The following is a 72,089-nucleotide window of genomic DNA, read 5'->3' on the forward strand; positions in this document are numbered from 1 at the left end:
AATTTTTCAAAGTCAGGAAATTCAGAAATGCAAACGACTTAGAATATATCAGAAGGATACAAGGAGAGAAAAGATGCTTAAACAGGCTGCTGCATTTAGACGTGAAATTTGGATCACCTGACCATTTCTTTTGGCTAATAAACATTCCAAAACAATTAGATACACTGACCATTGAGCAGGGAGTGGTCTCTTTTGCGGAAGTCAAATCAGATGGCCATACAGCCCCTGGAATCTATCTCGTGAGCTATTTTAACTAGACTTTGTCAAACAGAAAGAAAAAAGAATCTTAAGAACTCAGGATAATGGTACACTTTAGAAAATGGGAAGCATGAATGTGAACTAAACTGCTTTATTCATAGGATCCCTTATTTGAATCTCAAAAAGAGCTTGGCTCCTCTAGCTCAATCCCTTTCTTTTACAGATTAGGAAAATAAAGCCCAGAGAATCGAAATGACTTTCTCTAGTACACTAAGTAGTGACAGAACCAGAATTAATACACAAATTCTACTCCAAAAATGCCAGGCTCTTAGGAATGCCTTGCTTAAGGCTTATTGGATGTATGTTACATTCTATGACACCTTTCTCCAAATGTGCCCTAGAATCAAAACGATTGAAAACTACTTGAATTTTCTTTTTTTTGTCAGATAACTTGACATCCCGTTTCTATAGTCTTATTTGTATAACGGTACCCCTCGAGCTTTGTAATCACCATTTTTCTTCATAAACTCTTCACCCTAGCCAAATGGGACTGTTAGGTTTTCCCCAAACTCCAAGCAGTCTCCCACTTCCAGGCGTTGATACAGAGCATCTCATGTGCCCAGATTGAATGCCTTTCTTAGAACGCATCTCTTCAAAAATGCACTCACAGCCAGCCTTTGAAAAGCCTTTACTGAACCCCAACCCTATTAATTGATATAGGTCTCTTCCTTCTCAATTTTCCACTTATTTCCTTATTGTGTTATGTTGTATCCTGCTAATATAATGAAAATTCCTTGAGGGTAGGAATGGTTTGGTTTGATTTGGTTAGGTTTGCTTTTGTACCCCCAGTGTCTTCATAAATATTTGTTGAATATTTATGAATATTTGACTTGTTGATGGCTCTAGTGACTTATCCAGCCCCCAGAATTGGTCAATTGATCATCTTAATGACTGTAAGCCACCTCAATAAATGAAACACTGGCCATTAGCCTTAAGTAGAATATTAGCTTGTTTGTGACACATACATACATAATGTGCTAAGGTGGTATAGTAAGAACAATTGGTACAAAATATTTTCTCCCAAAGTCTAGGACACACAAGTAGAATTTAGTATTAAAGATAAAGTGGACTCTAGCTTAGTGAGCACATGTAGCAAAGGGGCATCTAACAGTTTCTGATTGGATGGAAGTCCTTTTCTTCCTTTGTGAAACTCTCTGGAAGTTCTCCTTATGTGTACAGCCCTCTGCTTGGCTCCCAAGATCCAGGGTCCTCTTGGAGTCTTGAAACTGCTTTTCCTCAGGCTAATTTACCCTAGGGCCACTACTAACATGGCCAACTGAAAGTTTCTATCTTTTGACCTTTCAAAGGACATAAGACTTTCCCTCTGGTCAGGGGGGAAGGGAATAAGGCCATGATCTGACCACCCACCTCCCTACCCCCAACCTCCCAAGTGATTCTGTCTCAAAGACTTAGCTGGGATTAATTCCACCATTAGACTAACCTGTTATTAGAATATTGTATCCTAAACTAGCTTGTTGTTTTATCCAAGCTCCATAAGATCTGACTGATTTTCTACAACCAATTTTAATACATTTCCTGCATTGCATTTTCTTAGTGACTAGGAAAGCATTTCACTATTTCCAAATTAAGGGTTTTTATATACCTAGTTTATACCTTTGATTGTTTGAGGGGAGGGAACAAGCATTTTTTAAGCATCTCCTAAGTGCCAGGGATGGTGCTAAGTGCTTTACAAATAATAGCTCATTCAGTTCTCCCAACAACCCTTTGAGGTAGGTGCTATTATTATCCCCATTTTATAGAGGAGGAAACTGAGGCAGGTAGAGGTAAGTGACTTGACCAGGGTCACACAGCTATTACACATTTAAGGCTTTGAACTCAGATCTTCCCAACTCCAGTTGCAGGGCTCTATCCCTTGGGCCACCTAGCTGCCTTTAATTCAACAAGTGTCCAGGAATTGTTCAGACTCAGTTTACCCATTTGACTCATTGATTCTGAAACCCGAAGAGGCACTCTTACCTGATAATTGTATCAGAGTATGTAGCATCTTGTTAGTTGTATTATTAAGGGTTGGGAGCATAAAACAGGTACACTTACATTGGCATTCTCTGAAGCATAAGGCTTTTTACCCTAATCCATAATAGCTATAGCTTTACAGTTAACGAGCATCAATGTGAGGGAGTGAAATCCTGGATTCCTGGATTCTGGAAAAACAATAAACCCCATCCAAGGCTATAAGAGCAAGCCCCTATTTTTTATGCAGTGAACAATAAATTTTTATGTCACCCATGGAGTAAATTAGATTCTTTCCCTCCTTTTCCCCCCTCCTTTGTCCCTTCAAAAACAACAACAATAATAATATAATGCTCAGAGATCCCAAAGCATAAATTGGTGAACAGAAGTTTCTCCCATGTCTCTCCATTAATCACTACCCTAGAACCCCTGATAAGCAAGGAAAACTGGCAAAGCATCATTGACACACATCAGAGATAGAACTTTTCCTATAAACTGTATAGAATGAAAAGCAAGTAGCCTTTTTTTATGTGACTACTTCCCATGAAGTGACCCAATCTACAGACCTGAAACAAGATGCAGATGTCCTGCCACACCTTATATCTCAGGCCCTAGGGCCTTATTGGGATGAAATTTAAACAAACAGACAACTTTCAATAACTCACTAACATATGTAAGTTTGGGGCATAAGCTGTCTTTCATTTTTCTGGTATGGCTGCTGGGTTACCACAAAGTCACCTATTTAAAGAGCATTTGCTACTAAATTGTGGGGAAAGTGGATCATTGGGCTTAATCATTCTTCCTGTGCCTTCCCTTCACAAAGCCTCTCATGATCCTCCAAATTTATTCACTGAGTGACTCCAAAGAGCTCAAAGCATTTTAAATAGTTCATTTTGACCCTGGGAAAGAAGGGGTTCATGTTTAGGAGGTTCACTGATGGTTCTAGGAATTTTTTTTTCAAAATTAAAACTTCATTTTGCATGACTACACATGTATAATCTACCCATGTATAATAATGCAAGTTGCTTACCTTCTCAAGGAGGCAGAGAGAAAAGGGAATAGAGGATAAAAGAGAATTTGGAAAAAATTTTTAATGTTAATTTTTGTTACATGTAACTGAAAAAAAGTATAAAATAAAATAGCTGAAAAAAAACCTTAAGAATGTTATAGGTGCACAATAGGTACAAAGAAAGAAAAATCTTTTCTTCCTATAGAAAGTCACTCTGCTCTCTCAAGTCCAACAGCAGGTTCAATATCTGAAATTCACCTTTTCTTTATCCTATAAAGACAATTAGAATAAAGGGGAAGGTAGGTATTTTTACTTGACAAACTTCCTGAGAAAGGAAGAAGCATAGTGTATTGAAAAGGACAGTTGGACTTGAGGAATGAAGAATTATGAGTTCTGTTTCTTCCTTAGTCAAGTGACCTGATCTAGTTACAGTCTCTTGGTTTTAGCTTCCTCCTCTAGGAAACGAAGTATTTGGATTAGATCACAGAATGTCAGAATTTAGAGGCACCTCAGAGTCCTCCCAACTGAGAATCTCCTCTCCAACATAACTGAAACCTGGTCATTCTAGCCTTCACTAGTCTACTTGAAGACCTGCAGTTATAGAGGCAGCCTGCTATCTTCTGGGCCAGTCCATTTCTTATTAGAACATTCTTGTTAGGGAGTTTTTCCTTAAACCACGATGAAAACTTCCTCCCTGCAACCCATTACTCCTAGTTCTATCCTCTACAGACAAGTGACCACACGACATCTTCAGATACTTGAATCTTCTCCAGCTTAAACCTCTTTGGTTCCTTAATTAGTCCTTAGAATCCATAGGAATGCAGCCAAGATGTGGTAAATGGCTTCAAGTACATACCATCACTCTACAAATCTTCCAAAAATGTAATGCTCAGATCTGAACAGTGTTCCAGGTGTGGCTGGAGTACAGTATTATCTCTTTCCTGACCCTGAGCTCTATACTTTTCAAGGCAGACTAAATTCCTACCAGTTTTTTGGCTGCTATATCATACTGGTGACTGAAATGAGCTTGCAGGCTCCTAAAACCTCAGGATCTGTTTGCAGACACACTACTATTCCTCCATCCCTACTTTGTCTTCTACTTGGATGTTGATTTCTAAAATTCAGGTGGAAGACTTTTCTTTTCTACTAATTTAAACTTCATCTTCTTAGATCAAGTTCAACATTTTGGATTGCAATTCTTTCCAGGACAATGTAACCCAGATTTTTAATGACATTTTCTGATTTTGTTTCATCTGTGAATATTAGGATATCCTCTATCATGTAACTCGTGTTATTGATAAAATTGTTAAGTAGTATAAGACATTCAAACACTATTCTTTGAGGTTCAACCATTCAACCAGTTCCAAATATACCTAATAGTACTATCTTTGTTAGCCAAAACTATCTCACCCACAAGAACATGTTGTTGAGTCTTTTCAATTCTGTCCAGCTCTTTGTGACTCCATTTGGCATTTTCTTGGCAAAGATACTGAAGTGGTTTGCCACTTCCTTCTTCTGCTCATTTTACAGGTGAGAAAACTGAAGAGAAATCAGGGTTAAGTGACTTGCCCAGGGTCACAGAGCTGGTAAGTATCTGAGGCTGGATTTCAACTCATGAAGGTGAGTCTTCCTAGTAGTCCATCCGCTGCATCACCTAGTTGCCCAACAGCATGACTAGCTGTCAAGTGCTTTGATGGCATTGAAGAAAACAATAATCTACTGAATTCCTCAATATACTAGTCCTAACAAATTTGTCCAGAAAGGATCTGGATTCAGTCTGATAGGCTGGTTTTGGTGAAGCCATGATTTACTGCTGTTTTTGGTAAATATTCACTAGCCATCTATTTAATAATTGATCGATCTCTAAAGGGCTTTTTCGGCTTTTAGATACTCCACGATTCTTCCTCATAAGAAGGATGGGAATTTGGTTTAGAACCCTGTGCTCTTTATACTAATCTCATTTATGAAATATTTTCTCCACTAGTCTATATCTTTCCCATTAGGGTCTCATACAAGCACATTGAAACATATGTGCTGGCAGTACTCTTACATTGCTTAGTGACAGGATTTAGACCAGGAAGGGACCATAGAGAGCCTCTGGTTTAACCTTCTCACTTTGCAAATGGATAAATGGAATGGTTACATGGCTTACCAGAGGTCACAGGGAGTGAATGACAGATCTGGGACTCAAATCCAGGCTCTCTGATGCCACATCTAAAGCACCATGCTCAGCAATCTCTAAACTCAAAAGACAACCACAAACACCCAGCCCCTTTGTAACCAACGCTTTTTCTCCCTGTGAACTTTCACGTTCTCAGGACCAAGGAAACTGGAATGGGCTGCTCTTCATTGCCTTTATCCTGACTATTTCAAACCAACCCTGAGCTTGGAATTCATGCCTCCCAAACTTGAAAATGACAAACTCTGCCAATCTTTCAGATGGGTCACCCTAATGCAGTTTAGATGACCTGTGTTTTGTTTTTTTTTTTTTAGTATAGTGCTTTGAATTTTAAAGAATTTTTGCCACCTATTCTAATCCTATAAATGCCTGGCTTTCATGTAACCTATGGCTGAAAGTTCTTAAACACAACAGATAGCAATCTGTCCCCAACCCCACCCTCCCCCACATAAATATGTACAAATGTATGTATTTGAGTCTGCTTACTGCTTAAAATTAACTTTTCACATAGTCTCTCCTGAAATCCCATTATCTTCCAATATTATAGAGTTATCAAACCTATCTAAATCAGGAGTTCTTAACTGTTTTGTGGCATTGATCCCTTTATCAGTGTGGTGAAGCCCATGGATCCCTTCTCAGAACAAGACTTTTAAGTGCATAAAATACACAGAATTACCAAGGAAGCCAATTATATTAAGAGTGATCAGAATGTGTATATTTTTAAAAACAAGTTCATAAACCTCAGAAAACTCTTTCTGCTGGGGCACTCCCATGTAATGAAGATGTATTCAGGTTTTTTTAATGGGGAACAAAAAAGGTACCACATTGTTTCTTAACCACTCTCTATTCCGATGCTAGAACAGCCAGGGGCGTATTTCCTAATCCCTTTTCTGTGAACTTCTCAGGAGAAAAGATGGGGGAAGATTGAAATCAGGGTAGTGTATACGACCTTAGAAATTTGCCCGATTTACTCCTTAGAGAAATCCCCAAAGAAATTCAGAAAAGATAATTCTTTTAACAGTACCTGGTAAGTCAAACTATGTAAATTTCAGAAAGCCATTTCCTTCAAGGAACAATTTCGCTTTTTAGAATGTGGCAATAAGGAATCATTGTGGCTCATTAAGCAAAATAGATTTTTTTTTAAGCTCTGGCAACTGCCCAAGAAACATTTGTCACTGCACAACCAGACTTTCTCCCTCATTAGGTGTGCTTTGACAGTGGGAAAACAAGCTCCCTTCTACCAGACCCCACCTTCCAGAAACCCAGCTGTCTGAATGGAAAGTAAAATGACAAATCTATATTGCTTCATTAAGACAGAGAGATCACATATGAATGTCTAGTCCTTGCTTCTCATGTTTTCCTTCCTTACAAGCTGAAACACATCTTGTCATTTTTGACACCATCCTTCTAACTTTTAAGCTCCACACTGATTCCAAGGAAAGCTAGGTATGACTCTGGGCAAGCCTAGAACGTTTACCTAGCTACTTTGCTCTTTTCACATCAAATGCAATCATTTTGCTTAAAGAGGAAGAAAGATCTTCCCAGAAAGGTGGAACTTGTTCCATTCTTTGTATTTATGTCTCCATTGCCTGGCATATAGTAGGCACTAAATAAATGCCTGTTTGATGCCGAGGATTTGTTCCCATGTGCAAAGTATTGATCTAAATGAAGGAAGGTAGTATAAAAATTCAAAAGACATGCTAATTTGCCTCAAGTAAGAGTCCTAAAAAAATTAGCTCAACACAAGCAACAGGCCAACAGCAAAGAGGGAGGCAGAGAAATTAATTCACTTCAGGCTTTCAGATCTCCATAGCCAATGAGAACCTCTGGACACAAGAGTAAAGTGACTTACCTTTGTTGAGGACTGCTGTTGGCAGGGTGTTCAGAAACCATCTACACGCCTGTATCCTGACATCTCAGTTCATCTCCTTTTGCTCCTGTCTCTGACCACAGACTGGGGGACGATGCCAACAAATCTCCCCTCATTCTGTGGATAGCAGGGGCAGTTTCCTCCTAGCATGTCTTTTGGCTTCTGGCCCAGGGAAGGAGCAGCTTAATCCATTCCGGGCAGCTTTCTCCTAGCAAGTGGAAACCACTGTGACCTCTGGGCCACATCATGGGCCAGAAGCCAAATTACCACAACTCCAAGCCTGATGAATTCTAGAGGCTTTGCAAAGATGCCACAAGTGCCTATTCTCTTCTTGGGACAAGGCAAGTAGATTGGCTGGGTATTACAGAAGCTTGGAACAACCATTTCCTCTGTGGTGAGGAAATATCCCTAGAGGCTTTAGCCCCATCAAGTTGGAAACATTTACTAAGGTGTGGTCTATAATAAAATAGTATTAATATTAATCCAAGTAACTAGAAATGAATTAAAATTTCCCCCTACCCCACCCCACCAACTTTACCAATGCAGCTTGCTTCGAAACTTTTTTTTTGCTGGAGCGAACATGTCTCACAAAGCCAAACAAGTAACTCATTAGGATAGTCTAGGCAAATAACCCAGTAGAAATTACTCTGGAATTGTTCACACTTGTTACCAAATTAGTCCAGTTTGGTTTTATAGGGGCATCAACAGAAAGAGTGTTAATATTTGGGGATAAAGGACCTGGGGTTGATTCCCGCCCGGCTCAGCCACTCAAACTTTAAACTTCTGTACCAAGTCTCCTCATTTGTATAAAAAGAAAAAAAAATGAAGAGGTTGAACTCAGTGACCTCAAAGGTCCTTCTCAACTCTAAATCTATGGTCTTAAGAGGGAAGATAGGAGACAAGATCAGAAATGGGTCTCTTTGAAGTCCAACCTAAAATGTAGTCAAGTTCTATGCTTCCAAAACAAATGAGCTTAAATATGTAGTTGAGAGTCTTTTCAAAATATCAGGGAAAGAAAGAATTTACTTGCAATGGAGCACTTACTTCCTTTCTGCCAAGGGTTCCAGGCTACTTCAAGCAAGTGACCAGAAGAGATGCTACAGGGGATGGCCAAGGCCCACAGAAGATTGGGTATTGAGCATCAGGAAGTTCAAACTCCACACCGTTCCATGTTTTCATACAAAAAATTTAATAAATATTACTTTTTCAAAATTTATTGCCAGGAACAACACATCAAAGATGCATTTTCATGTTCATATAACACTCATAGCACAATACAAGGTATCTTCATGATCTCAATGGTTAACCAATGAGATTACTCTGTTTATAAGCCTTTTCGATCTTACATGTTGTAATAGCACTTTGATCTCCTCACTTGTTAAGGCGGGCAGTGTAATAATCTATGGCAAATCTAAACAGTGATCTTACTGGACATTCTACTGTTCAAGTATTCAACTAGCTTATTCGAATACTCCCTAAATGCAGTAGATTACAAAAAAAAAATCAAATCTACAGGTGGTTCAGTATTACATATTCATGGTGAAAAAAAATCAGAATTTACAAAATAAGATTGCTGTGCTTCCAACTTCATGCTAAATTTGATTTTTTTTGTTATATGCAACCACTCACATTTTAGCTATGGGACATCATAGCTCTCTGTTTGTTCCCTTGAACTGCTTTGGAGCAGATTATCTGCCTCTTTTCTTTTCAAGTCTAAAGCAGCAAACAAAACACAATGAAACACAAACCTGTTCTAGTCTAATTCTCTAAACTGCCTCAGTCAGTACTTACAAGAGTCTTAAAGTGATACTATAGGTGTTTCAAACATTTGACATTGTACAAAAAAAAAAAAAAAAACAAAAAACAAAAAATAAAAACCAAACCCAGCATCAGGGCATGAGAGCCCATCCTATTGTTTAAAATAAACTATTTTTAAAACACCTTAAATTTTGGCTTATAGGCAACATGTAACAAGTAAATAAGCTCAAAAAATAATAAAGCAATTATACTTACAAAGCTATCAAAAACCTTCAAACTCTAAACACATACATATAAATAAAAAGGAATGATATTAAGGCTCTTGATTATTAAGTTAATAAATCAAATATACACAGTGATTAATAAAAAAGAATTATTTACATAACTATACAAACTTCTACTTTTGACACATTTTCCTCTTTAAATTCTTCATTTTACCAGCAACTGCTGACATCGATTTTCCCCCCTCCCCCAACAAAAATACAATAAAAAAAATAAATAATAAACATTTGTGATAGTTGCTGTGGTTCTGAGCTGCAAAGGCACTTTCAAATACAGAACTAGTTGTACGTCACCATAAAACCAATATACAAAAAAACTCAAAAAAGATTCAATAAATATAAATAAAATGTATTCGTCTAAGACCGCAAATAAAGTTGGGACACCTGGCAAAAATGGAAGTTAAAGGACAGCTAACAAGGCTACGCAATATCTGAGGAAACCTTTCTGTGATGGACCAGCTGCAGTGGAATTTACATTCGGGCATTTTTTGACTAGTTTTGCATAGATGTGAAATGCAGCCACATTTGGTATTCCAGCCAACCACAGCAACTATCATTGCCAGTGTAAGCCAGCTTGTCAAAACTTAAATTAACACAGGGATTCTAAGTAAATAACAGCCTTAGACTCAAATATTACACAACAGTTTAAAGACCTACAAACTCAAGAGTGCCCTTAATGGTACTTAAAGGCAGCCCCCTGCGCAGCAGCTGCCACTGTCTGCTATACGATGTACTCCATCCGACTGAGGCTCTGGGCGCTTTCTAAGTCTCTGTTGTCTTGTTTGTTTGACCAGTTTGGGTGTTTTGTCGGTGTGCTGTTGGGTGGTTTTTCATCTCTGTCTACTAGCGTGTAAGCTGGCTGCTTGGCAAACCGGGCCTTCTGCTGATGCTTGTCCATATCGTCTTCTTCCACTTCTGAGTTGTGTGTCCTTATTTTGGCAATTTTGGAGTTTTTGTTTTCATAATCTTTGATGGGGACTGTGTTGGCTCCGTGCTTCTCGATGGGATTTTTGATTTGGTTCAGCTGCTCCCGGACGTTATTGGTGGTGTTGTCATCTGAGGCTGTGTGTGTGTGGCTGCTTGGCTTTCGGCGTTTCCGGAAGCACCAGTAAAAGGCTGTTACCAAGCAACAGATCCAAGCCACGGTTAAGACAGAGCTCAGTAATGGAACCAGGAAATCTGCAAGACAGGCACAAAACCAATTAGCCTCCAAATAATAACAGTTAAAAAGTGCTTCTTTAGTTTTCCCATACACACAGTACCTAAAATGAAAGCCATAGGGATGGGTTCCTTTTCTTTTTCACAATTGCAAATTAAGCCAATTCACTGCTTGTTAAACAGGTGCTGGATTGAGAGCCTTGGAGACTGTAGGGCTTCTGTTCCCAGGAGAGGGCCAAGATGGGCAGCAGCCATATAGGCTTCCTCATGCTGCTCTCTCAATAAGTCCTATTAGGAGTCAGAAGATCTGTCTGGCAGGGACAAACTGTAGTTTGAATCCCTCAATCCCAAGCCTTTTTAAGCATGGTTACTTTGGTAGTTAGTAGTCTGACACCGAGGAGATCCTAAAACCAGACCAATAGAACAAAAGAATTCCTTCTACCCTCAACAAAAAGAGCCTCCTCTAACAGAAGTGTGTGGTCTACAGCAGGTGTAAGATACATGGCCCACAACACTCCAGAGTACAGCCTAAACCAGATTAAAATGTAGTTCCTATTTGATTCTATGTTGAAGTATAATAATAATAAAAAAGAAATATACATACAGGTTGCCAGTTTTGTAACTCAATATGCAGTCTAAAAGGGATGTACATATTCGTCTAGTGACTCCCCCATTTCTATTTTAATTTGATACCAATGGCCTACAGAAATTCAATCTAAGACTTTAGCACTAAGTACATAGAGTGTGGCTTCTCCAAAGAAGTGTGTCCCAACATGTGTCTAGCAAAGACAAGCAAATTCCTGGAGGTCAGCAAAGTTTTTGTTTTGTCTTTGCAGCCATAATTTCTTATGCATGGAGGGTATTTAATACATTCTGGTTTGATCAGATTCAAAAGAAAACAATCTTAAGAGAATGGCAAGGATACCTCCAAACAGCAATGCAAAATTGCCTCACTCTGATAAGAAGTGCCAGGGGACCAACCATTATAAAAATGCTTACTGTCATTCTCCATCTATAACATAAAATTTCTGTCTCAGTCCTCTGAGGCCCATCTAAAGAAGAATGATGATTTACAACAGTAAAGTGGAAGTATATTTATTAATGAGCCCATAGCAATACAGTGAAGAAACAATGAAGTCAGGAGACGTGGGTTCTAGACTTGGTTTGGCCAAGGTAGCTGGGCAATTGTGGACTAAACATTTAATATCTTTGAGCCCTTGTGTCCTCAAAAGCAACAATAGAAAAGTCAATATAGGCTATCTGGTGTCTGAGGACCCATACAGTTCTACTGCTCTGTGACTCCAGGACCCTCATTATGACAAAACCCATCATTTTATCATCTTACTCACACCCACCTGTTTTACTTTTCATGGGTCGTCTCTGAACTCTGACTTCGGCAACTGCAGCAATGAGAGTACTGTTTCCATCACGCTTACTAACAAGATCTATGATTTTGTCTGTTATTTCTTTGATAGGATTCCCATCCTCCCGGATATCCTCAGCAGACTAGAAAAAAAAAAAAACATATGGTCAGATACAGGTGTTACGGGGATACTGAAATCATCATAGCCACCATAATTTTGCAGAAGCATTAAAAAAAAAAAAGCACAGAAGCCTATATAATAATTTGGAATTAGTTTTCAGATTAGATCATGGAGTTCCAAATAATTAAATCAAATGATTTAGGGATAATCAATCCCACCTAGTACTTACAATGGCAACATGGATTTCATTGTTTGCAGACGGTGATGGCTCACAGGCTATGTAGATAGAATATTCAGCTGAAACATTTTTCAAAATATTCAAATTTCTCAGTTCACTGCAAATATGTTCAGTGGTAAGACCCTAAAATAATTCAAAACAAAAAGAAAAAGTCTTATGACTCATGGACCAGAAAGATGACTAAATTATCTTTAAACCAAGTTTGCATTCTCCAGTCTTACTTTGCCACAAGAATGGAAGTTACATGTCAGACCACTACTTAAACTTGTGTAAGTTTAATAACAAATGCATGCCTGTAATCTCTGCCATGAGCTCAAGGGCTCTGAGCTACAGTAGGGCTTAAGCTGATCAGATATCAGCACTAAATCTGATGCCAGGATGAAGAGTCCCTGAGAGCTGGGGGTGGGGGGAACACACCATCAGCCTGCCTAAAGGGGAGCAGTTAGGAAACAGAGCAGGCCAAAGTTTCTGGGCCAACTGGCAGCGGTCATTACACTTCCACCCTGAGAGCAAGATATGGAGCCCAGTCTGAAAAAACAAATGAACAACTTTCATGGACTTAAAAAAAAACCCTAAGTACTTACTGGTGACATCATCTCTTTGTTAAAGGTGAATGTGATGTTAGCACAGTTGTCCTGGTAATAGGAGTCAGAGGTACATTTCGTTTTCACTGGCTGAGGATTTGAAGACCGGCATTCACCCACTCCAGTACAGGGTCGTACAAAGCACTGGTCATCCTGGATGGGGACACAGCTTTGCCCGGCAGGACACTCATTGTGACCTTTGCCATGTATTAAACAAGGTCTAGGACCACACCAGACCTAGCGAAACAGAACAAAAGATTGCTTTACAAAACCACTCCAACCCACCAGCGACACAGAAAATGCAAATCACGGCTCTTCCTCATACCTTCGAGCAGGCAACCTTTCCATTTAAACACTGACAGGCATTACAATCATCATCCCACTTTGCACCATCTGGCACTACTCTCCCAGTGGTAATACAAGGTCTTCCTGTAACTAAAAAGGTGGAAAAAAGTGTTAGAGTAAATTACAGTTCTGTAATTGTATGCAGTCAGAGCCACAGTGCATTTTTAGCAACCCAATTGTCCTCCTTCAGTCTCCCTACATAGCCCTCTCACTCACAGCTGAATGCAAACTAATTGGTAAATGGTTGCAATCGTATTCCAGTGGCTCCCTATTAGTCCAGGATCAAATATAAATCTCCTCTATTTGGTATTTGAAGAGTCCAACCAACCTTTCCAGTCATAGTATATACTATGCTTCCTCACATGCTCTGCTGATCTTTTAAACTATTCCTCACACTCAACATTTATTCTCCCACCTCTGTGACTTTGCACTGTACAGTAAAAGGCACCCTCTTGGGCAGCCAGGTGGTGTAGTGAATAGAGCACCAGCCCTGGAGTCAGGAGGACCTGAGTTCAAATCTGACCTCAGACACTTGACACACTTACTTTGGGCAAGTCAATTTTCTATTTACTTATAAGTGGACATGATGTCACACCCTAAAGGATTCATGTGCTTCAGGAAAGGTACTATTTTTATTTTTGTCTCTGTATCTGTAATGCTTAGTACATAATAGGTGCTTAATAAATGTTTAGTGATTGGTGGTACCCTCCTTTCTACGTGCAAACTTCATGCTCTCTCCATCGAGGTAAACTGGAAGATGATGAACAAACGTACCTTCTTGGCATTTGGGGCCACTGTGACCAGGTGGGCAGATGCACCGATAGCCATTGATTTCATCTACACACGTAGCTCCAAAAGCACAAGGTGAAGACTGGCATTCATTGATATCTATGAGAATTTGGGGTGGGGGTTATATATTTAGTTTCATATATTACAACACCACCTTGGTTTATATTTTTTAAAAAAAGATTCCTAATGTTCTCTAGGTATACATCTCATCTAAGTTAAAACAAATACAATTCATCTTTAATGCCGTTCCAAAGTTCTTAATGCTAGGAATCAAAATTCCATTTTCACAGTCATTATTAAAGCCAGTGTCCTTTTAGCTCTAAGTTAATATTAATTAGAGGGGAGTATACACACCACCTCAGGGTCTCCATGTGGATTAATTGACCAAAATAGTTTAGCTGGCATTCTTTCCTCTTGAATACCAAGCAGCACATGAAACTAATGCTAACTGGGAAGACGATCAGGTTGAAGGGCATGTTAATCCCAGCTGGAGGCTGGAGGTCATTATATACATGATTATATATGTCAATGTTAATTTGAAGGGAACCTTGGCCTTGAGTTTTCTTGAAGTATGGAGAGGAAAATTCTCACTGAGAGAGGAGAGGGGGAGAAAGAAGGAAGGAGAAGCACGTACTCGTGCACACAGACACAGACACACACAGAGCAAAAATCACCAGGAATGGATACTTACTTATTCTACAGTCTGGGCCAGCGAACCCTGGAGCACATTCACATCGGTACCAGTTATCTCCGTCCACACAAGTTCCACTGTTATAACTAAGAAGAAAGCAAAGATGGTTCTCAATTTCAAATCACACAAACCAATCACTGCATCTGGTCATGGCAAGATTATCTGCCCATACACAGTATACAATGCCATGTAATAGATGCATACAATAGTTTTTTTGGGGAGGAGGGGGAATAAAAGTATATTATTTTGCATGCTTACCAAGGATGAGGACTGCAGTCATTAGTGTCTGGAAAAAAAAAGTCACTCTTTAACACAGAAGTCAATGATAAGAACACTCATCTATCACTGGGAAAGAAGATTTATCTCTGTAATGCCCAAGTGACACGCTATACTTAGTTAACATTAACAAAATATGCTTCAGTCTTCTACTAAATTAAATCCAGGTCTCCACTCAAACACTTTGTTGAATTTACCGTGGGACACTTGGACACAGGAAGAGAATCTTGTAAAGAAAGGACTGGGAAGAAGTGAATGGAAGCAGACAGCCGCTGGCATACAAAGAATGCCGGAAAAGAAGGACTACATCTGTCTCCACTTATCTCATTTGTAACTTTCTCATGCCCAGGTCAAGACTATATCATAGAAAGTCATTAAAACAAAGAGATTCAGGTGATACTAAAGCAGACTTCAAATAGTTCTCCTTTCTGGTTTCAATTTAGACTCTCAGGGGGCGACAGGATGAGCCGATGTTCTCATCAGGCAACACTTAGAAGAGTTCAAGGGAAAAGACTCACTTTGAGTACAAATGGGTCCTTCCCAGCCTTCTTTACAAACACAAGTAAAGGAGTCTCCATTGACCACACAGGTACCACCGTTGTGACAAGGGTTGGGCAAACAGCTACTGTTTCTAGCTGTAAGAAAAAAAAGGAAAAATACCACTGTGCTTGAAAAGTGGGTCCAAACAAGGGGAGAAAACAGGGACACAGACACACACACACACAGACACCCACACACACAGACACCCACACACACCCCTCCTTGCAAGACCACTTGCCCAATGGTAGAAAAGTTACCTATGTTACACGTGGCCCCTTCCCAGCCTGCAGGACACATGCACTTGAAAGAATCCACTTCATCATAGCATGTCCCACCATTATTACAGGTTGCTTCATCACACTGGCTGTCACCTAGAAAGAAGCAGTTCAGAATGAGACTGACCCTACGGCCTTCTTCATAGATTTAGCAAGCTTAAATAATTCACTACAGGAGGTTCAACTTCTTTGGGGGTAAGCTTCAACTTACGGGAGTGGCAGGTCTTTCCTTTCCACCCATTTTTGCATTCACAGTAAAAGTCATTGACCAAGTCTCGGCATGTACCTCCATTGTGGCAAGGATTTTTACTGCAGTCATTAATATCTACAATTAAAGGGGAGAAATCAAAGATGAAAGATGTTTGCCCCCAATAGTAAGATTTAAAGGCCATTATGGTCTTATCTGTATCTATATTAGTACTCAACAGATTGACCCCAAGTCTGCAAAGTGGACTAACTTCCCCAAGACTTGAATGCTAGCTAGCCCAGACTATATACTCCTCTGTACAACATTCCCCTATCATATTTACCTCTAATTCAACAAGTCAGTTAGCAAACATTTCTCTGTAGTGTCAACGGAAATAAAATTTAAGGAAAAAAAAAACCTGACGGAAAAATGCTTGCTTCTTTGGAAGCAAGTGGGGCTATTTATTATCCTAATTACATGGTCTGCAATCCCACAACATGCAGCTGAGAGTCTCTCCTCCTGCTGTTGTCAGCATAAATGAATGTAAACAGACCAGAGATGCTGTTTCAGTACAGAAACAACAACTCTAATAGTTTTAGAGTTCTCCATGAACACAGTGGAAGCTGCCTTCCCTTTCCCTCGTGTCCCCTCCCCAGAGCGGCAGCACAACGAGGGCAGTTTACTTACTGGTTTCACAGTATGTCCCCTCCCAGCCATCACCACAGATACATTTGTAGGAGTTTACACCATCGATACAAGTCCCACCATTTTTACAGGGGTTGCTTTCACAATCATTAATGTCTGAACAAGGGGCAAAGAAAGCAAGATTTCAGAGAAGCACACATAAGTATACTGGGCCACGTTCATTGTACAACTCCACCCCTTACTACAGCAGAAGCCTGGGGCCGCATCCCTCAGAAACTATCCCAACACACCAACCTTTGGGATTCTTACCCAATTGGCTCAAAATAAAAAAATACCTGCCAAGACCAACTCTTTATAAAAAGAGAAGGAAACTGGCTTTTTAAAAAGGAATTAGTTACATTATATTGCCTTTTAAGAAAAAAGTGTAAAGGATTTTTTTTTTAATGCTATAGAGGGATTAAACCAATTTAAAGACAAGCTAAGCTACATAAAATAAAAATCAAGGTTTTCTCATCCAAAAGGGACAGACGACCCAGTAAACAAGTAGGATTCAAAAACATTTTAAAATATGTTTATGGACACTGAGAAGTCAATGCAATAATACATGAAACCCCCAAGAGCAGACTGCCCATGTCCCGGTGACTGAGCACCTACTACTTATTATCCTCCCTAGAGTTAAGAAGCTGGTCTAGCTCCCTAAGAAAAATCAAAATCAAATTTCTATGGAACCCAGCAGTTCTGAACACAGGCCCACATATACAGCTCATAATTCTTTGGGGTCTTACTTTCATGGCAGTATGTCCCAGTGAAGCCTTTGTTGCATTCGCAGGTGAATTTGCCTCCCGATTGGCTCCTGCACTTTCCATGGGGCCCACAAACATTAGAAGAAATGTATCGCACCCCTTCTGGTGTGTCATTGGAAGCCATTGCAACAGTACAGCTGTCAATCACTAAAGAAGAGACACAGACTAAGCATCAGGGCATTCTCACTAACAAAACACAGACCAACTAAGAACACAAGCCAAAACTGTTCTTCCTAACAGACTTTGTACCTTTTGGCTAATCAGATAACTATGTTAACAAGTCCAGACATAGTATGTGTCTGAATTAGGATTCGAACTCTGGTCTTCTTTACTCTAAGCCTAAATGCTCTGTCCAACATGCCACCTAATTATAAAACTCTTGTGCCTGTGGGATCTGACCTCACTGAATACTCACTTTGTGCCTCTACCAAATGTGGGTGGAATTGGCTAAAGACATCCAAAGTTAGTTATCATATACTTCTTCCTGGCAACTTTACCTCCAAGTATGATGAGGCACGTAGGTGCTGTGGTGGAGAGATTGCTGGACTGGGGAATCAGGAAGACTAGAGTTCAAATCCTGCCTCAGATATGACTAAGCTATGTGGCCCTGAGCAAGTCACAACTCCCCTCTGCCTCAGTTTTCTCATCTGTAAAAGGAGGATAATACTTGATGGGGGGGTTGTGAGGATCAAAGAAGATAACATATATAAGGCACTTTGCAAACCAGGAAGTGCCACATAAACACTAGCTCTTATTGTAATTAGCATTAAAAAGTATTAAAAGAGAGCTTAACTAAAACATCTAGTACTCTTATGCGGCGCTTCCCTCTCTAGAAAGACAAGCTTTACTCTCTGTAATAAAAGAACGATTATCGCTTTTTCTCTTCTAAATTAATATAATTCTCAAGAATCTATTAAGACTACCTCACTTGTTGCAGGAGAGGGAGGGAAAAACATCTGTGTCTGACAAAAATATTAGGGTTTCTTTTGGCTTTTAAGGCTTAATTTAAGGACTTGGAGTCTTCTAATCCTGCCTTCTGTGTCCCCGGGCAAGTCAATTACTTTAGATGAGGAGGTTGAACTAGAAGATGCCTATGGATCTATCAATGAACAAAAGATGTTTTGTAGATAACTATGAGAGGGAGGGGAGACATAGATATATGTTCTATATGCACACATAGGCATATGTATAAATCTCATCTTATCTTCACAACAACCCTATCTGGGGTGGGTTCTACAAACATTATTATCATTTCATAGGTACGGAAACAGGCTTCAAGATGTTAAACAACATTCCCATGGTTATACAGCAAGGGTCAGAGACAGGATTCAAACCCAGATCTCTCCTGCCTCCCAGCCCTTCCAGCATTTTTTACAACATGGCACATTGCTTCTACTATACGGTAATTAGATATGCAAGCAGTTCAGGTACCACAATGCATTGCACATTCCTTCTGCTGAGAAGGGTAGCTATAGTGTAAGGAATAAAAGGACCAGACTTGGAGACACAAAGTCCTGGCTCTGACCCATTCTAGTGGGGTGCCCAGGGGGCAAGTCACCTAAATCTCTCAGTGTCCCAATACAACTTTAAGACAAGAAGTTACAGCTTCCTATCATGGAATGTGTCCTCTACAAATGCAATTATAAGTCTTGTCCAAAAAATAGACAAAGGGCCAAGGAAAGGAAAAGCCAAGCTTTAGGGTGGGTACCTTCACATGGTGTTGTACGACAGTGATCTTTCAGGTGTGAGCAGTTCTTTCCCTCATAATCCTCAGGGCACTTGCAAAAATAGTCACTGGCACGATTATAACACTGTGCTCCATTCTGGCATGGGTTGGGCTCACAATAATCGATGTCCAACTGGGTGGTGGAGGAAGAGAAGAGAAGAGAAGAAGGGCATTTTTTTTTAAGCTTGAATAAAATAAAGGATTTCATTATTACTCCTTGCTCTGTTCTGGACAGCTGACACGGTGCAATCTGACCTTTTTATTTATTAATTGCACATGGTGTATAATATGTTCAATTATATATGCAGTGGTTTTTTTTTTGTAGGCAAGTAAAGGCTATGAAACAGGCCCCAGAGGGCCACAGTGAATATTCAGCTGCCTCAATACACAGACACTATCAGTCTTTAAATTAAAACACTCTTCCAATAGCCATTGAGTTTTCCTACGGGCACTTCTAGGACAGATAGCCTGAAGCAGGGCTTTATATGGTTCAGTGAGACTGAGGTATTTGGTGTAAAAAGTCCCAAGAGTGAAAAGAGGGAAGAAAAGCCTTTGCTGGTAGGAACCCAAGTTATCTGGGTTTGCATTTCACCAATGCTCACCTGACAGAGGTTTCCCGAGAAACCAGTGGGACACAGACATTGGAATCTATTGATTTCATTCTGACAGTGACCCCCATTCAAACAAGGGTTGCTTGCACATTCATTGATGTCTTTCTCACAGTGATCTCCTGCATAGCCAGGTGGACAGATACAGCGATAACCATTAACCAAATCCTGGGAAAGATAGAAAGAATAAAACAAATCAAACCTGACACATTTTCATTATGCCAGGCCATTGCATAGATTCACTATTGCTCTAACTCAGCAAAGTCCCTGAAATTTTTCATTAAATACCAAGCTTATCAACATTTGCAGAAGGAGGAGTTTATATTTGCATTCTTTCAAAATGACTGCCAATAGGCCAGGGTAACACAAGCCCGGTTCATTTATAAAGATTTACTTTTCTTATGAACTTTAGAATTTTATACAGACCAAACATTCCCAGGTTTTGGTCTTTGCAGTTTAAGAACAAATGCTTTAACCACAGATACTCAGAATAGGGATAGTTATTAATTACCAGAGATATTAAGAGATGAAATTTACATACCCTACAGGAAGCATCATTTTGACATTGGCCAAGGCAGTCATTAATATCTAAAAAACAAAAAATAAATCAGCAGATCATTCAGAGGACATTTTACATTTAAATTAGGTGCAGTTTAAAAGGTTTCTACAGCTAAGGACAGATAAAGTTGTCAGATTTCCTGTATGCTTTCCTTTAGAAAAGGCTATTATAATGGGTGGAAACCCTTAACCAAATCCTCCAGCAGAGTTAATGAAACTTCACATAATTGTTTTAAGCCATCTTATCAGAATATGACCCTGTTACCAACTAATGAGCTTGATAAAATTGTGTATTTTCATTCCAGAATGACTACTCCCTTTCTGAAAACATCTTGCTTGGGCTTTCCCATTACCAAGCCAGGCTTATACTGATAGTTCAGCTCCTTTTAGCAATCCCATCCTTAAAACCAAATAACAAAGATCAAGAAAGTGGAAGTCTCTTACTCAGATCACAGTTCTGACCCGTCCAACCAGGAATGCAATCACAATAGTAGCTTCCAATCAGGTTCCTACAGGAATTGGCATTTACACAAGGTTTTGCCTCACATTCATTCGCATCTAAAAGGGAATGGAAACAATCTGTATGAGAAACTGGATCATCTTGCATCCCTCCCCTCTTAAAACAAAATCTCAAAGTGCAAAATAGCAAAAACAGGCTTTCAAGTTTCACCTAAAATATGATAATTCCTTTAACACATCCAAATTCTGACCAATTAAACCTATTGCTTTATTCCATGTTGAACTTTAGTCTCCAAAGTGCCTCCATTTTAGAGTCTACCACCACCCTCACTTTTTTAATTACAAGGTGCTAGATAAAATAATTGATAACCATCCAGTCACTAATTAATAACTCCCCCAAGGAACTAAATAGTAAAAGAGGCCATCAGCCATTTGGAAAGCACTATAGTGTAATTGTTGGGATTTAAATAGGCAAGAAGAATGCAGACAAGCTCATTCTTCATGAGATCATCCACTTTTGGGAGCCCAGCTGTAAACTCCTTGGTCTGAGGGAGCTAACTCTATTCAAGAGACTCTCATCATTTTCCCACAGAGCACAAGAAAGCTAGCTGGTCCATTTTCAATTTCCATAGCCACACAAGATGTCCTATGGAATTGATAACAAATTATATCATTTTGCAAGTTGGATATTTTTGTTTTCCACTCTTTTTATTAGAACCCTCTTATACTTGACATCCCTGGCACCACTAAACAAGCATTTTTAAAGTATTAAAATGACAAACTTTCCTTTTTCTTACCTATTTGACATGTTTTGCCAGTCCACTGTGGAGGACAAATACACTTAAATCCATTCACTAGATCCTGGCATGTTCCCCCATGACCACAGTGATTTGGAGAACAGTCATCAATATCTGTCCCCCAAAAAGTGAGGGGTGGGAAAGAGCAAAAACAAAGGAACTTAGTGTACTTCTATAGCTAAAAAGAAGCAACATAAATAACCACTGCTCATATACTTAGCAGGCATGATACAGTGGCAAAGTCAGCAGATAGGTTCAAATCCCAGCTTCGCTCTTATTAACTGTAAATAAATTCACTTTTCTTTTTTTTTTTGTTTATTTGGGGGTTTTTTTGGAGGGGGGGAAGGCAGGCAATTGGGATTAAGTGACTTGCCCAAGGTCACACAGCTAGTACGTGTTAAGTATCTGAGGTCAGATTTGAATTCAGGTCCTCCTGACTCCAGGGCTGGTGTTCCATTCACTGTGTCACCTAGCTGCCCCTAAATTTACTTTCCTAGGCTTCAAGTTTCCTCAGGTATAAAATGATATCACACTACCTGATCTCGAAGGTCCTGGACAATTATAATATAATCCTACTAGTGATCATTTGGTAAAAATAAATATGTCAAGGGTATAAAGGGATTGACTGCTCTGCACTTAGTTTTCATTTTAGTTTTCATTTTGGTCTAAGTAACCTACCACTGCAAATCATTTGAACCCAAATAAAGTAGGAGACCCCAGAAACACAATTATAGTAGCAGTTTTAGGTTAATTTTTAAAAATTACTTCTAAAAATTCATTTTATATTCCTTTAAAATTAAAAAAAATCCAATTCCTTGGAGATAGCTGAAAAGAATTATGACTATTTTACAGATGAGAAAACCAAGGCAGAGGAAGAATGAATGGCCTTTCCAACATTACAATTATTCTGCCAATTAGCCCAAATTCTAAATCCTACCTTTTTGTCACTTAGGTAACCCTTACACCTGAATGGGCTGCACAGACTGCAAATAACAGTTTGTCAATGCCCCTACCCCCAATTAAATGGAATACCACTAATTAATCTGCACTGACTACCATTTCAGTCACCTCACTGCAACACTCCAAGGCTAGAATGAAAAATGAGCAGGATTCTGTGTGGACAGAGCTCCCTCACAGGGGTTCAGATGAAAAACAAGAAGATGTTAGTAAGACATGGTATCCTTGGATAAAGGGTTTCACCAAGAAAGAATCATAATGAGGTAAATGATCAATGTTAACACTTCTAGGTAAAGTCAAAGGACTTACCAGACATATTAATAGGAATTATTAGCTTAAATGCCACCATAAACACAAATGAGGATAATAGACACGATTGCCATTAGTCAAAGACAGCCTTGTGAATAAGGCAGTAACCAACCCCTAATGTTCTGCCTTGTTTCCTCCCCTATTTCAAGGAATGCTAATCATTCTGTAAAGATGGGAACCCAAACATATACTTACTTGTGGTACATGTTGGCCCAGTCCAGCCTGGAAGACATCCACATTCAAATCCCATAGATGTTTCCAGACAGCTTCCTCCATTGTGACAGGGGTCAGACAGACAAGCATGCTCCGCTACAGAGAATTAAAGAGAACAGGTCCGTACAGTGGCGCCTAGTGATGGCCTCAAGAAATACCTCAAAAAAACCAACCCAAAACCAAAAAAGAAAGTGCCCTTTCTGCTTTCCAGTCCACTACAACACACTTAGCTTCCTTCTGCCTCCTCCCCTCCCTTCCAAACATACATACACACACACACACACACACACACACCACCATCATCATCATCATCATCCACCTCCTGGCTACCAGCCTAAATATTTCCTTGTCGTCTTTCTTTTAGCATCTTCTGATACATTCATACTGTTGTAGCAAGGGGTTAGGAAGTCATCTTTCATATTACACTGACACAATCGACATTCCAAGACCTCTCTGAGTTAGGATCTCATAAAACCTAGACAACCTCTCACACTTATCAGCAACAAGGAAACAACCCTGCAGATTCTAGAAAGATTTCAATTTGTTCTAGTTTTTAGATTTTGTAGAGAACTTAAGATTTTTGGCAGATGTCTCTGGTGCTTAATTATAAATTTTTACATTAAGAAAATATATATATGTATATGTATATATATATATGTTTTTTTTAAACCCTGTCTTAAGGGTTAAAGTTAATGATGATTAAAAAAAAAAAAGGATGTTTAGAGCACTTACCGATTTCACAGTTTGCTCCAGAATACCCCTCTGGGCAGGAACACTGATATTTGTCAGGACCTGTGTTACTACAAGTACCACCATTCAGACAAGGCTGATGAGTCCCACAATAATTAAGATCTAAAAAAAAAAAAAGGGGGGGGGGGGGGGGGGAAAGCTTTAGGAAACTGTATGGAGCTTATCATTTTTGTTTCTACCTTCATTTACCTTTGGAAAAAAAAGTCCCTCAAGGCATGGCTTAGTTAAAACACAAGTTAACACAAATTCAATGCATTTATAACCCATGCCTAACTACCTCCAATAAATGCCTCCTGCCACAATACCTGGGACTCCCTCTGCAATCAGCCCCACACACATACCATGCATTAAAATTCAAAATTTACACTTGGCTATCTAGAAGATTAGCATACCTTTGTCACAGAGCTGACCACCCCAGTTGGTTTCACAGAGGCATTGCCACGGTTCAATGCAAGTGCCATGGACACATCCTGGGTGCGGAATGCACTTATCACAGTACTGGCCTTGCCATCCATACTGACACCTTAAGACAAAACAAAGTATAATTTTTTTTCTTAAATCCTAGAATTAAAGCAAAGAAGACTGAAGAAGGCCCAAGGCTTTAAATATCAAACAAAGCAGAGAGGGAAAGAGACATAAGGGGAGTAGGGAAAGGTAATATTCAAGGTTTGATTGGTGGTTCCTTATAAACAAACATTTTTAACAGTTTGGCCAAGGTCTCCTAAAAGACAGACTACTTACAAAAGGATAACTGTTCTGGGAGAGCCCAGTGTGGTGCCATGGAACACAATACAACTCTATTCTCAGGCACACACAAACGAGACAGAGAGGGTGGGTGTACAGGATAAATCAATCTCTGAACTGTGTCAGAATGGACTATAAAGGGGGGGGGGCAGTTACCAAAAACAATGGTCATGTGAAAAATTTTCATGAATGCAAGATTTGCAGCATTTTGTCTCCACGCTTTGTGTGTCAATAGTAAGCCATGACCCGACACACACAAATGCAAGAAAGGACAGAGCTACTGCAGCCAGTAAGGGAAACCTTAATCACTCTACTTGGTTATCCTAATTCTGTCTATGTTTCTCTTACCCCCATCTCTCCTTCTGTAAAGAGTGTGGTAGTTCCTTTTGGGGAAGGGGGCAAGAAAGGAGAAAAAAAAAATCAAGAACGAGTTCTTGGTGGAATCAATTCAAGGGATGGTATCTGACCCATGACAGTTAATGTTTATGTTAATTGCTGGTACCTAGGAATACTTACTTCTCCCTTTGCCAAAAGAGGTCAGCTGAGTTTATCTAATGTTGAGCAATGGAGTTCAGTTTCCTATAAGTGCATTGTTAATTTAAATCTATCTAGGCCAAATGGTTTCTTTGATCCCCAAACAAAAACACAAACCTACACTTGGGATAGGAGGGGAGGGGAAGGGTCTTAAACTCTTCTCCCCATCAAGTTTCAGGGCATTTGAAACCTTAACCAGTCTTCTCAAAAATCAAGGAAACTAAGGATCTTTGGAGTGAAAGGAAAAAAAAGTTATAACAGTAAGATGGGAAGGCGGTCTTGCCCCCATGTCAAAGGAGAAACAGGCTCTACTAAAGTATTTTGTTCATGAGACATGGGAATAAGTGATCAGCAGCAATTACCCTTTAAGCTGTCACTAAGTTATGAAAATAAACCCTTGTATAGAAGTCATTTAGACTTGCAGTTTTCAGAAGGCTGTGCTCAGACCAGTAAATCCTTGTCATGGGAAAACTATAGGGATCTAGCTAATAGCTAATCACCCACAGCTAGCAATAAATTTAACCCTCTGAAAATCTTGATTGACTAACCACTTCCTACTGATTAAATCCAAAACAAAAAACCCAACCTATACCATGCTCTCCCTTCAAAAAATCACCACCATTAACATCAATAATTCAAAATGAATGGAAATCAAAGTATTTTGCCAGTCTCAACAACAAATGAAAATACAAAGTTAAAAAGTCAGGAAAATAAAAATTAAGTCAAAGACCACTTGGGGATCAAACTAGGGACTAAAGCTGATGGGAGAAAGATGATTCCCTCAATGACCAATCAGAGCAGCAAGCTGATTGTGAAACATCAGCATTTTGTAGTCCTCACTTTCTTATAAATTAAAGAACTAAAATCCCTATACACCCTCACTTTGGCTAATAAATACAATAAAAAGGGCAGCTGAGGACCTGACTTCATTTTTTAATTAATGAGGGCTCTACCCTTAAGTACAACAAAGGTGGCCAGGAGAGGTTATGGATGACTTCAAAAGAAAACAAATAAAAATACTGAACCTAAAAGAGGAATCTACAAAGTTAGGCCAGTTTAATAATACATATGATTAAGTTTCTCATGAGAAAATGAAGTTCCTTTGCTTATGATGATGATTCATAATTAAGTTTGATATTATTGGCAGACTCGCAATAAAGAAAGTAATCACTTGCACCAAGGAAAAGAAGTTATTTTAAGTCTGTTTGGGAGCAACTGTAAACATATAACCAATAAATCCTCACATGTGAAAGAGAAGTTCAAGATATAGAACCTGGAAGAAACTTAAGGAAGGTGGACATTAAAAAATATTTCCGAAGTAGACACAGAAGAAAGATTTTGGAAGAAATTTTCCCTTCCTTCTTTCAAAGTCAGGAAAATAGAATTTTTTTAAACTATGCAAATGAAGTGTGGGAAAGTTGCACCTTAAGTAAATAAGGGCACCAGTGCATGTCTGGGCAGTGAGTGGGAGGTGAGCCTTAGAAAGAGAAAGGCCTAAAACCTGGAAACAAAGCCTGTTGTTCTGGCTGGGAGACAGCACCCCCTATAAGGCATGTTTATTCTGATGACAGTAGCACAAATCTTTGTTAGACTCAGCTGATAGACATCTAAGCAGCTGGCCCAGTTCAGATGTGCTAATGATACTTCAAGTCTGATTTACTCTAGAAGGCTATTAATTAGAAAAAGTTTATGTAGGTGTAGTTCAGCCAAACAGTTGACAGCAATGAGGTTAAACATTAGAATCATCCAACACCAGTACAGTTAAATATTAGAATGACTAGGGCAATTACTCCTTCAGTCTTCCAGAAAAACAAAATCTTACTCAAGTATAGGTTAAGGGGCTGTTACCAAATAAAAATTTCTCTAATTAAAAAAAAGGGGAGGGGGGACAAAATATTTCCCTCTACTGACTCTCAACCACTTTAAATGCCATTAATACTGACACACCACTGTCACTTCCCAATTTTCCACTTGTAAATAGAAGCCTTGTAAAAATACAAATGTGGGACTACAAAGAATAGAATGAATGAAACTAAGGGAGAGATGTACCATAGCTCTGGAAACTGGATGCTTCCAGTCTGGTCCCAAGTCATGACTACTCCCTACAATAGACCAGATTTCTACACCTGTTCTAAAATAGAAAAGAATCCTCAGGTCAGTCTGGTTTCCTCAGAGTCCTTTGGAGGATGGTAACAAATGTCCCTTGATTAAAACCAGAGTGGCTTCCAGGGGGAAGAGGTCCACTAGACCTGGTACTCTATCAGATTACTGGACTATAAATAAAGCCTAGAACTCAAATAAACCAGCTGTGCAAAACTTCCTTTGTTTGGTCAAATACAATTTGGTTAATTATTGTTTCTGTTGGGATTGGCTCCCCTCTTTAAAAAAAATAGCAAAACAAAATAAAAAACTGAAAACCAACCCCAAAACATTAATGATAAAAAAAAAATTCTCAGTTATTATAGATTTTTGTTTTTGTCTAAATTTTTACAAAGAACACCAGTCAGAAAGGTTTTTTTTAAAGTGCCTTCTGAAATGTCAAGTAACAATATAGAGTATAATTCAAAGAGCTCCAAAATTTAATTGTTAAATTGTTTGGGTATGTCCCAGCTTTTTGGTTGTATTGTTACTCGGCCAGAATGGAGCAAACTTCAAAGCAGAGAAACAAAATTCTGCATTCATCAGTCTCTCCTGACAAGATTCCATCCCTGTTATTAGCCTCTCAGCACTTGGAGCCTAGCTCTCCACTGCAAAGGAACCAAGAGATTTGACTAATCCCATTCTAAAGAATGCTTGACTTTTGCCTATTGATGGGAAAAGTGGGGGAAGGGAAGGGCAATCTAAGAGAAAAAGGAGAAGAGACTAAGGAGGGTGAGGAAGAAAATAAACACTCCCGTGGAAGACAAGCTAAAGAAAGAGGCAGAATGGCAGTGCAGCCTTAAAAGATTACAAAAATCTGCTCCCAATTTAGAGGTGGAATTGGTCAACAGTCAAAGCATGAAGTGACTGAATTTGCCCTCTCATACAGTTTTTCCAGTTTTGCAAGAAAGCAAAGGAGTGTTTGTGTTTCATCACACAGCTGGTATGATTTAATAAGCACTTAAGATACACATTTTTGAATAAGTTTTCCCAGTCTTCCACAGAACAATGGGGAGAGATATTATGCTAAATGAAGCTTAAAACAAAATTGCTTGATACATAGTTATAAGATATAAATATTACCTGCACTCTCCTGGGATCTTGCAGGAACCATGTTTAGGGCTACAGCCCTGACGACAAATGGCTGTGGAAATAGTTAAGAATTTTTTTTAAAGTATACACTCATATATGTCAGCATGCTGCCAGTTTCTAGCATCCACACAATCGTGGGAATGTTTTTAAATCTCTGACTAGCACTGTAATCCTACAAAATCCACGATTTAAAAGGTCTCTAATATCAAGTCTACTGGAAAGAGAATAAGGTAGGAGGTGCCCCACAACAGCAAATCCAGCAATTCAGCTAATATCTTTAGCTTTAAAACTGCAAACACATGTTACCGTCTATCCCCAAACATATAAGCATGCTTTTTGATAATTTGCAGGCAAAGAAGATAGGAATATTGATGAGGCTTTTACATATTTTCTAATATAAACAATATATGGCATGGGAAGAGAAAAGGGCAAAGGTCAGATCATCCCTTTAACACTCTCCCCTTCCCTAAAATAAAGCCCTCAGCACTACAAAGTTATCATCTAACTGCCCATGCCTGGCTCCAAATCTTCCTCTTTCATTCTGCTACCCCTTTAAAAAAAAAAGTCACCATGGAATGCTTAGTTTCAAGGGTGAAACCTATTGAGTTCTAATAGCAAAGATCCTTGGTCCAAATAAAGCCTAGCTTCAAAGTTTGTAACGTGTTACAATGTAATAAAACAACATTACATCCCATTTTCTGAAAGAGGTACATAAATGGACCCTTATAAGATCTCATAAAATCCAGATTTTATGAGTAAAAAGTAGATCTCAGAAACAATTCACATATCAGAACTTCCTTTCTATTTACATTACAAGTTTACTTGAGTGGGTCATCTTCTCCAATGATGTTTCTACTACATGTAATGTAGCATCATCCCTTAAAACATTAGTATCATCTTTAGTACAGCCAGAAAACTGTCATATTTCAGGGTGTTTGAGGTCAGATGAGTTTGTTTTTGAAGAGATCTAGTCCTATTCCTTTATTTACAAGTGAAAAAACAATGAAGCAACCTGCTCAAGGTCACAAAGCTGATTAAGTATGAACAGTCTAGAAACAAGGTCCACCATCTTCCAGGCTAGTGATCTTTTTACTCTAACCAGAGGTACTAAACTTCTCCTCTCTCCTGACCTGCTCCTGTCAAACCATCCAGCCACACAAAGCAGCTGTGTCTTCTACCCAGAGTCTTTGAAAAGGACCAATTCCACTATTATTCAAAAAGCCTAGATCTTTTTACTGTGGCTGGATCAAAGCATAGACTATTTCTTTCCTGAGCACCTCTTGAAACATATAAATTCTTCTTGAAACACAATTTCACCTAATTAATGTTTAGATTTCCACTAAAGCTGACCCAATGCTTCCTCATGATGCTCACATAACCCTGGGTTTCTTAGGCCTTGCTAGCAGGTCCTACTAAATGGGAAACAAAGGTGGCTCAGTGGATAGAGGGCTGGATTTGTCAGGAAGATCTGAGTTCAAATCTTGCCTCACACTTACTAGAAAGGTGACTCTGAACAAATCACTCATTTTCAGTTGCTTCATCTGTGAAATGGAGATAAGAACAACTACCTTACAATGTGGAGAGTATCAAGTGAGATAACACGTCTAAAGTGCTTTGCAAAATACTAGCAAGTATAGATCCAATGGAGGACCACATCCATCTTCCAAGACTCAGCTCAATGTTAGAAGGCTGGATAAAAACCAAGTCCTAAAATTATCTACTAAAGTCCCATTTGTTTCAGTGAAAGGAGTAATCCAAATCCTCCATATATGGCAGTATTATGCTTTAAGAGCCAGGCTCTATTAAGGTTTATGTGGGAGCATTTATATGGATGAGTAAATCAGTTACCCACTCAAACCTGCTATGAATTAGGGAACATATCCATAAAGTTGTAATACTGTTAATCATTTCAGGATCAAGCAAATATTGATGTGAAGGCTAATACGCCATGCCCTCACCTCCACAAACTTAGCATTCTCAAAAAAAAAAAAACATACGGAACTGAAAGCAACAAAGAGTGACATCTTTTTGGTCTACTGTGGTTAGTGGACTGAAAAAAAAAATTTAATTAAAAAAAAATCTACCTGGCTTGAAATCATGGTATAGAGGGGGAAAAAAGAAACAAAACAAACCACTGGACAGAGTCAGGAAACCGGTGTTCTAGTCCTAGGTCTAATGAAAGAAACTAGCTGCATGATTCTGCCCAAGTGATTTTCTCCAAGTCTTACCTCATCTATAACATTAGGAAGGTAGACTAGATGATGTCTTAGGTCCCTTTCTAGTACTCTGTGATGGAGAAAACCAGGCTGATTCTCAGATAAGAGGCTTAGATTCAAAATCCAACTTTGACACATACTACTTGTTAAGTCATTTAAAATCCCTGGCCCTCAGTTTCCTCATCTGTGAAATTACAAGGTGGACATTGTTTCTAAAGTGACTTCCCGGTTCTCAACCTAAGACTATTCAATAATTATCTCTGACTGCCTTAAAAGCTATCTAGAAACCAAGGGAGGGCTATTCCTGGATGGACTGTTTGATCCATTCAAGGATGTGCCATGACAGTTTGACCAACATGGCCACAAAGATGCCAAATGGACATAAGGAAGCCTTGAAACAGAGCCCCAAAGTCATATCATGTGGAAGTCTTCATACTAGTGACTTAAGGGCTGAAGGACTCTGTGGGAAAAGAAGCCAAGCCACAATCATTCTAAATTGGACAACCCACCAAAACTACATACCTTTATTACATTCGGGTCCCATCCAGCCTTCCATGCAGGTCTTGTTGCCATTCTGGTCACAAGCATAGTGTCCAAAGAAGTCATCCCGGGGACGACAAAACTTATTGCAGCCAAAACCATAGTAATGTTCATCACAAGTGACTCGAATCTGATACTCAAAATGGGCGATGCCAGTGTTCTGCTTGAGGGTCTGCCACTGTCGGCTGGGATTAATCATACCTGAATGGGAGGCTTTTTCAATAATGCTGTCAGGATCTAGGAGAAAAATTAGAGGGCAGCATTAGGAGATGTGAATGCTAGTCACTAGCAAATAGAGTCTTCTTTCTATCTGGGGCTAGAGAGCCCCAAGGAAGCAAATGATGGGGGGGGGGAGGGTTACTGCATCCCTTGTGGCTTTCTATATTAAAAATTAAAAGTAATTATAAAATGAAAAAACTAGTATTTGTAGCATACTCATCTTTAACATATTTTCCTTTTCAGTCCTAACCAGTAAAAATATTTGAAGTCAAATTTTAAATAAGTTTTAAAAAATATTTACCTCAATTTAGAGATAGGCAAATAGAAATTCAGATGAATCAGGGCCTATCAAAATTCATTCAAATATTTACTGAATATTTGTTATATGCCTAGTGCTGTGCTAAGTTCCTTCCAACATAGGGAGTTACACAAGTTCCCTACCCTCAGAGGGCTTACAATCAATGAAGAGAGGAAGTCACAGACACAGAGATCTAGGATATAAGGCAGTAAGCTGCTAAATGAAATAAGGACAAAGCAAACACAGAATTATAATAGGTCAGAGGAGGGACATGTCAAAACCAACAATTTACTAGGTCATTTTCCTAGATTAGGGCTGTTTGCTTTTTTTTTTTTTTAACCTCCCAGCTTTTCACAGGCTTGTCAGTTTCCAAGTCATCACACTTCAAACACAGTCTTTTGAAGTCTACTTTCCATTTCCTTAATATGATTCTTACCCACCTACACGACTGCTATTTTCAGGCCTAGGGTTTGTGCTCATTTGCACACCTGAGTAGGCAGTGGGCCAGGTGACCATGATTAGACAGCAGCTTACAGCATCAGAGGCTTCCCACTTCTAGCTAGTCTCTATCTACTACCCCACCTGGCCCTACCTTGCCTTCTGGGTTTTCATTAGCTGGAGCACATACACAGGATACTGCTCTCCAATGAGGCCTTTGGATAGACTCACACCCTCATTAAAGTGCCCATAAACAGAACAGCTTGCAGATAAATTTTTACTAGCTTAACTCAAATTTTGCAAATAAACACAGCTGAAAGAATGGCAAAAATGTCGGGTTTATTAAGCTGTTTTTACTCTGCAGGTTCAATTAGTGAGTGCAGTGGGCCTCAGGCCCTTCAATATCCTAATAAGGGAACACATATAATCTCCGGAGACATGGCCAAAAAAGTCTTACAATGTTTTGTTTATACCTGCCTATCAGGAGCTGTAACAGTCTGGGAGAGTGAATTTAGTGACATTTAGTTTTCAGTTGACAATACTCCATTCTGGCCAAGACATATTGTGCGAGGTATCACTTTAGAATCCTTAATGGATCTTTAGTAAGCGAGAACGTCTATAAAAATAACTTTATACCTGCATGATTAATGTTTTCTTTGTGATATAGAACATGCAAGAAGTTCTCATTGCAAGGGACATGCCCTCTAGTAGCTGAGCTATTAGATGCAGAAATTGTCTGCAGGCTTGAAACTTACCTAAACATTTCTAAGTGATGGCCTGAAATAATATTTTGTGTCAGTTCATAACATTGTATATATCTGGATTATTTCACTTTGCAGTACAAGTCTTGTGACTGAAAAGGATCTGACACTGTTGTCTATGACCTGCTGGTAGTCCTTGACTGTAAAGGGAAGATTTACCATAAAACATCCAAAATATATCCTTGCAGACCAAGGAGGAGGAAATAGTCACAGAAGTAAAAATCTGTTCAGTTTTACTAAGCATAACACTGGGAACAATGAAAAGGGGGCTGGGGTGGGCCAGTGGAAGGGAGTATTGGCATACTCTAAGTGTCTTTGCCAAAAAGGGTAAGCTTTAAAGAAAAAACAGTCTTGGGTTCTACATTTACATATTTATTAAGAATTACAATGGAATTGAAACCATGTACTCTCCCTGAAATAAAAACGTGGAACCTTAAACAAAGCAGTGTTGTAATCTAATAAAAACACTGTAATGGTATTGATGACAAGAAATCAGCCTCAGAACCTTCTCTCTAAATAGAGTTCATGTAAACACTTTATTTCCCTTGGACATGACTCTTATAGTGACACGTTCATTCCAGAACCAGGGGCTGGAGGAATGCTGATGCTCCAGAATAATTATTTTAATATTGCAGCCCTTCTTAATTTAGATCCATAGATACATAGTTGGGCTGCTATGAAGGTGGCTGATTCAATCAAGACAGACTATTAAATTGACAGTAATTTTTTTTAAAAGTTGAACAGGACAAAAGGAAAAAAAAAACCTAACTTAGAGCTGAATTTAAATTACTAACACTCAAGAGGTGGAAAGTAATAGCAACTTATCTTTCATAACTACTAGTCTTAAAGCTGTAGATTTCAGGACCAAGCCTACAGAAGCAATAGTGGTTAAGTTAAACTTCTGTCAGAATTTGAGGCATCCAGAATTATATACTTCTGACTTCTGTGGAGACCAGTGAGGCAGGTAGATAGTGCAATGGGGCCTGCATCCAGGAAGATCCAAGTTCAAAACCAGTCTCATGCTTATTAGCTACGTGGACCAGAGTAAATCATTTAAGCTTCTGTCTGCCTCACTTTCCTCAGCTGTAAAATAGGTCCAATAACCGTATCTCTTTAGAATTCTTGTAAAGATCCGATGACATAATGTTTCTAAAGTGCTCAGCTCAGTGCCAGGCACAAAGCAGATGCTTTTTTTTTCAGTAACTAGTTTACTAAATGCCATATTTACATATGTACCACCTATCTGACCAGTTTGGTAGATGGATTCCCCAGTTGCTGGTCTGCTACCATACTACAAAGCAAACAATAAATGGCCTTTTTTGTCATTAATGCCAAAGGTCAACTTTCAGATGCCTAGTACTACAATATACTATGAGGCAATAGTGTGCTATTATGGAGACAAGTACTGTTCTAGGAGCCAGGAGTCCTCAAGCCTCAAACCTTAAGTCCAAGGATTCCTTCTGACACGGTGTAATGAGTAAGACACAGTCTGAGCCTCACTGTCTTCCTCTGGAAAATGGGAATAATCATGCCTGTGAAGTAACTACTAAAAGATGATTATGAAGATTTTAAAAAACTTTTAAGTTGCAACATAAATGTCTCCTCTTATGCTTAACATGTTAATGGTTTCAAAAATTTGGGAGGGTGAAAGGTAGGCATGAATGTAGAGATTTAATTAGAATTTTTTTAAAAACTCATAATGGTTAAATGATCAAGAAAGAGTGAAATAGTGGATAAAGAGATGGCCTAAAAATCAGAAGCCCCAAGTTGAAATCCTGCCTTTGAACCCTGGGATAAGTCAATGACTTTCTCAGTGCCTCAGGATCTCTTTAAGACTAAATTGAAGAACAGGTACCAATCCATATTGGTAAAGAAGTTTACTTGTGAAGAGTTTCCTATATCAATGAAATAACGATCAATTAAAAAAAAGCAGTAGTGGGAGAAGAAATGGCATGGGGGTAGAGAAGGGAAACTTTTATCAAATAGGTCAATGTAACATTGTTAAACCTGGTTCTAATGGTAGAGAGGAGAAAGTGAGCTGAACTGAGAGATAGACTTAAAGTCATAGTAGTACTGGCTATTTATTAGCAACTATGGTAAAAAATTTTAAATGCCATAACTACATAAGCCATTTTCTCTCTTGTCTCCTTCAATCTTTGCCTAGTCCCACCTGTCAGCATAACATCTGACAAGGTGGGTGGGAGGGAGAGGGAGGGAGAGAAGGAGAGAGATGGGGGAGGGAGAGAGAAGGAGAGGGAGGGAAGGAGAGAGGGAGAGAGGATATCCTCTAATATTATACTTTCATCGTTTGACAAAAGTAAAAGCTTGCCACCCTGTATAAATGATTGACTCTGAAGTTATCCAGGAAAGATGAACAATAACTATACTGTGAGAACTTTAGCCAGTTACATGTGATTATTCCATCAGTAGTTAACATAGAGTTCTCCAAAACAAGGTCCCAGAATCTAGGCAGACTGAGCAAAGCAGAAGTTCCTGATTACTTTCGTAGTTTACTCAGAAGAGAAGGGAACAAAGCAAGGGAAAAGACTAAAGGTAGAGCTAGTGATAACACAGAGGACTGGAAAGTTTTCAAACAAAGAACTAGATATTTGAAGATTCACAGGAATAAAAAAACATGACCAATTACCAATAGGTTTTCAAGGCTATTAGGATATGGTGTCTTATTTGAGAGACAGGGTCTGCAAACATTATTAACCCCATTTTGTAGATAAAGAAAGTAAAGCTCAGAGATATTAAAGGACTTGCCAAGAAATACACTAATTCACCAAGAGACTTATTCTGACTACATAAGACATACCTTTTTCTTAAAGTTCTACCTAGCTTGGAGATTTTTACTAGCAAAATAGAGCTCATTTCACACTGTGTAAGAAGCAGTCCAAGAGAGCAAATAATATTTAATTACAGTTAGAAAGGGGATGCTGTAATTGAAAAGTCCTACCACTTTTGGCCCAAAATAGAAAAACTCACCCCACCTTGACAAGCACTCTTATATTGATCAAGGATTCATGGAGAGATAATTAGGAACTTTCAAAAAAAAATAAAGGAATGGAGAGACTGTAGAAATTCAGTTCAAAGAGATGTTTTTGCCATGTGCATGTCACTTTAATAAGATATATTGCTGCACAAAGATAACTCTGGAAACACTTGTTTCCCAAATATACATTATTTGGTGCTTTACAAACTAGTTCTTCTTCTGAAGACTATCCTCCTGAGAATTGATGAGAAGTCATTCAAGGCCATGTTGATAAAAGACAGTGTAACATCCTTTAGATAGTACAGGGCAGGACAAGTAGGTGTATCATAATTCTTTAAAGGTCCAAGTAAAAATCCCCATGAAAAGTGATATTTGACCCATTCTTCACTAATTTGATCATAAAAAAAAAAAAGACAAGAATTTCAACGTCTAAAACTACTTAAGATTCTTTCCACAAAGATAGGCTAATTAAAATACTGACTTAGAAGTTACAGGAATCTTTTGACCTAGAAGGACCACCCTTGCTACAATGTCATCCAAGCTCAGGACAGGAGAAACAGTGGTAGAGGGAGTGACCAGATCAGCCAGAATCAGCCCACCCAAGGGTGAGGGAAGATTGTGAATGGCAAATATGGCCTTAAATGACGGATTCAGTAAAACGAGCAGGCTTTTGTAGGTAATCTTTTCAGAACTGACGTCTGGTCAGGTAATACTTACTATTAGTGTCATTGCTGTAATTCCAAGCCTCAACAAGCAAAGTGTAGGATCTCTGTAAAACAGACAAAAAAATTAATGTAGGGACCCCAATGGTTGAGAATGTTTTACTGAGTTTCATAATATTCCTAATTGCCTCTTTCCCACAAATGACAATTATAAGCAGAAAGCTCATCTGAAAATGGCATTTATAATCAGTTTAGATTATGCCTGTTTTAAATTTAAACTGAGCAAAAGATTTTTCCCAAAGACAAACTTTCCTAACCCCTTAAGCTACCTTATCCAGAATGATAAACAGGACCTTTCACCTTCCTGAGTTCATTATTGTCATCACTAATGCATCTCATGGGCTTAATCAGGAAATGCCACCTTGCTATAGACTGACACTTGGTATATAGTTTTCCCAAATGTGCTGGGCTCTAACCATAGCACATAAGAAAAGGAGACAATGAATTTATTCTAAGCTAACCAGGTATTTGCCCAGAGAGAAAAAAAAATCCCCACACAGTGAAAAGTAAGGGGCATTGCTAAGATTACACACTGAACCCTGGCTGGGCAATCTCTAGAGACCTTTTTTCCTTTTCAGCACCCCTTTGAAAGCTGTGTCTGTGCTAGACCATCACTGCTCCCACAAGTATCAGGTAACTAAAGGAAAGGACTGATGAATCTTGGAACTAAGAGGGGAGGGGTTGGTGGAAAAGAGAGACTTTGTGAAACAAAGCCTGCAATGGGGGTGGGGGGGAAGGGGAGAAGTGAATATGGGGGGGGGGGAGAAAACTGTAAACCTATGGGTCACATTAATAGATGAAACTATCTGTCAATGGAATCTAACATTCTAATAATAATCATAAGCATCCACCAACTAGACAGACTCCTTGGAAACTGGAAATGTGCCAACTATTATATGGAAGGCACCTTTTATCTCTAGCTCTAAAATTGAAGAAAAGAAAGGAGGAAAGAAAGGGAAGAAAAGAAAGAAAGAAGCAGCGAGAGGGAGAGGTCCCTAAACCCCAATCCATTAGCAAATTCCCACCTTTATTTCAATCTGGTTAAATCTTTACTTGTGACTCCACTATAAGGTCAGAGTCACAAAACTCCAGGCTTAAATAAACTTTCTTCTATTTTGGTACTAGGGAAGTGTGTGTATTTGGAGGGATGGAGGAGAGAATTTTAAATTCTCTGAATCAAAGGTACTAGTTTATTTATGTAACACATACTTGCTCTGCCCCAGTTAGGTATCAACCATTTGTGATGGTGGAATACATCAATGAAATATTATTTTACTAGAAACAAACAATGATTTAAGTAGGAAAAGTAAACACCTGGAAGGTGTAGGCAGAAAGCTAACTTTAAGATTTAAAGCAAGCCTGATTTCTCACGACATGACACAGCATGTAGTCTTTAGAATGGAAATCTATTTAGTGATAGGCATTGCCTTGGAATATGGCCTAAATATGTTTCATATTCAAAGATGACTGGGATTCCATTTCCTTCACTGATAACTGTGGGAAAATGCTTAGAAAAGTAAGCAAAACTAGGCATGCTGAGGCATGGCCTCACCTCTTATGTAGTGGCTATCAGTCAAGACTATTTGTTGTTGTTGTTAATATTTTATTAGTGAAAGTTACACCTTATTTAAAGCCTCTTAAAATTTCTCAGGATTTCCTACAAGATCACAGGACTCTTTTCTCAGAGCAGTAGCAATTTGCAATTTCAATAGTCAACTGAGGAAAAGGTCAAGTCTGAAAAATAAAATTAAGGCACTAAACTATATCTTCTAGTGCTATAATTAAGGCCTCCATTAGCTAGCAGTGTGGCTTGCTACCTGTGCCCTTCACCTTCCCCTAAACACTGTGGATGTAATTAATCTTTTGATTAAAGACATTGATACTCAAAGTTTTGACAGACTTGCACAAACCTTAAAAGCAATATCTTTACCATATTTTTTAAGCCAAAAAGACAAGAATTGGTTGATGTAGTAAGCTCACTTTGCAGATATTAATATTCAAAGTTGTTTTCCTTTAGGTCTTGCAAAATAAGCACTAGGAAGATCAAGTTTGTAGTCTACCAAAGCTTTCCCGAGTTACAGGACTTAGTTCTTAAAAGAGCTGTTTACTAACACCTCCCCACCCAAAGGGAAAGAGATAGCAAAAACCAGGGGCAATAACATCCTCATATACAAGACATAAGAATTTTTCAAACAAGTGGTTAAGTTTTGCTTTTGTGTGTGAAAAATTTTTTTCTTCTTTTTCACTATGAAAATAAATTTCTCTTACTCTCATATCACTGCCCTGTAATGGTTTCAGTTAAATTTGGGATTCAAGGAACCCCAGAATTTGAAAGGGGTGCTGGGGTTTTTGTTTCTCCATCCCTTCCCTATAAGGTTCTCTATAAGACCTCCCTTACCTCAGTTCAGTTCAGACCCTCAGAGTCTGTCACCTAGACTATAGCAACAGCCTTCTCAGTGGCCTCCCGACCTTCAATCTCTACCCCTTCTATCTTTGACATTACTACCAAATTGCTATTCCAAAAATATAGGGCTAATCATATCACTCTTCTACTCAAGAAGCTTTTGTTCGGTATTTAAAGTCCTTCACAATCTATCTCCAGCTTCTCTTTTTCTAGACTGATTTCATATCACACACTTCTCTAACTAATGCTAAATATTGGTCCATTTCTTGCTTCTCATACACAATATTTCATTGCCCATCTCTATGCTTTTGCACGGGTTGCACCCCACCCCCACTCCCATCTCCCCAAGCTGGGAAGGTGCCAAGAATCCCTAGTTCCTTTAAGGCTCAGCTCATGTGTCACCTCTTATCCTAGGATTTTCCTGATCTGCCCTTCCCCCTCCCTCACCAGTTGTCAGTGCTCTCCCCTCTCCAAATCACTTGAATATGTTTTATCTTTTCTTATAGGTGAAACTGCTTCCCCGGCCCCACCCCAATCAAGGAAAACCAAGGGTTTTCATTTTTTGTACCCCCACCTTCTAGCACAGTACCTGGAATACAGTAGGCATTAAATACTTGTTGAACTGATCACACATACATAAAGACAAAACAAAATTATTATTATTATTATTACCCATTACCATAGAATTATTAATTATCATATTATTATCTATTACCATAGGATGTGCCTGTTGGAAAGGTATGTTTCTCTCCCAAAGTTCATAAGCTTTGATTAATCTATGTACTTCATGGGGTATAGGAAGAGCTTCTCACCCTCCCTCTTCATCTGCAAGAATCCCCCCCCCCCACACACACACACACTCTATAGATCAACAACTAAAACATCTTAGGAATGACTACTAAGGCTAAGGAAGTTTGATTTTTCCCATGCCCACCCCTGACCTCTGCCCATCTCCAAATATACATTCGGACACAAAAATTCCAGATCAACTACCTTATTCCATCAAAGCAAGGTCCTGGGCCACAAATCTGCAGTGAACTATGATAAAGTCACACCCAATTAGCCACTGTAAATCTGATCTTGACCAGAAAGCAGATTCTAGGTGACCAAAGCAGATTTTAAAAGAAACATCCAACAAGTAGTATGTAAATGTTCAAACCTTAGTGGTTTAATGAATACCCCAGAGGGAGGGGAACCCACCCTCTTAAATAACTCACATTAAAGCTATGAAAATAAAGGAGCATTACTTTCAGTAGAATGTGAAGTCTAATTATTTGAGGGGACATTCATAATACTTGAGGAATTTTAGAACCCCTCCACCTCCTAAAACACAATAATTATTTGACATTCATCAGAGAGAGAGTTCTTCTAAGTAGCAACTTAAATCTTCACCTCTTGGAAGTCCCTATTCCCCCAATCAGACTTGGCTGGGGCTCAAACGTTCTGTCTTAAACAAAGATTTCCTCTACCCTACCTCCAAATCAACCCAAGGGCTCTAGAGTTGGGTCCTCCCCATTATCTAGAAACAATAGCCTAGAGGCAAAGCTAGGGTAGTTTACAATTTCTCAATAGGTTTGCAAAGTGAATAGTTATCACCTGCAGTATAAGTGCAGTTAGTTTTTGTCCAGATCCCTAGCATAACACTAATACAGCAGAAATATTTGTGAAGTACCTAGGAAGTACAAAATCAAGTTGCTGGAGGGCAGATAAAGTTTCCTTAGAGGGAATTCTCCTTTCTCCTCCAAATCCACAAGAAACTGAAAAGACAAATTAGCATAAAGGTCCAGAGGACTAAATGAAGTCTTAGAGAAAAGAGCAAAGGCCAGCTTTTCCAGACCTCTAAAACAGAGATTGAGAAGTTATCAAGGCAAAGCCTGCCTAGTTACTAACTACAATCCTTGGACCAACGAAGTCATTCCTCTGTCGTGCAACCCAGGCATGTATATGTCTTTGCTCCCTGGGGGTGGACATGGGACTGTGGACCGGGCACATTTAGATGTCACAAGAGTTACAGTTTCTTGGCAATGGTAGGGGTAAGCACTTCATTGACACTTTGGGGGAGGGGGGCATTTAAAAAAAAAAAAGTAATTGTATTAAGTCCTGCTAGGATTCGTTTCCTCTAGCCAGCCTCAAACAAAACAAAGCTATAGTAGAGAACTTTAACACTGCTTTCCCCCTCCCAACCCCATCCCCCACCCCTTGCCAAAATGATGGACATGAAACTACTGATATCCAAACCGTGGGCTTGCTGTAGCCAATAAAACCAGGTCCAGCTCTGATCTGGCAAGCCTGTTAGAATAATGAGCATCCTGTGAATACCTAATGGGTTGAAGCTGGCATTGTGTGAAGTCAGTCCATGGTTTGTCTGGGAGCTGGGCTCTGCTGAGTCTACTGCTGCTTCCTGTTGCTTGTCCTGTATTAGCATTATTTTTGGATGGGCCCCATTATGTTCTGTAATCCTCCCTGCAGTCAATACGACCATGCTATTGTTCTTGGTTAATATTAGCCAGCACTGCTTCTGTCTGGGTGGCCTAGCATGCATTAACCCAACAATGCCTCAAAGATTTCAAATCCATTTTTTTTTCTTATTTTAACCTATAGCATGCATCTCAAATTTTAAATAGACTTTTGTGGTTAAAAAGTGATTTCAGCTGTGGTGTGCTGGACATCTCAATAGAACTTTATCTGGATACAAAGTTATTTTCTCATGAAATCCCACCACAGCAGACCCCCCAAACCATCCAATCCTATAGGCTCTAAAAAATTAAAAAAAATTGCTGTTCTTGTTTCTATCATTACCCCTACCTGTTTAAAAAGCATCCCACTGATAATTAAATGCACCAGTTACAAAAGGGTGGCAAGGTTAATAGATAGAATACCTAGAAGCCAGCCAAGCACAACACTCAGGTTCACATAGAGCAAGCCTGGACAAGAAGCCCTTCTACTTATTTACCAAAAGTGCATAAAAACTGGGTAGAGCTGGTAGAGGACTCGGAATGTTTGACTAGTTACAAACCACTTTAACCACTTCTAGCCACATTTTTTAATTTCTTCTATATACACCACACCAGTAATGAATGTAATTTACATTGTAAAAACAAGGACCACAGGGCTTCTAATTGGAAACCAACAGCAAGGTTTTTCTGGCCCTAACTAAAGGCCAAGGTAGGTTATTTCTGAATCCTAACTTTCCTATAATTGTCTCCTACCTCCAGAGAAGAATGTGTAAGGGCAACAATTAAATAACTGCTCTTTCATACGCATTCTATTGGTATTCTGTGCAATGCCAGAGAACTGATATTAGTCCTATATATGGGCCATATTTAAGTTTGACCCATATTTCCAAGTAATGGCATTTCAAAGATTTTGAAGCAGATATAACCTGGTAAAGTTAAAAAAGGTTGTAGGAGGTCTTAAGGCAATTCACAAAACTAAGTCTTCCCAAATTGATTTTATGCACATCCAGGGGATTAAGTGGATCATTAGATCAGTTATACTTTCTCCTAAATTGAGACTAATCTTTAAAGCTTAGACATAATCAAATTCTGAACATACCACAATTGTCCAATAAATGTCCAGCACTATCATTGCACATGCATTCTCAGGCCTCTGTTTGCATTCCTGCTTTAGAATCCGAAAAGGGGGAGGCTGAGAGAGACAGGCTCTTGTTGCCTTGGCTACTTTCTTGATAACTTTTTTTTTCCCATGCTAAACTCTTTCCCTTTGCCCTTCTGTTGGGGAAGGTCTTGAAGACATTACCATGGGGCATAAGGCTTTCAAGCACTAGATACATTTAAATGCTTTTAGCTAATCTGATCTTCAGTAGTTTGTGCATTTAAGTAGCAATCACTGGTTGGTCCTTTATATAGATATTTTTTGCACACTTCATTTTGTAGATTAAAAAAAAAAATTCCCTGGCGAATAATGGGTGTGTGGTGGTGGGTCGTAAATTCATTTAATTGATTAGAGGTTTGAATAAGTTGCTAGGAGACAGGGCAACAGACCAACAAGAAGGAAAAGTGAACAGGGAAACCAGCACCTGAGCTAGCAAGAAAAGAAACATAGTAAACTTAATTGCCTTAAAAATGAATGGTTTGACAAGTCGTTCTCCAGACACCTTAGCTCAGTCATCTCTGGACAAGGACAATCAATAACTTTCTTCTGCATTATTTTCCCTTATGCCTATGGCTGTTTCCAATGCAAAAACAAAACAAACAAAAAAAACCACCTACTTGTTCACACTTGTGTTTTTAAAGGTAGCTTGTTTGGGCAATGTTTAACATCTCTATGCATGTAAAGCACCTTGCCTGGAGCATGCACATGCCCCATGTTTGTATGCATTGTATTTGTTTGAATACATCCCCATGAAACACTTGACCTGTTTCTGGGAGATGCTAGTTGAAATAAAAAAGGGTTGGTTCAGAAACATCAAGTTTATGTGCAGAAAAGTTACAGAAAGAACATCTGGGGAATAGATCAAGGTGTGGAAAGAGGGTAAAATTACTTAAAGATAAAAATTTTGGCAGTCTGTGTTTCTACATAAAGGTCTCCAGAGTATAGTAGTTGGGTCATCCATTCCTGAAATTAGCATAGAGCAGGTCAAAGTTGACAGCCTCATTGATACAGAGAGCTCATATTTCAAATGATTTATCCTTAACAATTTAGTTGATCTTTGCAATTGTTTTAAATACTGAGTCAATGTTATCAGTATCTCATAGGGTGGTCGGTCAGGCAAAAACACTAAACTGCATCTATGTAAAATAAAAAAAAAAATTCTACATTTCTTGTGTGTATCTCTTCCTAGAGCCAAGCCAAGTCCAACCCTAATTAGCAGGATATCTTCATCAATACAATTTAATGTGTTGATTTTCTGGAGATACAGAAGAAGTTTTTAGGAATGGTAGAAGCAATTATAAGATCACAAGTTTAGCACTGAAATGGACCTGAAAAACCATCCAATCCAACCTGCCCCCTAGTTTTACAGTTAGGAAGGTTGTAAATGGCGCTGCTAGGATTTGAAATTGAATCAGTCTTCTAATTCCAAATTTAGCCATCCGTTCCAATGCACCATACTGCTTTCCCAACAGATTTTAATAAGTGACCACTAACTGGGGATCAACATCACTTTGGTGGCAGTGTTTAATAAGATTTATTGCTTACAAAATAATTCCCCATCTTCTTAATTGAATAAAGGACATTATTGTGAGATGTGATCTCCCTTTTCCAAAATCACAAACTTGGCTATTTCTAAAAAAAAAAAAATGAATCTCAGAGCATAAAGCTTATAATAACTTAAAAAATAGATAAAACTATGAAAATAGGGTCAAAGTAATCTAAGCCAAATAAAAGTAAGAACACACTTAGAGCAGTCAGTCCAAACTTTTAGTGAGTGGGCTTAATATATTAACACTGGAATGTGTTTTGTAGTTCATATCTTGCTAAATCACTTCCACTTCTTCCTCTCCAGCACTGGAAAACCCTTGTTTGATCAAGGTCATTATCAAAATGAAATTCTCTTACTTACAGAACTTATTCTACTGTGATAGCAATTAAGTCAAATTTCTCACAAGAATTTCAAAGTTTCTATTTCATACCCTAAGCAGGTCAGCTTAGTAATCTCACTTTCAAGAAATGAAGGCCATCCTTCAAATCTAAAGCCTATTTTATGATTATTGAATCACCAGGTTGTTAAGAGAATGATTAAGCACCTTTTGTTTCAATACTAGTATAAATATGTTGCTAACCACACTTGGAGATTTAAGGGAAACTACCAAACTTTACACTTTCAAATTATGCTTCAAGAAAAATAAACCTCAAGTTTCCCATTTCAAACATCAATCAAGGGAATAAGCATGGAACTTACCTACACTTCCTGAATAATTTTAGGAATGTGTTAGAGAACAACTGTGGGGGGATGAGGTAGAGGGGAAGGGCAAGTGAGAAACAGGAAGGCACAGGTTAAGTGTTGGAGCTCCTGGAATAAAAATTAATCATTTTCCTAATCCTAGCATGCTTCATTTCTAATCTTCCCATTTCTATCAAGAACTAGAGCTATCTCCAGCTTACTATTCCCAAACTTTGATAGATAGGCTCTCCACACCAACCATTACCACCTTTTCAAACAAACCTCATAGCTATACTTTTGTCTTATAACTAACAAATAGAAATGTCCTTTTGCCAAATTCCCTGTATTAGTCCCCAAAGCCCATCTCTGTTCCATCCCCTACCTCCATGTAACTCTACTCAAAGTCACAGGATCAGGAAGGGGAAGAGATCTCAGAGGCCATCTAATCCAACCCAAATAAGGTTCAAAGACTGTAAGTGACTTGTTCAAGGTTACACACCCTGCTATATATGTCAGAGGTAGGCTTTGAACACAGTCCATTTGACTCTTTAAAGGAGGTCCTCTTAGCAGGCAATACAGTTCTGCTCAAGCCACTCTGAACTCCTAAGCAGTTAGAAAATCAGTTTTCAGTTGAAGTACTACTCAGAGATTTTTTCTTTTCAAAAGGAGGAAAAAGGGACATCTAGACGAACCTGCCCTTCAGAAATGTCAAATCCCACAGTAGTAGCAGCACTGAAGACTTTGGCAGAACTTCAAATACCACAGATTTTTTATAAAACCCCTTATCCTTTTGATGGTATATTTGATAACAGTTTTATCTTATTTCAAGCACACACACAAATGAGAAGCTGAGGGAGCCTGATTATAGTCCCAACAGAGAACACTTTTGTTAGTTACACTTTGTAATGCTATCTCCTGAAAATGTGGACTTTGTCTATCCAACCACTTTCCAGAGGCGGAAGTACACCACCCTCTCCAGTGCTCTGGACAGCTGGAGAAATCACAACTTGAGACTCTCCAGGACCACAGGTAGGCGGCAGCAGAGGGCACAATTCTAGAGCACATGGTTGAATGCATTCTTCCCAGTAACTGAATCCACCCACCATCCAGTGGGGCCGACCCAAACCTTTGCAGTCCTCCCATTGGTACCTGGTCTGTCCCAACCCCTGAACCCCCCCACGTCCCCCCTCCCCCCACATACACACACTCCTACCCCACTTCCAGCTTTAAAATCCAAAGTTCCCCACTTCACTGCAGTTTCTGGAGATTTCGGTATGTACCTGATATAAGATGTATCACAGTAATTTTGTTCAAATCTTTCTCTTGTAGGAGAGACCATTTCAGTTACATCCTTTTAGGAGAAGGGAGGTAGTTGGAAAGGATTGTCATTTTACTGTGTACATTTCCACGGGGGGGGGCAGGAAAAATAAGGGGGCCCCCCGCCCGAGGACCACCAGCAAGTCACTCGGGGAGGGGAGAGAGACAGAGACAGACAGAAAAAGACAGAGATACAGAGAAAGAAAGAAAATGCAAGCTCCTCCCTGCCCACCATAAAAAAATAAAATTGGTTAGGCGGCAGACCCTTCCTAGGCCAGGTCACTACCCTGGGAGCCGGGTCTCCAGAGGATGGAAGAAGGTGGAGGCTCTCTTGGCGGTTCCTCACAGCGCCTCCCAGAGCACATGCTTCGAGGCTCCACCTCCTCCTCTCTGCGGTCTGCACTTAGCAGAGAAGTTTGCAAAACACAGCTGTTCCAAGGAGCCAAAGAACCGCTGAAAACGAAGCCACACCGCCGAGAGAGGGGAGAAGGGAGCACGGGATGAGGGTGGGAAAAATGGCACATCCTCCTGCCCTGTTCCCAAAGCAAACAAAAAGCCCAGGGGTCTCCCCCAGCCCTGGCTGTGGTAAAAGCAGGACCAAGCAGCTGCAAAGTAGCTTGGAAATGCGTGACGACGATCCTCGAGCCCCAAACCGAGAGTTGACAACCTAGTCCTTGCAGGGAAGTCTCCCTCTTAAGAAGCGGGAAACGGGCTACCTCTCTACTCCCTCTCCTCCTACCCGCTTCTTCTCCAGTAAGGACACACCCCACCCGCTCAAGGAAAAGGGGAGGGTGCCAATTTGGATCGCGTTCACATGCGATAACTACATTTTCCCTTCCCTGATACACTAGATTTAAATGGTTAAACACACACACACATTTATAATGAACTCCTGACCTCATATTTCCTCTGGGGCGGGGGTGAGGGAGGGGAGAGAGAAAGGAGCAATAGTGCGGGACCAAGACTCTCCAGCAGGCTCTTAAGTGCATAACATTTTAAAATGATTCCTTCTGCACAACTGATGCAGATTTTTCTTCTAGCTCAAAGATCACAGTGCAAACCAGCTAAGTTTTTCCAACTTTGCACGCTCAGGAAGCAGGCAAGACAGTTGCACGGTTATAAATCTCCATTCCAAACCCTAGCCAGCAGCCCCCTCAGCTCGCCGCCTTGTTCTGCAGGGATTTGAAGCTTTCAATAACTCCCGTGGGGATTTCCGCGAGTCGTTCAGCAAAGATTTCACCACCCCCACTTCCCCACGGGGAGTTTAAAGAGAACACACGCTCAGGGACAGAGACCTTTAAATGCCGCTCGCTAGGGAAACGCAAACAGCAAGAAAGAACTTGGGACTCACCGGCCAGGCGAAACTGAAAGGGAGAACAATCCGGTATCTTTCGCTATTCCGATTCGATTTCAAATTAAAAGTATTCCCTCCGATGACAGGAGTAGATCCCGATCCGAAGCTGCAAGGCCCCCCAGCAGTGACCCGGGACTGATACTCCTTCAGGCAAACTTTAAAGTAAGTAGCACACTCGTCTCTGGTGCATTTTCTATCCTCTGGATTTCGGGAGCCATGGCAGCAATTCCCATTCTGCAATTCCCCATTCAGGTTTTGCATAGATAAGATCTCCAATTCGAACTGTCCGGATGCTGAGGACACCTGTTAAGTCCCCCCCCCAGAGAAAGAGTTCCGAAAAAGTTATCTTGAGCTTTTTTTTTAATGGGGGGGAGAAGAGAGGAGGAGATAGAAAACCCATCCCACTGACAAGACAAGCAACAGTGAAATTCATAGTGACAACTGTAAAAATACGTTTCCACTTTTTTTAAAAAAGGATTAAGGAATTGAATACTCTGTGGAAAAGAAAAAACAACACACAACTAAGAAATTAAATTTAAAGTGACTGTTTTCCCCAGCCTGGAGACGAGGGGAAAAATCAGAAGGGCAGGGATTTGTTAGCACTAGATAAACGTCAAACCAAGAAGGCATTAACAGAACACAGACAGAGAAACAAAATCTGCAGTGAGAGGGAGGGGAGAGCTGAGGTGCCGCCGGACTCGACAGAGATAAAACCAAGTTAAGCCCCCAGTGCACGGGAACCACGTCTTCAGTAAAAGAAACCACCCAAAGGTTAAGATAGCTTAACTATCTAGATACAGCATTTGTATATACACATTAAAAAAACAACAACAATAAAATGTGTGAATATTCCTGAAAGAGGAGAAGCAGGAGAGGCGAAAACGAAGGCAGCAATCACAGAAGTCCAAGGTGCAAACACTTTTATTACCCACTCTTGAGAAAGTGACTAACGGGGGGGGGGGGGGGGGGGGGAGGGAAGGGAAGAAGGCAAGGAAGAAAAGAACGCCGGTTCACCAAGGAAAAAGGAGGCCATCACACACACACACACACACACACACACACACAAACTCCTAACATCTACTGTAGGACAGCGGGAGCGCAACGTACCTTTACTCGCAAACATAGCAGAGCGATGATCAGACTTAAAGAGTACTCGGTGCGGACGGGTGCCCGTGGTAAAAGCATCGCCTTTTCCTGTAACCTCTTCGGCCGGTCGCGGAGACACTGAACGCTGCTGCTGGAGCCGCCGCGTCCCGGCTAATATACTCCACCGATTGGAGCATGCACGGCTGGAAAACAACACCACTTTTCAAAAGCCTTTTCAATAGCGTCCAGGTCCTGAATGCAAAAGAGCCCAGCCTCCTTTTATTATTCTGATTTCTTCTTTTTTTTTTCTTGCTCTCTCCCCCCCCCCTCCTCCTCCTCCTCCTCTTCCTCCTCTCTGGCTGCTCTCTTTTATTATTATGATTATTCGCAGCCTTTTATTCCCTTTCAGATCAGCTGCAGGGAAAAGGGGGAGGGAGGGAGGGAAGGAAGGGAAAAAAAAAAGCCACTGCTTCCTCACAGGTAACACAATAACACGCGCCCGCACCACGCTCGCCCTCCAGCCTGGCTCACACAGAGAAGAACCCTGAGAGCCCGTCTGGGAGACCGCTTCTAACTCTATCCGACCGCAGGAGGAAGGCGCATGCGCCCCTTATTAATATTCATGAGGGGGCGGTTCTCTCCGGAGACCTCCCGGGCACGCCCACTCCCCCTCCTCCCTTTCTCCCAGGCTGGGAAGGAAGGAGGGGCTATAGCCACCCCAGCAGCCTTAGTAGGGGCCAGAGAAGAGGGAAAAGAGTCTGAAGAGGTGCGGGTGGGTCGAGACACACCTAAATGGGGCGAGAATAAGCAAACAAGAGAGACTTGGTGGAAAGGATGGGGAGGGGTTACTGCTGGAATTGGGGCTGGGGGAGGGAGAGAGTAGACTAATTAGGAATGTGTGTAGATTCGCGTATATGTGGATTCCTTCGAGTTCGTTCCTCCCCTTAGCCTTGGCAAGCGTTTCCCTTAGGATCCGCGTGGTGGAGGAGGCGTGACATGTGATCCCACGCGTGGGCTACAGCTTGGAACGCGCTTATAGGGACGGGTAAATTGAGCGGGGGGGGGGGGAACGTAGCGCCTCAGGTGTGTAAAGAAGAAGGGAGGAGACCGAAGCGTGTGTGTCTAGAGCCCCAGCGCTGGCTGGGCTTGCATTTCGGTTTTTCCCCAGTGGTGACGCGGGCTGGTGGGAAGAACCCTATCGGGCCGGGCTTCACACGGCCGGAGCTGGAAAGCTTCCTCCTTCTCTTCCCCTCCCTCCCCCTTCATGCGTCAATTGCGGCTTCTCTCCGGGAAGAGGAGAAGGAGGGACCTCCAATTAGCCCCGCGCGCTCCCTCGGAGCGAGCCTCGGAGCCTGCGCTTGGTGCAACCGCGCGGGCTTCCCGCGATCCTCCGAGGGGCTGGGGCGGCCGGCAGAGACCACCTGGGCAGCCCCTTCGCCTGAAATTTTGAAAAAAAGTTACCCGACTGTCTGCGACTTCGGGGTTGGAGTCCTGATCCTACTGTCTGCCTCTCCTCCTCCGCCCCGTCTTCCCCAGCAATGGGATCAGAGTTTGCAAAGCCTCTCCAGCTCGCTAGCTCCCTCCCTCCCAAACAGCCCAGCTGAATTCAGCGCGAGGGGGTGTGGCGCGGAGGTGGAGACCTAATCGAAGGGAGACCCAGTGCCTCCCTTCCTCCTCTGCGGCGATCGTGGGGGCGACAAGAGAAGGGCGAGTGGGTTAGACTATTCTTAGACGTCGCTTCCTGGGCTTTCCCTTCCAGTTCTTCCCCTCCCGGAGACAGTCTCCGCTGCCCAGGAAGGCGGGCAGCTTTATTTCAGCAATGTGGGTATTGCACCTGTAGGCGGCCTCCAAACTATTCAGGAGGTGGCAGATCCTACAGATGGCCAGTCACTAGAAGTCCTAAGGGAAGGGTCTGACCCACCCACCCAGAACTAGCGGTCGTGCTGGCCACCAGGGCTTTGCTGTGATGCGTGATTGAATGGAAGGATTTTTATTTTTTACGTATTTCTACACAATATGGTCAATTATAGCCATTCTAAGTCTCATCCAGCATTTAAGGGAAGGTGGTGTGACTGGTTTTCATTTCTCTGCGAAAGAAAGGAGATAGGTCTGAAAGGGGGAAATCCTTTCCTTCCCTCAGGAGTTAGAGGGTTTTTACAAAATTATTCTTTTCTTTTTAAATTTTCGAGGAGTTCTGCTGGCGGGAGCAAGTCATGGCTTATTTCCTGCAAAGGGAGAAAGTTTAGGGTTTGGGCCACTTTCGGGGAATGGGGGGGCTGTTCAAAAGTTACATCTTAAGATTAATTATGCTTTGCCTTCTCAATGTAGCTTCAGTGTTGCTTTTGGTGGGACAAGAGGAAATAACCTCCAACCCCTAGACGGGCAAAAATGATAGTCTGTTGTATGATAGTGAGGTCAATGTAGTTAATTTTTGTGTAAAGCTTAAAACATTCAAAAAGAAAATTCAGTTCCACATCTCATCACACCAATAGCTACCTGTGGGCCATCTCCTTCCAGGATCCCAGGAGACTGAAAGGCAGGTTAAGTTCTAGCAACTTGTAACTTAAAAATAACCTGGGGTCAATCAATATGAAAGCCACTGTGAGAATAATTAGTAACTAGCATTTCTTGGCACTTGTAAGTTTTTTGGAGTGCTTTATACAGTCATCCCAAAGTATATCCATTCTCTCTCCCTCCCTCTCCCTACCCCCATGCACACATAATCCTATCCTATTATTATGTTGGGTGTATATACGTATGTGTGTATGCACATATGTATATTTAGAGAGGACAACTAAATATGGATCAATTTGAAATCAATTAATAATCCCTCCTAATTGGCTTTGAGAGTTATATTGAGAAACTTGGACAGTTCTCCTGGGAGAGGGAGAGGACTTCCAGACCTGACTCCACTTCCAGGCATGAGCATTTAGAAACTGCTTTTATCCTCAGTTGCAGTGTATCCATTTGTATTCCATAATCTCATTTATGGTTTTCTTACTAATATTAACATAAACCATGCTCCCCTTCTCTCTCCCTAACCTTCCAATGTCGGGGTAAATACACTGTGAATTTTTTCATTCCTACATTTTTGTTTGTATATAATAGATATTTCCTAATGAACAACAGAACACCCATTCCCCTGTGTGTGTATGTATGTGTATACATATACATATATGTATATATGTATGTGTTTGCCACCTTTGGGAAAAGAGCAAGACTTCTTTTCCCATCATGACTGAGTTTCAGCTAGGGTTAAAGTGATCTCTTTGTGTCGCTATTAAGACACATGTTCAGTTGAGATTCCACACACACCCCAGCTTCAAATTTCATGCCCTCTAGCATGTCAGAATGCCCTGCCTGGGCCTGTCACCTTACACACCTCAGGGTGGTACCCACAGAGTTGGCCTTTCAGCCGAATACCCAACATCTCACTGGCTGGAAGAGAGTTGCCCATGCATGGCTGGCAGGGGCTCCCTCTGGCAGGTTTTGCTACAAGCCCAAACTGGTTTCTAGTCATTGAGTTTAGTTCTTCTGACCAGTACTATAACAGAACATTGACTTCAGGAAGGGTTGAAACTATTTGACAGAAGCAAACCAAGCGGGGTGCTTGGGTGTCAAAGGTAAAATTCAAAATCCTTAAAAGGCCCTCAGATTTCCAAAGGATACTATATTCCTTCCAGTCAGTGTTCCCAGAACCCAAGAAGGAAAGGGATCCCTGGAATGTATAGAAAGGGCAGTCATAGTAGTGGGTTGGAGGAAATTTTGCTTTCTGTCCCACCCTCCCTTTAAATGAAATTTAAATTAGTACTCTCAGAAGAAACCTCATTTTTTTTTTTTACCATGACATGTCATGAAAGGAAAAATATTTACAGTTGCTCAAGAACTTTATTCCCTCCTTCCTACCTTGAACAGTGACGTAAGTTCTGTTTCTCTAGTGCTGAAGAATGAGGAGCCACACTGCCTTGTAGGAACTTACTCCTTAGAGGCCCCCTTTGATTCTCTATTACTCTGTCCTGAGAGCACTATGGTTGGGGTGTAGGGGGTAGGATCTATTGGGGTGGGGAAGCTTCAGCCTCAAGGCCACATGTGACCTTCTAGGTCCTTGGGTGCAGCCTTTTGACTAAGTCCAAGTTTTACAGAACAAATCCTTTCATTAAGGGGATTTGTTCTGTGAAGTTTGGATTCAGTCAAAGGGCCACACTTGAGGACCTAGAGGGCCACATGTGGCCTTGAAGCACAGGTTCCCTACCCTTGGTCTGTATCTTCTATCACCTATTTCAACTAGTTCAGGTGTTAGTTCAGGTTAAGACATTTTGTGTGTCCTGACCCATTGGTGGTCCAGTAAAGCCTGTGGATTCCCTTCTCTGAATAAAGTTTTTAAATGCACAAAATACAAATAATCATAAATCAATTATAATGAAACAAAGTTGTACATATTTATATATATGTGTGTGTGTGTCTGTATTATATACTATGTGCACTATATGCAGTATATATATATTATTTATAAGTTCACAAACCTCAGGAACCTTTTCATATCTAGTTCCTTTATTTTGATAATAATAGTTCATATATATTTTTAAAGATCTACAAAGAATTTTCCTGAGAACTGCCTTGAAGTTGAGAAGTAATACACATAACTATTTTGCAGATGGGGAAACAGGCAAAGGTTAAGTGATTTTTTTTCCCCAGGGTCACATGGATAGTAATTGATTAAGGAAGATGGGGTCAGAAAAACCAAGGAAATATCCTCATTTTGTTTCAGATATCACTGAAGCTTGAAGAAAATGCAGATCATGGATCAGCTCTGCCTGTGCAGAACACTCAAACAGAAGCAATGATGGAACCAGAGAAGGAAGCCGTCACCTTCTGACAAACCTTCAGTTCTCCAGTTCTTCCCACGTTTGCCCAAGGAGACATCTTTGGGGGGGCAGTGCCAGGTGCTATAACAGGGCATAGCTCAGCATGGGAAAGGTAGGATTTTTGTGTGCAGTTCTACCAACCCCTTGTTTCCTTTTATTTTTTTCTTCTCATCTCAAGAAATTCAGCAGGAAAAATCTATGGCCAAGAAATTAAACATAAAAAATCAAAGTAATAGCTCCCACGGCAACCATAAGTAGGCCACAAATTTATACATTTATACATTAAAGCACAAGTTTAGTAGATTCGGTACTAAAAAAATTTTTTTTTCATGCACACAAGAGGACTGAATTAATTTTCATTGGAAACCAGAACTCTGAATTTCCTGAATTTTCAATGATAATTTGGCATTAACCTATTTAAAACAAATTATTTGGGTTTTGCATTGAGTTCAGTTATTTTTGATTGAGTCTCTGTTTCAGTGTAGTTATGTATAGTTTAGGGCAGCTTCCAGGGGTTTTTTTTTTGGGGGGGGGGTGAGAGGGATAATAGATTAATATTTTAATCCTATCAGGCAAAACTTTCACAGAAAATGTCTCAAAAGAAATAGGCTCCATCCAGTGAACAATGATCAGGAACCTCTGGGATAAAATGATCATTCCTTGATTGAAACCAAAACTGTCTCAATTTCTCAAGTTCATCAGGCTAAAATGAGATCTTTTTGTCTTATGGAAAAATAGTCTTGGTGGGGAAAAAAATGCATATCTTTTAGCCTTGGGCTTGCAATGATAATTCTTGCTTACATAGTAGTTTAAGGCTTACAGTGTCTTTTCTTTACTACGACCCTGCCAATTTTGTCATGGAGTCATAAATTGAGAGTTGTAAAGAACCTTAGAAATCAGCTATTTCCCTTATTTTACAGATGAAGAAACTGAGAATCTAAATGACTAATTGAAGGTCACATAAGTAGTAAGTTATAGATCCTCCAATTCCAGTCCCAGCATCCTTTCCACAGAACAATTATTATGCATTATTATTATCCTTATTCGGGTAAATTACTTTCTCAGAGTCTCATAGCTAGTGTCAAAACATGGAACCCAAATATCCAGGAGTCTATTGCTCTCTCCATCATCAACATTTCTCAAAATTGCTATATACTCCCCAAATCCCTTCCAAATTTGTTTTGTTTCAGTTTTATGCTGCTGACTGACCCTCATCCCTTCGACAACAGTTGGGACAAGTCACAGAGAGTCCAATGACAATTTGGAGATTTTAAAAGTACTTATGTGATTCAGGGATTCCTTGATGGTTATACTTGAGCTGCATGCATCTTCTACCAAAGGAGTCCTTTGACACAGCTGACTGATCTAAACATAGCCAGTGATTTTCTATAATTACTAAGTGTGACTGAATTCTTGCAAGACTTTTCATCACCTAAAAGACTTTGGAAATTACACTTTTAGAGCTAGTTAGAATTTAGAAACCAATACACAATTACTGTGTCATGATATCTCATCTCCCTTGCACAGAGACTAATAAAAGTTAAAGATTCATTTTGGATAGTAAATTGGCACTTTAGGAAAGAAGAAGCAGATAAGTCAAACTTTGGGGGTGGAGAGTGGGAAACATTGCAATGCACACAAAAGCAACACCAGAGAAACAAAACTGAAGGTGACAGTATTTGTGTTTTGGAGTTAAGAGTCAACAATAATCAGCCAATTATCAGATTGTGCCTCTGTTGACATATCTGTTCTCAATCTGATGATTTATTTACTTTTAACTGACAGTTTCCATTCATCATTAAGGGCTGTTGGCACATCAAAGTAGGTTAAACCTAGTAATGTGATAACTTGTGCTAATGTTTACTTTTTTAGTTAGAAAGTTAATTATTAGGGATTTGCGTTTTTGTTGTTGTTTTAATGCACTGACAAGAAAGAGAGAGATGGGATTTCTAACTGGGAAGGACCTTAAAGTGCATCTAGTCTAACCCTCCTTATTTTACAGATAAGGGAATGGCACTAGCCAGGTTAGGGACTTGCACAAGATCTAACCCAATTTGTGTAAAGTACTTTTCGAACTTTAAAGCCACTATATAAACACAGCTAGTACTAAGGAACAGGGTCAGGATTCTCACCCAAGGATTCTTGATTTCCAAATCCAGTGTTCTTCTCCCATTCTAAAATGGTAAAATGCAAGAAATCATTTGTTAATACAGGTACAGTTTATTCTTTTTTAAAAAAAAAAACAACATCATTGCACGTTAGTCACAAACATGGGTTTTCATAAGCAATGTTTCAAACAACCTGACTTTCATGAAGTTGAGTCAATGTTAGGAATTCTCTAGTGTAGTTTCAGATGAGATTTATTGGCTGGTGGAAAGTCTAGGAATCATGGAGATACAAAAACAAATCCCTCAAAACATAGATGTCATTGCAGAGAACCCTTTCCCTAACTGGATTATATTAGGAAGGAAAGCTGATCTCATTGAGTATGAGAAAGAGAGGGCTTGGCAACAAGTGATTCTTGTGAAACATCGAAAACGAGGCTACATTCCTAGAAGCAAGTCTTTACTATACCAGGCAATGCTCAGACCACCTCTAGATGATTCCGATCACTTTTGATACCATATTTTAAGAAGATACCATATTCCAGAAACTGGAATGGGTCCAAAGGAAGGCAACCAGGATAGTGAAGGGCCTAAAAGCCATCAGTTGTTCATTGATTTTGTGAAAGTACATCAGGTAAAACTGATATGGGAAGCAGTCAGTTCTATGAAAATGATGTTATAAATGAGAGCTACCTTCCCAGTCAGCAAAAATGAAGACCGTAAGAACTTAAAGTAGGTTTTTATGGAGACCTGAGACTATGTAAACTTTCTGTCTTCAAACTCTTCTTTATGATTTCCCTTTCCTAAGAAAACAATGGATTTCTTAAATGAATGTCAGAGGGGGGGAGGGGAGCGTGTGTGGAGCTACCTTTTACTCATCCATCCATGTGTGTGGTGCCCCTGGAGGCTGGGGTGGGATGATATCACGAGGTCCTGTGCTGGGTCACCCATAGCTATTTTATGTCTGCACAGTTTCCCCCCACATCCTTAGACCCTTCCAATTGTCATCATCGTTGCCACTCACATTCGGTCTTGAGACCTGTCCCTATTTTTGCTTTTACCCAGCTCTTGAGAGAAAGGGTTTTACAGTGCTTGTCATCCCTTTCTCTTTTCTGTTCCTCCCCTTCATGTGTCAGTGATATCTGTAAACTGGGAACTATGGGGAAAGTGTGTGTGTTGGTTGGGGGAAGGGGGGGCGGCATAGTTCCTGGTGAAAGTTAGGAAGATGATCCCCATCAGGAAGAGGGATACAATGGAGTTTCATGAAGCTTATGTAAGGTAGGGTGTGTTGATACTGTATTACTGACATAAAGAGCTTTAGTTTGTACAACATTGTGTGGGTTATGCCTGAATAACTTGATTTTTCCTCTGAGTGATTACAAAAGTAATTGAGATCTCGGTAACAAAACTGGTCTGTTAGCTTTATCTAACCACACACTTGTGAGGTGGGTTTCCCCTTAAAAAGCAGCCACTTCCAGGGACCCATTAGAGCATGAGCTCCCTACGGGCAAGGCTGTTCTTTTTTTTTTTTTTTTTAACACAATGCATAGTGCTGGTAGATTATTATGCGTGAGTTAAACCTATCCTAGGTGCTTCGTGAATGCCTTTTAATGCATTGATTCTCTCCCAATGCTTACATGCCTTCCCATATCCTGTCTGTTTTTGAGTTTCAATTAATTTCTAACAACGTCCAAGTGAGTTAAGAGAAAGCTGATCGTGTAGCCTTCAGGTGAAAATCTGAGCCTTGTTAATATCACAGAAAGGGCTTGAATGTAACCTAAAATTCCTATATGACTTATATTTATCCACCGAAGTCCCCCTCAAGCGTCTCATCATGATATCGAAGTGACCCTGAGTTCTGGAAGCTGTGCCAACAGAAGGTGAGTCAGGTAATGGCAGTTCCTACCAATCTGGAAAGAACTATCACCTGAGGATCATCTGCCTAAGTTTAATGAGGTCATCATCCAAAGACTGCCCACCAGGTGATGGAAATATTGACCACAGCAACTCAAGTTACCAGTTATTAAGGTGCTGAGGGTTTCCGTGCCCATGGGAGTGCCCTTATCATAGACTTGTGAAGCTTTTGAAACAGTAACAATAATAACAATTAACCAACACTACTAGTATTCTAGGGTGACAAAGTCCTTTACATAACATTATCTAATTGATCATAAAATACACACAATACAATAGAGTTTTCATTTTATCAGGAAAAAGGAGAGGGGGTATCAGAGGATGCAGGTAGAATTTATTTTGAAGTAATAAATCACTGAGGATGAGAAAATGCTGTTTGAGAGTCAGGAATGAACTAAGGTGAAGGAGTACAATACTCTTTCCCTTCTCAATCTATGGTGCACTTAATTCAGTCAATCAGTAAGTAATTATTAAGCCCCTACTGTGTGATAGTCTTTATAAATATTATCTGTTTACATGTGTCACCTGTTGAATGTATGATCCTTGGGGAAAAAAGGGAATGTTTTTGGTTTTGGTATTTCCATCACTTATTGCAGATATTTACATAAGAGTAGCTTTATTGAAGAGAATAGAATTGAATATTAGGAACTGTAACTTTCAGAGTAAGAAAATCCGTTCTCTTTTCTGCACAACAATTTCCTCAATATACATGGAGGCAATTAAGGAAGGGGGTAGTCTCACCTAAGTATAAATTGCAAGGACAGATGATGGGGCTCTCAGGTCACCCACTGTAGCTTCTCTTCTTCTGTGGAAGGAGAAAGGAAGATAAAATCAGAATGGTAAACAATTGGAAGAATAGAACCTATTTAAAATCTCTTCTTCACCATTCTCTACAGTTTGAAGCTTGCCTGTTATCACAGTCAGGGATCTTCACTATTCCTTCTCCTTTCCTCAATCAATGCTCCACATGTCCTGAGCCATACGCAAACTGGTCCTTCTCTGAAGGGGATCTGAATGATGCTGACATGCTAATGAGCACAAACCACCTGGGAGAAGATTTGGGGCTGAAGGGGTGGGAGAAGCCTGGGAGGCCGGAGTTCACCCACCCACACCCCCTCCTGGGCTCTAGACCCATCTGTTGAGTCCTGCCTGCATACTCCTTGCAACAGGCTGCAGGCCACCTCTTCCAGAAAGTGCACAATTCCCTAGATACCACTCATCCTGGGTCAGCCTTTGTTGAAAGATAATGTGACTCTGAAAAGAAAGCCTTGCCCCCCCCTCCCCAAAAAGGAGGATAAAAAAGGCTCTCAGATCAATCCACAGCATACACACAGAGTCACAAAGCTCTAGCAAATCCTTTATTCTCTCCTCTGAGCAGCTGCTGCAGCCACCCCAGCTCAGCCCCCACTGGAAACCTGTAAGCTATTCAGATCATTTAATCCAGTTGAAAATCCTCTCTTTCCCTCTCTCACTGAGGCACATACTCCCTCTTTCGTGCCCCTCCCCTCCCACTTTGCACTTGAGGTGAGATGGGGTTGAGGTGAGCTGGAGCTTAGTTTATACTTTGAAAACTCGATTTAGACTGTTCACATGGCTTAATGAAATTACAGGGCTGCTGCGGAGGGAAGGTCCAGAAACTCAGGGAATCTTCTCTTTATCAATCTATTTTAAGCTTAGACTTGCAACCCCTGTTGGAAACCTTTGCATACAACTCTATGAACTATGGGATGTTTAAAACAAAAACCACACATTGGAAAGTGATATTTTCCCCTTGACTTTTTCAGAAATGTGACAGGGATGTGAGGCTCAGTCATTAGAATGGGGACAGGGGAGGGAAGTTTTGCATGTAGGGATGAGAGACAAGAATTCGTGAACCTCTAGCTCAGGAGCGGGGAGCCTTCTAGGTCCTTAAGTGTGGCCTTTTGACCGAATCCACATTTTACAGTTAAATTTGGATTCCATCAAAAGGCCACACTTAAGGACCTAGAAGGCCACATATAGCCTTAAGGTCGAAGGTTCTCCACTCCTGTTCTAGCTTCATGAGCTTTAAATAATGACCAATTCCTAGTACTTTACTCACAATTTTGATGGTGGGATGGAAAGATTCAAAATTCACCGTTTTATCTATTGTGCCACCAATAAGCATTTACTGAGCATCTATTATGCTTCAGGTAATATGCTTAACACAGGAGATACAAAGAAAGGTAAAAACATAGTCCCTGCCCCTAAGGAGCTCACATTCTTATGGGGGAGTTAACATGCAAACAGCTACACGCCTTCAGGAGGTATAAGAGTAAATGGAATATAATCTGCAGGGTTGGGGAGTGGGGAGAGACCTGGAAAGGCTTCTTTCAGGAAGCCAGTCACACCAATGCAGATTTTAATACTTCCCGGTCCTCCTTCTACCACCTGAACTGTGAAGTAATCAATGTAAATGAAAATATTGGATCTAAAATTCTGTGAAGATTCATCCAGTGTAAGCATAGACCTAACTTTTGTTTGTCTTTTTGGAGGGGAGAAGGCAGGGCAATTGGGGTTAAGTGACTTGCTCAAGGTCACACAGCTAGTACGTGTTAAGTGTCTGAGGCCAAATTTGAACTCAGGTCCTCCTGTCTTCAGGGCTAGTGCTCTATTCACTGCCTCAACCTAAATTTTTTTTATTCCAGAATCATGGAACCTATCCCAAATCTCTTGGGTTGGTTTAACAATCTTCTTATAGATCTTTGATAAAAAGGGGCCATGAAGAAGTGACTAGGACCGAAAACAGCTATACAGCAACAATGATATGGGAAATAGTTTTAGGGCTGCTATAGTTTCAGTGAAATAAAAACACTGAGTAATTTAAGCAATTTTTAGAATAACAAATTTAGCTTTTCTCACTTAACCTGTCTGCCTTAGTTTCCTCAACTATAAAATGGAGATAATAACAAATGCTTATCTCCCAGAATTATTATGAGAATTAAATGAAATAATATCTGTAAATCAATGAATACAATGCCTGGCACATAGTAAGTGCTTAATAAATGTTTGTTACCTTCCCTTCCCTATGCCTACTCATTCAGAGGCTGTAGAGTAGGAATCAGTATAGAGGCTATTTAGTGGGACTAGTGCAATGGAATACCTTTAGGAGAAATGATGCTAGAGTGGCCCCTCTGCTGTTAAGAAGTCTATGTTCCACACAGAGATTTCAGCCTATAATAAGACATGTATTAAGTTCCCTCCATATGAGGAAGATTCAGCACTCCTAGAGAAACAAGAGCCGTTGAAGGTCTGGAGGAGCTTACAACCTTGTTTGGGATTGGGGAGCCATGTGAAGAAGCATCGACACATGGAAAATGAATAGGTGAACATGTACAGTAGAAGCCTCCATATAAATGAAAACCACTTGATAGAATTGTCAGAGATACTGGAATCAATTTAAAAAAAAGATCACAGGAACTCAGAATTGGAATGGATATCAGATCATCTCATCCTGCCTGACCAAGCATCCCCTCTAAAATGTACACAGGTAATCATACCGTTTCCTGTCCTTGGCAGTGTCTCCATCATTCATAGCCATTCAATTTATTTGTATATAGTTGGGAAGAGGGAAAAATGGAGATGGGGAGATATGCAAACCCAATCATGGAATGATGAGTACTGGATTCATGACTGGTTATGTTACAGAGCCTGTCAGAGTTAAAGATGATCAAATTTTCAAACCTTGGTCAATGGGAAAATCTAGATATATCATTCTCTGACAGAAATGGGGAGGTATTAACACTTACTAGCCGTTGTGACCTTGGGCAAGTCACTTAACTCCAATTGCTCTGCCTTCCCCCTTCTAAAAAGCAAAAAAGAAAATAAATGGGGAAGTAAGAGGAGGAGGCAGGGAAAGATGATGATAAAGTTAGTTTTGAATATGTTGGATATGAGGTTATCATGAGATTTCTAATTTTCTGAGTCAAAGCTCTTTTACTCTTGGAAAGGGTTCCTTCAGACATTATTTGTGATGAGTTGGATTTTATTGCAAGATATTGTGATTTTGAAAAGAAATTTTACAAAAGGACCCTTTTGGATAAATGTCTTACTGCCTGATTGACTGGATCCAATTTATAGGTGAGATAAGATAGGCTATGGAGAAAATGGGGGAATAAGGGAAAATACAAGGACAATATTGTATGTGATAGTTACAGGAAAATAGTTGAATAGAGGGAAAAGTCAGAGAAATAATAAGAGTGATGAAGGCAGCAACATGGATTAGGAAATAATGAATATGATAGAAGAATCAATCAAACAAATGTTTATTAAGTACTTAGTATGTGGCGGGACCTGTGTTAAGTGCTGGTGATATGGAAACAAGAGCAAAAGAATCCTTGCCTTCAAGAAACTTACATTCTAATAGGAGAGACAATACATACATACCTAGGTGTGTATGACACACATAAGGTGGGCTTGAATAGGAAAGCCCTAACTCTTTAAAGGTGTCATTTGAACTGATTCCTGAAGGAAACTAGGGATTTCCAAAAATTGCAAGGTAATGAGAGAGTGCACCCCAGGTTTGGTGGACAACCAGGGCAAAGGTTTGGAGATGGGTCATTAAGTGTCCAGGAAATTGGAGAGCTTCTAGAAAAGATAAAAACAGGGAGCTCCAGATCAAGGGAATAAAAAGAATCCAAGAAATTTATGTTAAAGAAGTAATTATTGAGGAAGGAGAACCAAAAGAAAAGTGTCCTAGACTGGCAGAGTCTAAAGAAAATTATCTAGAAAGAAAATGTCATGGATGACATTGAACTCTGAGGAAAGAATGAGGAGGAAATAAAGGTCACAGGAATTAACTACAAAAAATTATAAAACTTTAGAACTAGAGGAGATCATTTGGTTTAATCACTCTCATTTTACAAATGATGGAACTGAGGACCAGCAGGATTAAATGGTTTGTCCATTGTCACACAGTGGCAGAGCTAGAACTAGAATTTAAGTCTCCTGATTCCCAGTAAAACCCAGTGTTTATTTCATTACACTACATAGCCTTTCATTGATAACTTTTGCTGAGTCATTTTTATTGAAGAAGGAAGTTTCTACCAGAGCATCACGGAAAGAATGGTACATGTGGTTGGTGCTGAGTAAGTGCTGAATTGAGTGAAGAGTTGAAGAACAATGAGAGTTAATAGGCTCAAATCCAACTATTCAACAAACTTGGGTATGAGGAGAAGGGAGAGTGGATAATTAGTGGAAAAGCAGATGAATTTGAGGGAGTAACTTTTGAGAATGATGACCTGTTTGTGTGAATGTAGTTGGAAATGAATGTGAGGATTGAGAAATTAATAAGGGATGAGGTAGGGATATTGAGTGGTCAGGAAATGAGAATGACCACAGATCAGACAGTGATAGAGTTGAGTGTTCAGGTGAAAAGCTATTCAAAAAAAGAGCACTGATTACAAAGGGGGAAGAAGATTAAAGACTTATCAAGGAGGGTTACTGAAGAATCTCTATCTTCCTGACTGCTAAGAGTCTTCAGGTGCTCTGACACCATCTTTCTCTGTTCAGACTTGTTTAGAAGCTTTATTTTCTTGGTAGGAAAGGAAGTGATGTGAGGACGACAGGAAGGGGTTAAGACAGATGCATAGCCTAGACAGCTGAGACCCACTATCCCATCAAAGACAAAGGTTAATGAACACTGTTATAATTGCTTTCTATGAGAGCAGCTGAAGGCATAGGATGGCAATTACTAATACATAACAGTACCTTTTATGTGAAAGTCTCAAAGGACTTGTCAAATTTTTGGTCCCATTTGGTCTTTCCCAATGTTTCAATGGATTATTTCCTTTTACTAGAATGGCTAAGGTGCTTGTCTCCAAGACAGCTGGTAGAGTTGGGATAGCTCCCTGCCATTATTGTATCCTATCCCAGAATTCCAAAAAGTGTGCCATGATTCTTCCTTGTTGGGAAACTGGTTAACTTTTCAAGTTAATAGCTAATTGATTTTTAAGCTTTGCTTAACATGAAAATCAGAAAGGAGCCCTGACTTTTCCAACCATCAGCCTTGAGAGAAGAACAGGAAGAGGAATTGAAGAGAAACTATGACTATGCTAGAAATAGAGAACAGTTCTGCAAGGTGTCTCAAAAGTCTGAACGCAGTTTCAAACTTTTCCTGAAACTGCACTCAGGTTTTTAGATCATCCAGTATGTCATTGAGATCCCCTTAGCTTATGCTAGGCTTTTTCAGGAATTCTTCCCTGACCAGCAGGTAATAAGAATGGTTAGGACTATGTCATATCTTTTATTTAAAGAAAGGCAATGAGACAGTGGCAGTGGTACCTCAGTTATTCCCCTCTAAAGGCTTTGAATGCTTATGAGGACAATTTCTTATCTCTGCTCATCTTCCCCAGAGTTGGGTACAACCAGAATGATGCAACTGTATGACAGGGTGACATCATGTCATCGTGGGTAGGCAGCATCTTTAAAATGATCTCACTACTTGGTTTTTAAAATCCCACAACTACCAGCTTTAATGATATCTTTTGATTTAATGGTTAAATGGCATTGAACCATTTTTCAAAGGCTGAACAAGGGTGTGTTCTACGGAATACATTTTTTGGGGGTGGGGGGCAGGGCTCAGTTAATTTTTTGGCATTCCCACCTAATCCCACTCTACTTTAATCACCTTGATTACTCCGTGTCTCCTTAGTTCTTACACATTCAGTTTACACCATGTTATCTTGCTGTTGCTCACATGAGAGGTGGCCTGAGAGAACACTGAACCTTGACACAGCATCCACAGGTCCAAAGCCTAGCTCTGATATTTATTAATCATGTGACTGTGGGCAAGGCACTTATCTCCTTGAGTCTGTCTTCTCACCAGCAAATTGGGGATAATAATACCTGTGCTATCAGCCTCCTGGAGTGTTGTGAGGAAAGCTGTAAAGTGCTTCATAAATAAGAAGCAGATTGATTTGTAGTTCTCAAGTTGAATTAGGGGTTGACTTTCTTACTACACTGTAAAATCAAGGTTAGAGGTCATGTCTTTCATATTTATCATTCCTTGCAGCCAATCAGAAGAGTATTGTGCATAAAATAGGCACTAACATTCTTTTGAATAAAAGAAAGCACCCAGTAGCTTTGTGTTCCTACACAAAAATGACAAGCTTTAAAATCTGAAAGGGGCAATATTAATAGGTATTAGATCCATTTGTTCTTTGGTGTAGCTGTTACAATGGTGACCATGATAACAACAAGGCATCTGGGGGTGGGGTCACTGTATAAGGCACTCAAGGAGTCAAGATGAGCTGAGTTCAAATGTGCCCTTAGATACTTACTAGCTGTGTGACTCTGGACAAGTCATTTAACCTTTGTATCATTTCCTCGTCTGTGCTTTGTTGTTCAATTCTTTGTCTTGTTTGACCCTTGGGTGACCCCATTTGGGGTTTTCTCGGCAAAGACTAGAGTGGTTTGCCATTTCTTTCTCCAACTTATTTTCCAGGAGAGGAAACTGAAGCAAACAGGGTTAAGTGATTTGCCTAGAATCATACAGCTAGTAAGTGTCTGAGGCTGGATTTGAATTCAGGTTAGATGAGTATTTCTGATTCCAAGTTCAGGGCTCTATCCACTGTGCCACTATGAGGATAATAATAGCTCCTACCTCATAGGATTATTCTAAGGATCAAATAAAATAACATGTAGCATAATTTGCAAACCTTAAAGTGCTATATGTGTGCAATTATTATTGAAGATGATGGTCAACATTTAAGGTTTGCAAAGTGCTTTACTAATATTATCTCATTTGGACCTCACAACAACCCAGGAGGCAGATGTGTGATTTATAGATATAAACTGGGACTTTGAAAAATTAGGTGACCTGTCCAGGGTCACACAGCTAGTAAAAATCTAAGGTAGTATTTCATTTTAAGTCTTCCTGAGTCTGAATCTAGTACTTTATCCACTGTTGCTAACTTGCCACCTTAGCTAACAATATCAAGTTTTTCATTCACTCAACAAGCATTTGTTGAGTATGCTAGGGATTGTGAAGAAAAAGATAAATATGTTATCATCTCTACCAGTATAATGTGAGTTCCTTGGTGTAGGGATTGTCTCATTTTTATTTCTACATCACTAGTCCCTAGTACAGACCCTTACACATAGTAGGTGATTAATAAATGCTTACTGAAATGAATTTTAAAAGCTTTAATTTTGGGTAGACCAAAAACATTTATTCAAATAACTAAGTATAATGTGCTAAGTGCCCAAAAGGGAAGTAAAAACAAAATTATATGGAAATTCACAAAGGAAAAATAAATACTTTTAGCTGAAGGGGTTAGGAAAGACTTTATGTAAGAGGTGACATTTGAGCTGGACCTTGTGGGATATATAGGATTTGGACAGGTCAAATAGGGAGAAAGATCATTCTAGCAAGAGGGAACAATGTGAATGGAGCCAAAGAGGTTGGAAAATATGCTCTTTGTGGGTAGATAGCTTACTAGATTTTGTTCTATGATAGCAGGAAATGTGTCTTATCTAAATTTTTATCTTACCCAGAGCCTAGAGTAGTGCTCTTCACACAGTAGGCACTTAATAAATGTTTGTTAAACTGGGTGGGATAAAAGTAATTGTAATAGAGGAACTTTTAGCTACTCTGTTGGAAATATCATCAACACAGAATTTGCCATCAATGAAAATTAGAGCAGGGCATGGAGATGAGAGGGAAGTTGTAAGCCAGATGCTAAAGTCATTGAATAATGTGGGAGTTATCCAGGAAGTCACCAGATGACAGCATCAAGGATGACCCAGGGTGGTGTTTTCTAAGTGTATGCAACAGACTTCAGAATGGAAGAGCTTGTTGTGAGATAGTAGTGGAACTGTGGTTTAAGTGAGGACCGAGAAGTATACTCCTCCTTCCTGCTGGATCCGTACGTCAGGAATAGTGAGAAGAGTGGAGAACGTTGTCAGGGAAATGAAATCAACAGGAGGAAGCCAGGTTGCAGTGAAAGCAAGGAGATACGTGGAACATTTCACAAATATAGCCCTAATTTGGACCCTTTCATTACTCAGAACTTCTCCATCTTCAACAACTATAACTCTGGAGTTCCCCTCTCTGACCACAACTGTCTGTCCTGTCTTACTACTACTACTACTAAATCTACCCTACTTCCTTACTCCTTCTAAATTTATACTTTACCCTCATTTTGGCTTTCAGTTCCCTAGTCTCTTACCTCCCTCTTCCCATCCCTCAACCCCTTTATTATTTAACTTGAGTCCCTCTCCTGGCCCCTAGATCCCATGAACATGGACTGATCTTTACCTTGGATGGCAAATATGCCACTAGTGTTGATATGGCTGGCCCCAAAGTTATAGGTTCGTATTTCTCTTTTATCATATAGATATTGGATGGATCAAAATGATGTAGAACTTCTGAAATTTTTTCACAAATTCCCTTCAATTTACCAAGCATTTATTGTCAGTGATCTGTCAGGCATTTTACTGTTCTTTGGGAATACAAAGAAAAAAACAAACCCACCCCACTCCTCACCCTTGGCAAAAACAAAACAAAACAAAACCACCTCCCCCCCCCCAACAAACCAGAGTGTTGTAAACCTGGCATACTAGATGGCAGAGTCTCCATAAAGCACTGGAAAATTCCAGGAAGACCGAAATTCTGAACCTTTGGCATCAAATTCAGGATGCCTCAGTAAATGAGAATTGTTTGGGCATCTGCTGTAGCATTGCTGATGATCAGTTGTTGATAAACTTGTTCAAGATCGAGTTTCACAAAGGCCTTCTCTTCTGTAAGAATAGCAAGCTGCTGATTGACTACAGGTGCCTTATTGACAGCACATTTGTAGTATTAATAAAACCTTAACTTTACTAGACTTTTGGCATATTCCCCTGGACATACGTAAATGGTTCAGGAACACTCTGTTGGATTAGCTGCTCAAGTATTTCTTCAGTTTTTTTTTTTTCCCCTTAAAGCTAAAATTACAATTTTAGCCTTCAGGTGAATTTGTTCAATGACCCTGATCCAGGTGCAATAAGAGCTTCCCCTTGGTAAGTTCCTTTCTGTTGACAGTTTCTGGTAGCGAGACTGTTTTAATGCCATAAGTGTGTTGGTATGAATGAATGATTCAGTGGTATAAACCAAATCCTCTCACCTCACCGCCCTCTTCAATGAGGAATAGCAATCTTCTCCATAAGGAAGCCATACTTTCTACTAGAGTACTTCAGAGTAGTAGATTTTAGATAACTAGCAATGGTCTAGCATGACTTGATCTCTGCCTTAGTCACCAGAATGGGAATTTTATACAGAATCAATAAATAGGCAAGGGGCCAGCAGACCTTCAACGTGATTGAATGTTGTTGATTATGAATCACTCTAGAATACAATTTATGGGAACTTAGCAGGTAAAAGACACTAAGAAACTCAAAGTGAATCATTACTTTGAAGGCCAGTGTCCCACTTCCCTGCCCCCACCCCTGGCATTTTGGGGTAGGTCTGTACTTATGATTTAATTGATACAGAGAATAATTGGTGAGGAAACTCACTTTAACAATAGAGATTTGCAAATGTTCAGCAACTACTGGTTTTAGAGTTGTCTAAACTTTAGGGCAATGAGAAGTTAAGCAATTTGCCTTGAGTCAAACAGTGTATGTTTAGAAATGGGTCTTGACCCCAGGCCTTGCTAATATATACACATAAAACAATATCACATTTCTCACAATGGCCATTTCAAACTAAGCTATTCACACAACCTCAATGTCACTTTGTCATGTTTCATCAGATGCTATTGCCTTCTGTCTTCCTACAGAGATTAAGGAGGCTAGAAACTAACTCCTTCAACTTCCTCTAAATCTCACATTTCCTTAAATCTTCCTGGACCCTCTTTGACTTCTCTTTTGTTTGGAAGTAAGTATTCTATCTTTTTTCCAAGGTTGATTGCATTTATATATGTGTTTATATTTGTAGGCATGTGTGTGTGTATATACCCTTGATCCCATCTTCATTTGCTTCATCCAGTACCTTGATTTATTAATTTTGCCCCCTTTCTTTCTTATTTTTTAACATTAATCATCAATTTAAACAGACTAAAAATTCGGATATGAATTTGGTGACTTTTTCATCCAGTTATCATCTGGTTTCTTTCATTTATCTATCAGATATATAGTAAGCACTTAAGCACCACTTCGCAACAGAATAAAGGTGAGATTCTCTTTTACTAAATTAGAATTTCAAGAAGGCTTCCCTCTTCCCTTCCCCTCCCCACCAATATGAGCCATTTTAGTTGTAAATGTGCTCTAGAAAAATGACAGCTACAATATGAGCTAGATGGGACCTTTTGTAATCAGGGAAATTTTCATTCCAGATTTTCTTCTGTTCTTGAAAAATCTATACCCAAATGTCATGTCACTTTAGGGAATATAGCTTTAATCCCAAGAAAGAAGAGATCAAGAAAAGGATATCTGGCTGAATCTTGCAGAGGGCTACATGAGGGTAACTAATACTATCTAATTAATTATTCCCTTTTAGAGATTCTTTCATGGTCTTATAATCTTTACTGAGAATCAAAGACTCTAGAATATGTGACAGAATTATAGAATCCTAAACTATTAGAATTAGAAGGAGCCTTTGAGATGATATATTCCAATCCCTTCATTTTACAGTCAAAGAAACCGAGGTATAGAAAAGCCTAGCACCATTATAATGGCTGGACTGTGATTTGAAATCATGTATACACCATAATTATTATTGGCGTAATTTAGTATAGGGAACAACATTATAAGGGAAATGAATCACTTCTCTTTGTTGATTATGTCCAATTTATCTGGTAGAGATCTTTTTTGTACATAGTTGTTTACATGTTATCTCCCCGAATCAATTGTGAGTTCCTTGAGAGTAAGAATTCTTTTATTTTCAGTGGCATTGACTACTGGGACATAGTAGGCACTTAATAAATGCTTCTTGGCTGACTCACTACTTCCCCACATGAAATATATAATCCAACAAAATGGGTCTTGTCAACATCCTCTAGAATGTGTCATGGACTTCCTGCCTCTTTGTCTTTGCTCATGCTGTAACCTATTTCTGGAACACCATCCTTCCTCCTAGCTCCTAATTTCTCATCTCTGCCCATTCAGATATAATATCTTGTCAGCCTAACTTTGAGAGGCAAATTCAAGATTAGTTTGTCATTTTGTAGGGGAAAAAACTGTATTAAAACAAAATTATGATTTAGTAGCTCTGGAGGTCATGTGGTATAGTGGAAAGAATGCTGTACTTGCAATCAGGAAAGACTCAATTTTCCATCTCAGTTTTGAGACTTGTTAAGTATCTATCACTTATTCTGAATCTCACTTTCTTCATCTGTAAAATGAAGCCCCGTTTTATCTACCTCACATGGTGGTTGTTTAATTTTTTTTTAATAAAAGACATGCTGTATTTAATGCCTAAGCTGGAACACTCTATGAAGAGTCCAAGAATTTGGAAAATTTGATGCTGTACACAGCATCAGGAGATGTTATTTAGATGTTATCAGGAGAGTTATTTAATAGAGCACAAAAGGATATAAGGTTATTAAGTGCAACATAATGAAATGAAAGAAAATATGTAAAATGTAATCTTGAGCAACCAACATTGAGCTCTTTTTTTTAAATGCTTCAATCTGTATTCAGACACCATCAGTTCTTTTTCTGGGGATAGATAGCATTTTTCATCCTAAGTCCTTCAGAGTTGTCTTGGATCATTATCTTGCTGAGAATACCTAAGTCATTAACAACTGATTATCTTACAATATTGCTGTTACTTTTTATACAGTACATTTCACTTTGCATCAGCCCACGAAAGTCTTTCCAGGTTTTTCTGAGAGCATCCTGCTCATCATTGCTTATAGTATTCCATCATAATCCACATCTTGTTCACCCATTCTCCAATTGGTGGGCATCACCAGCTTGATTTATAATTCTTTTTTTATTAATTAATTTGGTTTTAGTTTTCAACATTCACTTCCACAAGATTTTTAATTCTAAATTTTCTCCTCATCTCTCCCCTCCCCACCCCAAGACAATGTGCATTCTGATTATTCCTTCCCCCATCTGCCCTTCCTTTCATCACCACCCTGATTCTCTTATCCCCTTCCCTTCTATTTTCCTGTAGGGCAAGATAGATTTCTTTACACTATTGCCTATATATATTATTTCCCAGTTGCATGTAAAAACAACTTGTAACATTTGTTTTTAAAGCTTTGAGTTCCACATTCTCTTCCTTCCTCCTTCCTCACCCACCCTCATTGAGAAGACAAGCAATTTGATATAGGTTATACATGTATAGTCATGCCAAACACTTCCATAACAGTCATGTTGTAAAAGACTAACTATATTTCCCTCTATCCTATCATGCCCCCATTATTCTCTTCTCTCCTTTGACTCTGTCCCTCCTGAAAAGTGTTTGCTTCTGATTACCCAATTCTCTCATTTGTTCTTCCTTCTATCATCCCTCCATTATCCCCTTCCCCACTACTTTCCTGTAGGGTAAGATAGATTTTCATACCCAGTTGAGTGTGTATGTTATTCGTTCCTTAAACCAAATCTGTTGAGAATAAGATTCAATCATTCCCTCTCACGTCCCCTCTCTTTCCATCCGTTGTAAAAGCTTTTTCTTGCCTCTTTTATGTGAGATAATTTATCCCAATCTATCTCTCCCTTTCTCCTTCTCCCAGTACATTCCTCTCTCACCCCTTAATTTCATTTTTTAGATATCATGCATTCATATTCAACTTACCCTGTACCCTCTGTCTACATGCATACATACATAAATGTGTATAAATACACACACACACACACACACATATATATATATATACACATTCCCTCCAACTACCCCAATATGTAGGAATGTAAACAGTTCAACTTTAATAAGTCCTTTATGATATCTCTTCCTATTTACCTTTACATGCTTCTCTTGATTCTTGTATTTGAAAGTCAAATTTTCTATTCAGCTCTGGTCTTTTCATCAAGAATGTCTGAAAGACCTCCATTTCATTGAATTTCCATTTTTCCCCTTGAAATATTATACTCAGTTTTTCTGGGTAGGTAATTCTTGTCTTTACTCTAGCTCCTTTGATCTCTGGAATATCATATTCCAAGACCTCCAATCCTTTAATGTAGAAGCTGCTAAATCTTATGTTATCCTGATTGTGTTTCCATGATACTTGAATTGTTTCTTTCTGGCTGCTTGCAATATTTTCTCCCTGACCTGGGAACTCTGGAATTTGACTACAATATTCCTAGGAGTTTTCCTTTCAGTTTTCCTTGATAAACTCTTAAAAGATGATGTCTAGGCTGTTTTTATGATGATGGCTTTCAAGTAGTCCAATAATTGTTAATTGATCTCTCCTGGATCTATTTTCCAGGTTAGTTGTTTTTCCAATGAGATATTTCACATTGTCTTCTATTTTTCATTCTTTTGCTTTTGCTTTATCATTTCTTGATTTCTCATAAAGTCATTAGCTCCCATTTCCTCCATTCTAATTTTGAAGGAATTATTTTCTTCAGTGAGCTTTTGGGCCTCCTTTTCCATTTGGCCAGTTTTGCTTTTTAAGGCATTCTTCTCCTCATTGACTTTTACGACCTCTTTTACCATTTGGTCTATTTGTAAGGTGTTATTTTCTTCAGTATTTTTTTTTGGGGGGGGGGTTCCTTTAGCAAGCTGTTGACTCATTTTTCATGATTTTCTTGTTGCACTCTCATCTCTCTTCACAATTTTTCCTCCACTTCTTTTGCTTGATTTTCAAAATCCTTTTTGAGCTCTTCCATGACCT

The 72,089-nt window shown here is 39.7% G+C and overlaps 1 protein-coding gene and 1 long non-coding RNA gene across 2 annotated transcripts; one reads left to right on the forward strand and one right to left on the reverse strand.

The window, feature by feature from the left end:
• Positions 1–8,452: 8,452 nt before the first annotated feature.
• On the reverse strand, positions 8,453–49,099 carry JAG1 (jagged canonical Notch ligand 1). The gene is made up of 26 exons (XM_069075409.1): positions 48,444–49,099; positions 47,334–47,639; positions 36,412–36,463; positions 30,966–31,220; positions 28,219–28,279; positions 24,111–24,241; positions 23,701–23,820; positions 22,951–23,064; positions 21,490–21,603; positions 20,678–20,791; positions 20,217–20,263; positions 19,670–19,843; positions 19,050–19,200; positions 17,324–17,488; positions 16,581–16,694; positions 15,918–16,031; positions 15,689–15,802; positions 15,410–15,526; positions 14,874–14,901; positions 14,616–14,701; positions 13,910–14,023; positions 13,116–13,225; positions 12,791–13,027; positions 12,198–12,329; positions 11,840–11,990; positions 8,453–10,505 (listed from the first exon to the last, which is right to left on the reverse strand). The coding sequence occupies exons 1-26, from the start codon at positions 48,519–48,521 to the stop codon at positions 10,048–10,050; spliced, it is 3,657 nt and encodes a 1,218-aa protein (XP_068931510.1). The 5' UTR covers positions 48,522–49,099; the 3' UTR covers positions 8,453–10,047.
• Positions 49,100–49,247: 148 nt separating this feature from the next.
• On the forward strand, positions 49,248–53,626 carry LOC138151870 (uncharacterized). The gene is made up of 2 exons (XR_011165951.1): positions 49,248–49,467; positions 53,191–53,626. It is a non-coding gene; the product is annotated as an uncharacterized lncRNA (long non-coding RNA).
• The last annotated feature ends 18,463 nt before the right edge of the window (positions 53,627–72,089 follow it).

The sequence above is a fragment of the Petaurus breviceps genome, unplaced genomic scaffold (genome assembly GCF_028583685.1).
Source record: "Petaurus breviceps papuanus isolate PSGF00001 unplaced genomic scaffold, PetGlider_PUasm1.0 90919, whole genome shotgun sequence".
Lineage (NCBI taxonomy): Eukaryota > Metazoa > Chordata > Mammalia > Diprotodontia > Petauridae > Petaurus > Petaurus breviceps.

What these genes read in the sequence shown, in the direction of transcription:
- JAG1 (XM_069075409.1), bottom strand. Translation starts at nt 48,521, where the DNA reads ATGCTTTTACCACGGGCACCCGTCCGCACCGAGTACTCTTTAAGTCTG. An exon ending in TGCTATGTTTGCGAGTAAAG is followed by an intron (nt 47,640 to 48,443) that starts GTACGTTGCGCT and finishes GGGACTTAACAG; the next exon opens with GTGTCCTCAGCATCCGGACA. An exon ending in AGGACCCATTTGTACTCAAA is followed by an intron (nt 14,902 to 15,409) that starts GTGAGTCTTTTC and finishes TTTTTTTTCCAG; the next exon opens with ACACTAATGACTGCAGTCCT.